At 41.2% G+C, this 72,089-nt stretch overlaps 2 protein-coding genes and 1 non-coding gene across 3 annotated transcripts; 2 read left to right on the forward strand and 1 right to left on the reverse strand.

Moving 5' to 3' along the window:
- Positions 1–21,814: 21,814 nt before the first annotated feature.
- Positions 21,815–25,267, forward strand: TMSB15B (thymosin beta 15B). The gene is made up of 3 exons (XM_006073333.3): positions 21,815–21,937; positions 23,393–23,505; positions 24,849–25,267. Exons 2-3 carry the CDS (start codon positions 23,406–23,408, stop codon positions 24,884–24,886), a joined length of 138 nt encoding a protein of 45 aa, XP_006073395.1. The 5' UTR covers positions 21,815–21,937; positions 23,393–23,405; the 3' UTR covers positions 24,887–25,267.
- A 15,009-nt stretch (positions 25,268–40,276) lies between these two features.
- Positions 40,277–40,383, reverse strand: LOC112582451. The gene has a single exon (XR_003106981.1). It is a non-coding gene; the product is annotated as a U6 spliceosomal RNA (small nuclear RNA).
- A 7,960-nt stretch (positions 40,384–48,343) lies between these two features.
- Positions 48,344–48,742, forward strand: LOC123331899 (histone H2B type F-M-like). The gene has a single exon (XM_044937066.2). The coding sequence runs from the start codon at positions 48,344–48,346 to the stop codon at positions 48,740–48,742; it is 399 nt and encodes a 132-aa protein (XP_044793001.2).
- The last annotated feature ends 23,347 nt before the right edge of the window (positions 48,743–72,089 follow it).

The following is a 72,089-nucleotide window of genomic DNA, read 5'->3' on the forward strand; positions in this document are numbered from 1 at the left end:
ACTGCCGCTCTATTATGTGAACATACCACAGCTTTTATCCATCCCACTGTTACATTGTTTCTACTTTGAGGCTATTATGAACAGTGTGGCTATAAACTTTGCTCATGTCTTTGGTGCACATATACACTCATTTCATAGTTAAGTATATTCTCAGGAGTAGAATTTCTGGACTACTGGCTACATACATTCTTAACTTTAGTAGATATTGCCAGTTTTCCAAAGTGATTGTTCCAATTTACACTCCCACCTACAGTGTATGAGAGTTCCATTTTTTTTCCATGACCTTGCCAACACATGGTATTGTCAGTCTTTTTGATTTTAAGCATTTTGTTGGGTGTGTAATGATATTTGATTGTGGATTTAACTTGTATTTCCATGATGACTAACAAAATAGCAGCTGCAGGATTTTGAGACCTGAAGAAACCAGCTAGGATGATGGTTTGATAAGCATGCCATTAATCAAACTTTGTTTTCTTGACAGTTCCTAGCAGAGAATATGCCATATGGTAGTGGTGGTGGTCGTTTAATCACGAAGTTGTGTCCGACTCTTGCGACCCCATGGACTGTAACCTGCCAGGCTCCTCTGTCCACAGGATTTCCCAGGCAAGAGTAGATTGCTATTTCCTTCTCTAGGGGTTCTTCCCGATTCAGGGATCAAAACTCACATCTCCTCCACTGCAGGCAGTCTCCTGCATTGCAGGTGGATTTTTTTTTTTTTTAAACGTTGAGCCACTAAGGAAGTCCATATGCCATATATAAGGTGTTAAATAAATGTTTTCTGATGAATGAACCACTGTTTGTAACTCTTCAGTTTTCTTCAGCAAGCCTTCAGAGATTTCTCTTAGGAAACAGTTGCAGAAAATTATTCTCAATATAAGGGATCACAGTTCTTTAACAATTGAGAATTATTTACATGGAGGATCCTGGTAGATGTCAAGGTCAATTACCAAATAATTAAAAGACCAGACTAGGTAGTGAAGGATCAACTGTGGATTGCAGTTGAGGATTAATATGTAGTAACAAAACACTAACATTTTTGTTTATACTTCTTTAGTCATTCTTTCAACAAATATTTCTTGAACATCTACTAGATGGCAGATAGTGTGCTAGGTCATGGTATAATAGAAAGAGTATGGGCTTTGTACATTAATATACCTGTCTTTGAATCCCTAATCTTCTGCAAATTATTTAGCCTCTCCAAGTCTCATTTTCTTCATTTGTAAAATGTAATTATAATGCCCAGCTTTTAAGTTTTATGAGGATAAAGTAAAGGAATGCCTTTAAACTTTCTGGCACATAGAAGGCAGGTGACAACTTAATTCACCACAGAATTAATCACAATGTGACTTATAATTGTATACATTCAGCCTCCCCTTTATATTGTGTGTTCCTTAAGAACTCACAGGGAGAATCTCATTCATCTTTGTAGATTTAAAGCCCTAAGAGAGTGCCTGACATGCATTGTGTATTAAATTAGTGTTTGTTAAATTAAAGATATACTCCCTTCCCTCCAGAAATTTATAAGCCAAATGAGAGACCTAAGAGATTCACATAAATAACTGTACGAGAAGGCAGACTATAATGAACAGCATAAGAAATGTCCAAAGTGCTTTGGGGATTCAAAGAAAGAAACTATCACTTCTGATTCTGTAGCTCAGAGAAGGTTTCATGGAAGTGGACCCATAGGGGCCAGACCTTGAGAGATAAGTAGGGTTTTTAATAGACAAATATAACAGAAAAGACATTTCATATGGTGGGGTCATTGTTAGCAAAGAGTGTGTTAGGATAGCATATAAGCTAACTTTAAAAAAATTCACCTTCTATTTTAAAGGTTTTAGATTTACACAAAAATTGCAAAGATAGTAGAGAGAGTTCCTATACATCTTATACCCAGTTTTCCCTATTATTAACATCTTACATCAGTATGATATATTTTTCAGAAGTAATGGACCAATACTGATACATTACTATTATTAATAAATAAAGTCCATACTTTATTCAGATTTCTATGGTTTTGCCTAATGTCCATTTTCTGTTACAGGATAGCATCCACGGTATATTTAGTTGTAAATATACTTAGGCTCCTCTCGGCTGTGACTTTTTTCCCTCAGATTTTCATTGTTATTGATGACCTTGACAGTTTTGAAGAGTTCTCGTTAGGTATTTTGCAGAGTCTCTCTCAACTTAGATTTGTCCAGTGTGTTTCTCATGATTAGATTGGGGTTATGTGTTTTGGGAAAGAAGACCACAGAAGTAAAGTGCCATTTTCCTCACAACATATTAAAAATATATAGCATCATGACTTACTTCTGTTGATGTTTACCTTGATCACCTGGCTGAATTAAAGTGTCAGATTTCTTCATTGTAAAGTTATATTTTTTATCCCCTTTCCATACTGTACAATTTGGAAAGAAGTCATTATGTACATCTCATACTTACATAATTAGGAGATACACTTCACTTCCTTGAGGGAACAGTATCTAAATAAAATATCTGAATTCCTCCACGTGGGAGATTTATTTCTTCTTCCCAATTATTTATTTTCATCATTTGTTTATAGCAGTATGGACTCCTGGATATCTATTTTATATTTTGAGTTATAATCCAATATTACTGATACTTTGTTTACTTTCTTTCTCAAATTACTCTAGCTCTGGTCATTGGGAGGTCTTTCAGTTGATTCTTGTATCCCTTTGACATACTCTCAATTTTGTGGGATTTTTTGAGCACTTCCCTTGTGGTTCAGCTGGTAAAGAATCTGCCTGCAATGCGGGAGACCTAGGTTTGGTCCCTGGGTTGGGAAGATCCCCTGCAGAAGGGAAAGGCTACCCACTCCAGTATTCTGGCCTGGAGAATTCCATGGACTATACAGTCCATGGAGTTGCAAAGAGTCGAACATGACGGAACGACTTTCACTTTCACTTTCTGAGTACGTTCTGGCACTACAAGATACTCTAGGATCATCTTGTATATTTTCTGTTTCAGTTCTACAATCAACTCTTTATTCAATATTCCCTTCATGGAAAATAGTTTTAGAAACCAAGACCTGGGCACTAAATGTGCTCATTATTATGGAGACGTTAAGTTAAGTTGTATATAATTTCCTAGAAGCAGAATACCTTTCTATTTTCTCTTCCTATTCCTGTTGATTGTTGTCATTTAGTCACTAAGTTGTGTCCAACTCTTTTGTGACCCCATGGACTGTAGCCCTCCAGGCTCCTCTGTCCATGGGATTTTCCAGGCAAGAATTCTGAGTGGGTTGCCATTTCCTTCTCCAGGGGATTTTCCTGAGTCTGGGATTGAAACCATGTCTCCTGCATTTCAGGCAGATTCTTCACTGCCGAGTCACTGTGGGAGCCCTCTTTTCCTGTTAGGTGAGAATTTCTTTTTTTAATGTCATATCTTCTTTTTTCCTAATCTGTGATGATTGATGTCACTCTTCCATTACCTAGGTAATAAGCTTCATGGCCTAGGCCTAGTGATGTCAGGATAGCAGGAGAAAGATTAATAACAATAAACTTTACTTATCCTCATGCATGCATTTATGCCATATGTGTCTCATCCTTGTTTGCCATTTTTCCAGCCATAACAGATGGATTTTTCTAAATACCAGCAACTATGTCATTAACTTTCCCTCTCAACAGATAAAGGCTTCCCAGGTGGCACTAGTGGTAAGGAACCCACCTGCCAATGAAGGAGACATAAGAGACATGGGTTCAATCCCTGGGTCAGGAAGATCCCCTGAAGGAGGGCATAGCACCCACTCCAGTATTCTTGCCTGAAGAATTCCATGGACAGAGGAGCCTGGTGGGCTACAGTCCATAGCATCGCAGAGTCAGACACAACTGAAGTGACTTAGCATGCATGCTCAACAGATAAGCACCAAAAAGCTATTTCATTCTTTGCAATTTTATAATCTATCTCATAATACAGATCTTTTAGAAGCCAATTTTTTAAAAATAACATACTAGAGGTCCTAAGATGGTGGAGGAATAGGACAGGGAGACCACTTTCTCTCCTACAAATTATTGAAAGAACATTTGAACACTGAGCAAATTCAACAAAACAACTTCTGAGTGCTGGCAAAGGTCATCAGGCACCCAGAAAAGCAGACCATTGTCTTTGAAAGGAGGTAGGACAAAATATAAAAGATAAAAAGAGAGACAAAAGAGGTAGGGATGGAGGTCGGTCCAGGGAAGGAAGTCTTAAAAAAGAGAGAAGTTTCCAAACACCAGGAAACACTCTCACTGGTGGGTCTGTGTCGAGCCTTGGAATCTCAGAAGGCAACATAACCGGGAGGAAATATAAATAAATAATTAATTAATTAAAACCCACAGATTACCTCCCTAACGGCAACTCCCAGTGGACAAGCAGCCCAGATGCTTGCATCTGCCACTAGAAAGAGGGGACTGGACAGGGAGGCGCAGGATGCTTTGCTTAGAGTAAGGATGGGGCCTGCATGCCCCGAGGGCAATCTGAGGCAACTAACTTGAGATAGCAACCCAGACTGTGGGATAGCTATCCTGCGAAAAGCCCTAACCTAAGACACTGCCAGACCTGCTCACAGAACAAAGGACTGAGCAGAGCTACCGGCTGTGGACCGGCCCATCCCCCACCAGAGACAAGCAGGTGAGGGGCAGCCAGAGCTGGAAGTGGGCAGTCGTGGAACCCAGAGAGGCCTCCTCTACCAAACTGCAAGCAGGCTTCGTTGCTAACCAAAACTTCTTGGGATGCTGGATGGTCAACATCTGCTGGGAGGGTCGCAGCCAGAGATCAGCCCCCAGAAGAGACACACAACACACCTGAGAAGGCATGCCCGTTGTATACCCAGAAAACCAAGTAGCTGGAACAGGGGAGGCAACAGGACACAGCCTCCAACTGGGGGCTACTGCGCTCACCAAGCACCTGGTCACCTGAACTGTTTGGATCTGGGAAGAGCACAAAATGTAGGCCCAACCAAGTCTGCGCCTTTGTGGAGTACCCAAGAACCTGAACCTGAGCAGCTTAGACCTGGGAAGTGCATGCAACCCAGGGCCCACCTCAGACAGTTCCTAGGAGAGCAACCTAGGGCCTGAGCAGTGTAGACTGGGAAAACACAGACACTGTGAGCAGGGGCAAGCCCAGTATGGCCGAGACACTGCAAGCACTCCCCACACACGCCAGTGATATGTTTGCAGTGTTCCTCCCTCCCCACAGCACGACTGAACAAGTGAGCCTAAAAAGTGTGACCACCACCGTCCCCTTGTGTCAGGGCAGAAATTAGACACCGAAGAGACCAGCAAACAGAAGAAGGTAAAATAAACAGAGGGAACTGCTTTGGAAGTGAAAGGTGTAATAGATTAAAACCCTGTAGTTAGTACCAACTACATAGGAAGGGGCCTATAGATCTTGAGAAGTATAAGCCAGATCGAGGAAATACCTGAAAATGAACTGACCCCACACTGTCCACAACACCAGAGAAAGTCCTAGATATATTTTTACTATCATCATTTTTTAAATTTTAAATTAAAAAAAAATTTTAAATCCTCTGCTGCTGCTGCTGCATTGCTTCAGTTGTGTCCGACTCTGTGCGACCCCATAGATGGTAGCCCACTAGGCTCTTCTGTCCCTGGGATTCTCCAGGCAAGAACACTGGAATGGGTTGCCATTTCCTTCTCCAATGCATGAAAGTGAAAAGTGAAAGTGAAGTCGCTCAGTCCTGTCCAACTCTTAGCAACCCCATGGACTGCAGCCTACCAGGCTCCTCCATCCATGGGATTTTCCAAGCAAGAGTACTGGAGTGGGGTGCCATTTAAATCTTCTATCACTCCTTTAATTTTAATTTTTACAACCTACTATTGCCTTAAGGAAACACCCTATTTTAAAAGCAAACTTCATATATATATATATATATATATTATAATTTTTGTGTCTTTGTTTTGTTTTTGTTAATATTGTATTTTTGAGAATCTAACCTCTACTCTAGATTTTTAATCTTTGCTTTTTGGTATTTGTTATCAATTTTGTACCTTTAAGAACCCAGTCTTCAGTACCCATTTTTACTTGGGAGTGAGATTACTGGCTTGATTGCTCTCTCCCCCTTTTGACCCTCCTTTTTCTTCACCAGGTCGCCTCAATCTCCTCCCTCCCCCATCTCCTCTCTACCCAACTCTGTGAATCTCTTTGTGTGTTCCAGGCTGTGGAGAACACTTAGGGAACCGATTACTGTCTCTCTCCTTTTGATTCTGCCTTTTATCTTCCTGGCCACCTCTGTCTCCTTCCTCCCTCTTCTTTTCTCTGTGTAACTCTGTGAACCTCTCTGGGTGTCCCTCACTCTGGAGAAACTTTTCATCTTCAACCTAGATGTTTTATCATCAGTGCTGTATAGATGGAGAAGTCTTGAGGCTACTGTAAGAATAAGACTGAAAACCAACTGGATGCTTGGGGCTGGTGCACTGGGACGACCCAGAGGGATGGAATGGGGAGGGAGGAGGGAGGAGGGTTCAGGATGGGGAACACATGTATACCTGTGGCGGATTCATTTTGATATTTGGCAAAACTAATACAGTTATGTAAAGTTTAAAAATAAAATAAAAATTAAAAAAAAAAAAGACTGAAAACCAGAAGCAGGAGGCTTAAGTCCAAATCCTGAGAACACCAGAGAACTCCTGACACAAGGGAACGTTAATCAATAGGAGCTTATACACTGAAACCAAGCACCACCCAAGGGCCAACAAGTTCCAGAGTAAGACATACCACACAAAGTCTCCAGCAACACAGGAACATAGCCCTGAGCTTCAATATACAGGCTTCCCAAAGTCACACCAAACCCATTGACATCTGAAAACTCACTACTGGACACTTCATTGCACTCCAGAGAGAAAAAATCCAGCTATACCCACCAGAACACTGACACAAGCTTCCCTAACCAGGAAACCTTGACAAGCCACTCGTCCAACCCCACCCACAGTGAAGAACCTCCACAATAAAGAGGAACCACAAACTGCCAGAATATGGAAAGGCCACCCCAAACACAGCAATATAAACAAGATGAAAAGGCAGAGAAATACCCAGCAGGTAAAGGAACAGGATAAATGCCCACCAAACCAAACAAAAGAGGAAGAGATAGGGAATCTACCTGATAAAGAATTCAGAATAATGATATTGAAAATGATCCAAAGTCTTGAAAACAAATTGGAGTTACAGATAAATAGCCTGGAGACAAGGATTGAGAAGATGCCAGAAATGTTTAACAAGGACCTAGAAGAAATAAAAAAGAATCAATATATAATAACGCAATAAGTGAGATCAAAAACGCTCTGGAGGGAACAAATAGTAGAATGACGGAGGCAGAAGATAGGATAAGTGAGGTAGAAGATAGAATGGTAGAGATAAGTGAAGCAGAGAGGGAAAAAAGAAAAAAGAATAAAAAGAAATGAGGACAACCTTAGAGACCTCTGGCACAATGTTAAACGCCCCAACATTCGAATCATAGGAGTCCCAGAAGAAGAAGACAAAAAGAAAGAAGGCAGAGAAGTGTCTTATGCACTATTAATTTTGAAGCAATGTTATATAAAGTGTACAAGGGACCATGAAAAACAGAGAGAGCTACAAAAAAATCCTGACACTTACCAGACACATCAGCAGAAGCAGTCACCTGGCCCTAAGAAATCATATATATAAGATACATAAGAAATCATAAATAATTACTGCCTTAGTCCACTAAGTTCTGCAGTAATTCACAATGCATCCTTTGATAAATGACATGTTATTATTAAAAATTCAATATTTTCCATATTGCACAGGGATTTGGATGCCTTAATTAGTCAAAGAAGTCTGTATAAGTAAGATTTTCCCTCAATATTCTACATTTATATGTGTTTGAAGAATTAAAAAATTGTAACTATATCACCTAGTAAACATTATACCAGCATTTATCTGTGAAAAAAAGAAACGGTTTCAATAAAATGGAAAAGTCAACAGCTATGCCTGCCTTTTACTCAAAACTCTTGTCTTCTCTAGATTGAATTTCTTTCCTTAATACATCTGTGCTGATGTACTAAACCCTAGTACCTGGCATGTAATACTAATACATGTATACGGAGACAAGATTTATGCTGGAGGAATCAAGTTCAACTGGGTTCATTATGATACAAAGAAAATAATCACACAAGAAACCCTCTGTCTTACCTCTATGTTGTTCAGTTGCTAAGTCTTGTCTGACTCCTTAAGACTCCATGAACTTCAGCACACCAGACTTTCCTGTCTTTCACTATCCCCCGGAACTTGTTCAAACTCATGTCCATTGAATCAGTGATGCCATCCAACCATCTCATTGTTTGTTGCTCCCTTCTCCTCCTGCCGTCAATCTTTCCCAGCATCAGGGTCTTTCCCAATGACTCAGCTCTTCGCATCAGGTGGCCAAAGTACTGGAGTTTCAGCTTCAGCATCCATCCTTCCAATGAGCACCCAGGACTGATCTCCTTTAGGATTGACTGGTTGGATCTCCTTGCTGTCCAAGGGACTGGGAGAGTCTTCTCCAACACCACATTTCGAAAGCATTGATTTTTCAGCACTCAGCTTTCTTTATAGTCCAACTCTCACATCCATACATGACTACTGGAAAAACCATAGCTTTGACTAGACAGACGTTTGTTGGCAAAGTGATATCTCTGCTTTTTACTACACTGTCTAGCTTTGTTATAGCTTTTCTTCCAAGGAGCATGTATCTTTTAATTTCATGGCTGCAGTCTGCATCCGCAGTGATTTTGGAGCCCAAGAAAATAAAGTCTGTCACTGTTTCCATTGTTTCCCCATCTATTTGCAATGAAGTGATGGGACCAGATGCCATGATCTTAAGTTTTCTGAACGTTGAGTTTTAAGCCAGCTTTTTCACTCTCTTCTTTCACCTTCATCAAGAGGCTCTTTAATTCCTCCTCACTTTCTTCCATTAGGTTGGTGTCATCTTTATATCTCAAGTTGTTGATATTTCTTCAGGCAATCTGATTCCAGCTTGTGCTTCATCCAGTCCAGCATTTTGCATGATGTTCTCTGCATAGAAATTGAATAAGCAGGGTGACAACACACAGCCTTGATGTACCCCTTTCCCAATTTGGAACCAGTCCATTATTCCATATCTGCTTCTAACTCTTGCTTCTTGACCTGCATAAGGCTCCTCAGGAGGCAGGTAAGGTGGTCTGGTATTCCCATTTCTTTAAGAATTTCCCACAGTTTGTTGTGATCCACACAGTCAGACTTTATCATAGTCAATGAGGCAGAAGCAGATGTATTTTTGGAATTCCCTTGCTTTTTCTGTGATCCCAAGCAAATCAAAATATAGGCAAGGATTGAAATTCCACAGAATGTTCTCTTTCTACAGACGTATGAAACTAGAAATCAGTTTAAAAAGAAAATAGAAAATCAGCTTCTTCAAAATTCATCAACACACTTACAGAAAAATGACACAAAATTCAAATAAAAATTTTCAAGCGACATGAAAAAAAAAAAAAAACAATTGAAAAGATTTGACCCTTAACATGAACTTTAAATGTCTTGAGGTAAAAGACAATATCTTAAATTTTATATCACTAGTAATCCTTCTCTAAATTGATGCAAAAGGCTGAAGACATGACCTGATCTGAGTTCATATTTTATCCATACGCTTAAACAGAAGTAAGGAACAATAAAAGAACAGGCAAACTATCACAGTTCCTTCTCGCTTAATGTTCAGGCTGAATTTCATAGAAAGGCTATTATCTGTTTAGCCCCGGTCACTCAATCACACTTTCAGTTCAATAGCTGTGGCTCACAGGCCGCCAGTTGACCATTGATTATACCAGTGGAGACAGGAGGTTGAGCTGCTCTCGCTGGACACTCACTAATGGATATAAAATTGCAAGTCCTGAAAGTTTGTGTTTTAAAGATCTAAAGATACTCTGCTAGAAAAAAATTGATTAGAAACATACGTATGGATTTTGAAAAGAATTTCAGAAACCAGGGAACTAGAAAACTTAAATCTTTGTGAAAAATTCATTTTGCCATTTCTGTTCAGTTTAGGTCAGTTCAGTTGCTCAGTCCTGTCTGACTTTTTGCAACCCCATGGGCTGCAGTACACCAAGCTTCCCTGTCCATCACCAACTCCCGAAGCTTACTCAAACTCATGTCCATTGAGCTGGTGATGCCATCCAACTATCTCACCCTCTGTCGTGCCCTTATCCTCCCACTTTCAATCTTTCCCAGCATCAGGGTCTTTTCAAATGAGTCAGCTCTTCACATCATGTGGCCAAAGTATTGGAGCTTCAGCATCAGTCCTTCCAACGAATATTCTGGACTGATTTCCTTTAGGATTGACTGGTTGGATCTCCTTGCAGTCCAAGGGACTCTCAAGAGTCTTCTCCAACACCACAGTTCAAAAGCATCAATTCTTTGGTGCTCAGCTATCTTTATAGTCCAACTCTCACATCTATACATGACTACTGGAAAAACCATAGCTTTGACCTTTGTTGGCAAAGTAATTAATTTGACCTTTGTTAGCTTTGACCTTTGTTGACTTTTGTTTGAACTTTCTTGGTTGTCGCCCTGCTTTTTAATATGCTGTCTAAGTTGATCATAGCTTTCCTTCCAAGGAGCAAGGGTCTTTTAATTTCATGGCTGCAGTCACCATCTGCAGTGATTTTGGAGCACCAGAAAATAAAGTCTCTCACTGTTTCCATTGTTTCTCCATCTATTTACCATGAAGTGATGGGAACAGATGCCATGATCTTAGGTTTCTGAATGTCGAGTTTTAAGCCAACTTTTTCTCTCTCCTCTTTAACTTTCATCAAGAGGCTCTTTAGTTCTTCTTTGCTTTCTGCCATAAGGGTAGTGTCATCTGCATATCTGAGGTTATTGATATTTCTCCCTGCAATCTTGATTCCAGCTTGTGCTTCATCCAGCCTGGCATTTCACATGATGTACTCTGCATATAAGTTAAATAAGCAGGGTGACAATATACAGCCTGGATGTACTCCTTTTCCCATTTGGAATCAGTCTGTTGTTCCATGTCCAGTTCTAACTGTTACTTCTTGGCCTGCATGCAGATTTCTCAGGAGGCAGGTCAGGTGGTCTGGTATTCCCATCTCTTGAAGAATTTTCCAATTTGTTGTGATCCACACAAAGGCTTTGGTGTAGTGAATAAAGCAGAAGTGTATGTTTTTCTGGAACCCTCTTGCTTTTTTGATGATCCAAGGGATGTTGGCTATTTCTGTACTATATATCAATCCCCATTTATAAAATTACTTGTAGGCTTAATCTGGCATATATGTGATAATATAGGGAGTGGATGGGTATGTTTGTTTCTTCACTTTGTCTATTGCATATCACACATAAAATACGTCTGAAGAATTCCACATTATACTTATGGGAGAATGAGAATAAAATAGGAAATTAAATTACTAGGAAAATAATTTATACATTATAGAACTCTATCATGTCTGAACTCTATCATGGGCTTCTCTTGTGGCTCAGCTGGTAAAGAATCTGCCTGCAATGTGGGAGACTGGGGTTCAATCCCTGGGTTGAGAAGATCCCCTGGAGAAGGGAAAGGCTACCCACTCCAGTATTCTGGCCTGGAGAATTCCACGGACTGTATAGTCCATGGGGTTGCAAAGAATCGGACACGACTCTGTGACTTTCACTTCAATATCATGTCTGACTGACCTAGTGAAGCACTAAATCAGGCCTCAAGGAAGGCTGGGATTCTGCAGTTTTTCTAGTTTTCTCTCATTGTTTGGCTGATAGTGACATCCTTCACAGGTTTCTACATCCAAATCCAGGGGTAACGAGATTTTTTTTAATTTTGAAAAATTTTATTGAAGTTTAGCTGAGTTACAATATTAACATTATTTCAGGTGTACAATGCAGTGTTGATAGTTTCATATATTATACTGTTTAAAGTTACTACAAAAATAATCACTATGTTTCCCTTTGCTCCTTAGTATATTCTTATTGTTTAAGAGTTCAAGAAAGTATAATTTAATATGGTTGAAGTCTAATGAAAATCATAGAAAATTACAAAGGATTGAAATCATGTAGTGCATTTTCTTTGCAATGTTGTAGTAAGCTAGAAACTAATGGAAAAATAAAAGAATTGGAAAATCACCAACTACATTGAAAGTCAGCTACATATCTACAGAAAAACAAAAGAACAAGTCAATGCACCAAGAAAAAACACAATGGATATTAAATTTAATAAATATTGTCATAACATTAACACTCAAATAACTTGAGTTACAGGAAGCAGTCATCTGAGTTTTCTGACTGCTGAACATCCTTCTCTTATTTTGATATAAGGAGCTAGAGACCTGTCCCACTACCAGATCTGGATGCCTGTACTTAAATCACCATGGTTTAAAACGAGTACTTGAACATAAAATCGACAGGAAAACCATCACACCTCCTTCCTAATCAATCTCCAGTGTAAAAATCACAGGAAAGCTGTTATTGGCTCACCCCTGGTCACCCCACCACACTTAGGGCTGATCATTTGGCTCACTGAGCTGCCAGTCCCATTGGCTGTTACTATGGGGACTGTGGCTACAGCTTTTGTCATTTGATGATCTCATCATCCAGGAAAAATTGGACTTAAGCCAAAATTTTTGCATAAATCCCCAAAAGTTACAGCCTGCAAAAAGACAAAAAATAAACGACATAAATCTGAATTAGGTAGAATACTAATTTCAGAAGGTATATTGCTTGATTCTAGAAAATTAGATTTTCAAATTTTTCACTGCAGTGGGGTCCTATTTTATGTATTTAAATACATAATGCTTTAACCTATTTTATGTATGAGGTATGTTGAAAGAGTATGAATGGGTAAGTATGATTTTTATATCTGCTGTGTCAGTGTATTCTAAGTCATGGCTGACTCTTTGTGACCCTATGGACCATAGTCCACCAGGCTCCTCTGTCCACGAGATTCTACATTTTGTGTGTGCTCAGTCACTTCAGTCGTGTCCAACTCTTTTCAATTTCATGGACTATAGCCTGCCAAGCTCCTCAGTCCATGGGATTCTCCAGGCAAGAATACTGGAGTGGGTTGCCACGCCCTCCTCCAGGGGATCTTCCCCACCCAGGGATGGAACCTATGTCTCTTACATCTACCTGCATTGGCAGGCAGGTTCCTTACCATTGGTGCCACCTGGCAAGCCATTTATATCTCCTGCTGCACTGTATCAATTTCTATATCTCACATAAAAATCTCTGAATGATACTCCTATATACAAGTGAGAGAATGACAATACGAAAGGTTAATGAAATTTTCATGGAAAGAATTTTGACCATAAAAATTCCTAAAATGGCTGACAAAGAAACCATGGATAGAAATGACCACTTAGGAAAGTGAGGAGATGCAATATGGTTAAGAAAAGTTCATGATTTTCCCTGGAACAATTGACACAACAGAAACATATTGATGAGGTTTGTAATGCTTTCCTCAGGGTAGAAATGTTTTAACCATGGACAGTAGGGCACAGGTTGAGAACCCAGAGTGCACGTAACTGTTCAGTGCTACAGGTCTTTTCCTGCCAAGTGAGTGGCTCTGAAGAGAGCCTTTGGTTTCTGATGTTCTGGTGGTCCGGGGTCAGCCTATCTGCTGGTGGCGTATTTGATGACTGCCCTGGTGGCCTCCATAGTGAAGAGTACATCATGAGAAACGCTGAGCTGGAAGAAGCACAAGCTGGAACCAAGATTGCAGGGGAAAATATCAATAACTTCAGATATGCAGATGACACCACCCTTATGGCAGAAAGTGAAGAGGAACTCAAAAGCCTCTTGATGAAAGTGAAAGAGGAGAGTGGAAAAGTTGGCTTAAAGCTCAACATTCAGAAAACGAAGATCATGGCATCTGGTCCCATCACTTCATGGGAAATAGATAGGGAAACAATGGAAACAGAGTCAGACTTTATTTTTTGGGCTCCAAAATCACTGCAGATGGTGACTACAGCCATGAAATTAAAAGACACTTGCTCATTAGAAGGAAAGTTATGACCAACCTAGATAGCATATTGAAAAGCAGAGACATTACTTTGCCAACAAAGGTCTGTCTAGTCAAGGCTACAGTTTTTCCAGTGGTCATGTATGGATTTGAGAGTTGGACTGTGAAGAAAGCTGAGCGCTGAAGAATTGATGCTTTTGAACTGTGGTGTTGGAGAAGACTCTTGAGAGTCCCTTGGACTGCAAGGAGATCCAACCAGTCCATTCTGAAGGAGATCAGCCCTGGGATTTCTTTGGAAGGAATGATGCTAAAGCTGAAACTCCAGTACTTTGGCCACCTCATGCGAAGAGTTGACTCATTGGAAAAGACTGTGATGCTGGGAGGGATTGGGGGCAGGAGAAAAAGGGGACAACAGAGAATGAGATGGCTGGATGGCATCACTGACTCGATGGACGTGAGTCTGAGTGAACTCCGGGAGTTGGTGATGGACAGGGAGGCCTGGCGTGCTGCGATTCATGGGGTCGCAAAGAGTTGGACACGACTGAGCGACTGAACTGAACTGGTGGCCTCCGACATGGTGTGCTTGCTGATCTCCCCAGGGAGCAGCAAGAGCACAGAGGTCTGTATCTCTCCAGAGGTTATCGTGCAGTGCTTGTTGCTGTGGGCCAGGCATCCAGCCTCTTCAGCAATGCTCTTGAAAATATCCATCACGAAGGAATTTATGATGTTCACGGCCTCCTGTGAGAGACTCAAGCCCATGTGGACTTGCTTCAGAACCATGGTGAAATAGCTGACGAAGCTTTCAATGTTGTTGGAGCAGCAGCAGTAGTGATGGCTGCAGTGGCTGCAGCCATGGTGGCCATTCAATGTCTTCTACTTTGCCTTCCTTGGTTCTGTTTAAGAGGGCTCAACTTTGAAGGGCTTGGCTTTTTCCGTGCGCAGGTCTTCCTCAGACAGCTTAGACGATGGCTCATCCATTTTGGACTCACCTTCCCCACAGCTCAGTGGGAAGTACAGGGTGGCTTCTGAGGGCTGGTGCTGGCTTTATAATCCCTGCCTGCCCTGCCATCATGGGCAAGGCCCATATCTGACTGGATAAAATTCAAGGTGGAGAGGCCTGTCACTCAGTTACCCCATGTCACATGTCAGTGAATGCCTCTCCCCTGTTGACCCCCTGTGGATCAATCACAGTGGGAATCTTTAAACTTTCTGTGACCTCTGCCAGAAAATCTTTGAACTATGCCACATGTAAGAAAGGGTTTTCTGGGTGGCACTAGTGTTAAAGAACTTGCTTGCCGGAGCACGATATGTGAGAGACGTGAGTTCAATCCCTGGGTCTGGAAGATCCCCTGGAAGAGGACACGGCAACCCATTCCAGTATTCTTGCCTGGAGAATCCCCGGGAAAGAGGAGCCTGGCATGCCACAGTCCACTGGGTCACAAAGAGTCGGACACAGTTGAAGTGAGTTTGCATGCATGCCATGTAGGAAAAAGATCATCCATTCACTCTAGCTGATTTATGGTTACTGTTGCTTGTGAACTTAGAAAAGATGTCAGGAAAGTCACCTAAATTGGAAAAAAAGTCAGATTGAGCTTCCTGAGAGGGTCTGATTGATCTCCTCAGTTCAAGTGCTCACAGCTGTCAGAGTGGCTCTGGCCACTTGGCATCCATTTTACTCTACCACAGAATTTTATTTTTCCATTTCTGAGACACTGTAACTTGAGAAGGGCTTCCGAGGTAGTGCTAGTGGTAAAGAACCCACCTGTCAATGCAGGAGACATAGAGAGGCAGGTTTGATCCCTGGGTTGGGCAGCTCCCTGGGACGAGGTCATGTAAACCCACTCCAGTATTCTTGCCTGGAGAATCCCATAGACAGAGGAGCCTGGAGGGCTATAGTCCTTAGGGTTGCAAAGAGTTGGACTCGACTGAAGGGATTTAGCATGCACAAGCATGCAGCTTGAGCAGGAACTCTCTGATGTGCTCCTCAGAATCATAGGACATATGCATGTGTGTCCATGTTCAGTCGCTTCAGTTGTGTCAGACTCTTTGCAATCCCCTGGGCTGTAGCCCACCAGGCTCTTCGATCCATGGGATTCTCCAGAACTGACCTGCTATTACCTACAGTACTCATCAAAGTCCATGAGTAGAAGTAAATATACAAAACCACATTCTCCTAAGATGGAACAGAAATAGAAATGGAATACTTACAAATTATTAAAAAATACTTATATATTTACATAATTAAAATTTAAATATTTAAAATTAAATTTTTAATATTTTGCCTGCATGCTCAGTTGCTTCAGTGGTGTCCAACTTTTTGGGATCTCATGGACTGTAGCCCCCCTGGCTCCTCCATCCATGGAAATTTTCCAGGCAAGAATATTGGAGTGGGTTGTCATTTTCTTCTCCAGGGAATCTTCCTGACCCAGGGATCAAATTCAGGGATCAAATCCATGTCCCTTGTATCTCCTGCATTGGCAGGCAGATTCTTTACCACTAGTGCCACAGTACAAGCCAAAGATGTATATATCCAGCTGCTTACTTGACATTTCCACTGAGATTTCTTGTAGACATCCCTAAGTTAGTATGTCAAAGACTGAACTTCCCCCTACCAACTTGAACCTAATCTTCCCACTTCTAGTGGTAGCATCATTTTTTGATACTTTCAACAGAAAGAGTCTTGAGATATAGGAATCTTGACTCTCTCACCACTGGATTTTCACTTCCGAAAAGAATGTCTTGCATATAGTAGGTACTCAGTAAATATTTCTAGACTAAATAAATGGTCCCTGCCCTGAAGAAATGTTTGATTAAAAATTATTCAACAATTTACACAGTGTAGTACACTAAAAAAGCTGAAGGAATTCCCTAGAAGTCCAGTGGTTAGAACTCTGTGATCTCAATGCCAAGGGCCCAGGTTCCATCTCACGTTGGAGAAATAAAATCCCACAGGTCAAGGGGCACAGCCAAAAAAAAAAGTTGAAAGACTTCTGTCCTTTCTTTTCCATTATTAGATCCACAGCTCTTGTTCGGACCCTCTTTATTTTACACCTGAACCACTGCTGCAACACTTTTTTTTCTTATACAAATGAAATTATTTATAAAACAGAAACAGATTCATAGACTTAGAAAACAAACTTATGGTTACCAGAGGGAAGTGATAAATTGGGAGTTTGGGATTAACATATATACACTACTCTGTTAAAAATAAATAGCCAACAAGGACTTAATGTATAGCACAGGGAACTCTGCTTAATATTTTGTAATAACCTAACTGGGAAAAGAATTTGAAAAAGAATAGACATATGTATATGTATAACTGAATACCTTTGTTATACAAATATTGTAAATCAATTATAGTCCAATATAAAACAGAAATTTTAAAAGAATCAGTCAATCTTTTAAAAGGCTATTCTTCCAGTATCCTTTGTTGTCTGGAGTCACATTATGATATTCAGTTGTCATTGCTGGGTCTCAAAATAACATAAGCAAATAAAAGCCACATAGGGTCAACCAGTTTATACTGGCTGCAGAACTCTGCCAGAGGTCAGGGGGACAGAATCACATCCTTGGGCCAACAGGATGGGTTAACTTAAGGTCATTCCAAGGGCAAGGGGAAGGTGAAGAACAGTCAGGGTGATGGAGGCTCGCTGACACTCAGCATCACCTGAGGCTGCTGACATCCCCAGTCCTCCATGGATGGTGCCTTTTCCATATGCCAGGCACTCAACTAAGCACTTTGCATCTGTCATCTCTTGCCATCCTCTTGATAAACCAATGAGACAGGTACTTTTTTATGGGTAGGGAAGCAGAGACATAATCATAGGAGATGAAGCCAAGATCTGGACCCAGGCAATGTGCCTTCAGCATTAGTGCTTCTAACCACATTGTTGACTTCCTAGAAATACACAGGAAAAAGAAGCAACTGCCCAAGCCTAGGAGTGACTTGTGGAGAAGGCAATGGCACACCACTCCACTACTCTTGCCTGGAAAATCCCATAGACAGAGGAGCCTGGTAGACTGCAGTCCATGGGGATGCTAAGAGTCGGATGTGACTGAGCGGCTTCACTTTCACTTTTCACTTTCATGCATTGGAGAAGGAAATGGCAACCCACTCCAGTATTCTTGCCTGGAGAATCCCAGGGACGGGGGAGCCTGGTGGGCTGCCATCTATGGGGTCTCACAGAGTCAGACATGACTGAAGCGACTTAGCAGCAGCAGTAGCAGCAGCAGGAGTGACTTGACTCTCCTCTCAACAACCTGATAATAGGCTCCAACAAATCCCAAATAGAGGAGTTCAGAGGGAATCATATTGTTGGGAAAGTGTGTAATTTCCTCAATTCTGTCTCACTGCAGCAAAGATTTGAAATGGTGGGTCAGTGTTACTGCTCGGTTACAGCTCAGAGTTTTATTTGGCAAGCAAAGGAACGTACAACCTTAAGTCGTGAGGGTGGGACAACCCCAAAGGAGAGGCCTCAATCGGTCTTGGCTTCCTCTTTTTATACATTTTGTGTCCTCCCCCAGAGCCTGCCCTATTCAAATTGGGCTAGCCAAGAAGGGGGCACGTTTGGTTCACCTGAAGTTCTCACTCCAGTCCACAGATTTTATTTGTTCCATTTTCACAGGCTTCCCCCACCCCCCTTTTTTTTTCTTTTAGCCACTGCCATTTTGAACTCATTTTTTCCTATTCTAACTACCTATCATTCGACCCTCAAGAAATGGGAGGCCCAATTGTTTGGGAATAGGGACATTGAGGTCTGTGGCAACTTTCTGCTGAACTGGGATGGCGAGGGGTATTGGGCCTCCCCCTCTTGTTAGTCTCAAGACTCAGAGTCCTTATAGCAGAGTCCACCAAAGGGTGAGTGATATTTTATGTGGTCAGGTGTAGTTTTATACATCCTTGTTGAACTAGCACTGCATTTTGTAGCTTGTTGGCCTTAACAAGAGGTCTTCTGCAATCTGAGACTGAGCTGCGTGAGCTTTCTGCCAAGTTTGTTTTTGCTGTCCTGGATTCCAGCACTTTGGGCTTCTCATAACTTAGACTGCGCTGGGTTTTCATTGCGTTCAGCTTCCACAGCATGAGCTTTGGCTGAGTTGGGCTTCTACTGTGCTTGGCCTCTGCCTTGCAGGGGCCGAGCCAAGGTTGCTTCAGCCAGATTACATTGGAGTCATGGCACCAGATATGTCGGGAGAGTGCGTAATTTCCTTGGTTCTGTCTCACCACAGCAAAGATTTCAAACACAAGACCAATGTTACAGCTTGGTTACAGCTCAGAGTTTTATTTGGCAAGTAAAGGAAAGTACACCCTCAAGGCATGAGGGTGGGTCGACCCCAAAGGAGCAGCCACTGCAATTTTTTTTTAAACAGATCTCTTTACCATCTTCCAATAAAATTCAAGCGGTTTAACATGACATGCAAGGTTCTCCATGATCTGACACCAGTTGACTCTTTACACCATATTGAAAATCATAATATAAAGATTTATAAACATTTTGAAACCCCAATGCCCATCTGATTGCAAAAAGCCAACTCCTTGGAAAAGACTTTAATGGTGGGAAATATTGAGGGTAGGAGGAGAAGGGGGTGACAGAGGATGAAATGGTTGGATGGCATCATCAACTCAATGGAAATGAGTTTGAGCAAACTCCAGGAGATACTGAAGGACTGGGAAGACTAGAGTGCTGCCATTCATGGGTTTGCAGAGTCAGATGGACCTGAGCGACTGAACAACAATAATGAATCCCAGTGATCCAACCATACAAAACTGCTGGGTATTCCCTGAGTGTGCCCTACACTTCCCTTTATTCTTATTTTTTTCTCTTAATGAAATTTCATTTCTCCCATTTCTTCCCTCACCAAATGATTGTTGTTGTGTTTTTGTGGTTGTTTACTCATTGGAAGGACTGGTGCTGAAGCTCCAATATTTGGCCATCTGATATGAACAGCTGACTCATTGGAAAAGACTCTGATACTGGGAAAGATTGAAGGCAGAATGAGAAGAGGGTGAGAGAGGATGAGATGGTTGGATGGCATCACCAATTCAATGGACATCAAACTTGGGCAAACTCTGGGAGATGGTGAGGGCCAGGGAGGCCTGGTGTGCTGCAGTCCATGGGGTCACAAAGAGGTGGACACGACTTGACAACTGAACAACAGACAGATGATACTGATGAAACTATTTGCAGGGCAGCAGGAGAGACACAGACATAGAGAACAGACTTGTGGGCACAGTAGGGGAAGAAGAGGGTGGGATGAATTGAGAGAGTAGCATGAAAACCTATACAGTACTGTATGTAAAGTAGTCACTGGGAATTTGCTGTATGACGCAGGGAGTTTAAACCAGTGCTCTGTGACAACATAGAGGGTGGGATGGGGTGGGAGGTGGGAGGGAAGTTCAGGAGGGAGGGGACATATGTATACCTATGGCTGATTCATGTTGATGTATGCCAGAAACCAACACAATATTGTAAAGCAATTTTCCTGCAGTTAAAAATAAATTAAAAAAAGGATAATACATTAAATACTCATAACCTACCCAACATCATTGCTTTTAGACAAACCTGCCCTAAAGGTGCTCAGAACACTTATATTTATTAGCCTGGAGGTGTGAAAATCACTCAGTTGTGTCTGCCTATTTGCGACCCCATGGACTATGCAGTCCATGGAATTCTCCAGGCCAGAATACTAGAGTGAGTAGCTGTTCCCTTCTTCAGGGGATCTTCCAAACCCAGGGATTGAACTCAAGTCTCCAATATTGCAGGCAGATTCTTTACAAGCTGAGCCACCAAAGAAGCCCAAGAATACAGAAGTGGATAGCCTATCCCTTCTCCAGTGGTCCTTCCCAACCCCAGAATTGGACCCAGGTCTCCTGCATTGCAGATGGATTCCTCACCAGCTGAGCTACCAGGGAAGCTCATTTATTACCCTACATCTGGGCAAAATCATCTAACACAAAACCTCTTATAATAAAATGTTCAATATCTTATGTAATTTACTGAGAACTGTACAGAAAGTGAAAAACAGAATGGCTGAACGGGTATAGAATGATTGGAAGTGTATCAGTGTCAGGTGTTTGCTTTGTGATCACTCAGTTGACTGGGAGCGGAAGCTCTCTGCTGCTGCCCAGCATCATGAAAGAGTATCCTACCACATATCGCTGGCCAGGGGAAACATCAAAATTCAAAAGCTTGTAGTTGTGTATTTTTCCTCCAGCAGGGTTTATCTGTGTGAGTACAGGCTCACTGAGGTGTGTCTGGACTTTTCTAGAATTATGATTTTGCCAGGGAAACAGTACAAAGTGAGAGAGGGGCAGGAGAGTGGAGGGTATATGTCAGTGAGTGATTATAAGGACTGAGCATGACACTTGATCTAGGGAAGGAGTGGACAGAAAACAGTAATGGAGAGAGAGATGGTGAAATCTGGTAAGACCAATGAACTACAGATTCTGGTGAGGTTAAAGGATAGTGGGGTCTGCGTACCAAAGGGAATGAACTGGAAAAAGTGGAGGTGTATCAGAATGATCATTCTTGAGTTCACCAGGAATTAAGACAGGATAATTACTGTTGGGAGTGACATAGTGCAGTAGCTAAAACCTTTGAGAAATAAAGGAGAGGAGAACTGAAGTTTGCTTGATGATGACAATGCAGGCTAGTTGGTGACATAAGCTGTGGGATGTGTGAGAGGAATGCTTTAAAGGCAGCAATGAGAAACATTAACGTTTCTCATAATAACTAAAGTTTTTAACACCCAGTTACTGGGGTGAGGCCTTAAGTAGAAAAGAGATAATGGACTCAGGCCAGCAAGGCTAAAGCGGTGGGAGGGGCGAGGAGGTGGGTCTAGGATTCCTTGGCCAATCGAAGAGAACTGGGGCGGAGCCTGACACGCACCATATAACTGAGGGGTTCCACGCAGGAAGGCTAACCTCGTCCAGAGTGCTAAGCGGTGTCGGTGCGGCCCTCTACCTTTCTCTGGTCGTCAAGCCTTCTGGTGAGGATGTGCGGCCCCTCTGGAGCCTGAGGACTATGGGGACAGGAGGGCGTGGCGGCCGTGGGGCTGGCGAATCGGGCCTGCAGGAATTGGAGGGGCGGACATTAGAACAGGCGATTGTAGCGGCGCCTCCTGGGGAGTCCACGCCTTTGTCTTCGCAGCGCCGCCTTCTGAGCGGGATTCGGATCCTTCCAGGGATTGTCCCTGGCAGGTCCGAGGCGGGAGCCCCAGGAGCGGCTGTCCACTGCGGCTGTAGGTCCGAGGCTGAGGGGGCGAGGAGTTTGGGACTCGGAATGGGCTCTCTGGGACTGGCCCTTTGCTCCCTCCCTTCCTGTGACTGCTAGGTTGGACTGGGCTCCCAACAATGATAATAGTTATTTAAAAATGTAAGCAAATTGCTGCTAACAACGTGGCTTGTGCACCCAGCCCTGTTATTTTTTATTTAAAGTCCCCTTCTCCCCACCTCTGGAGATTGGCAGCTGATCGCTTGTCCAGGAGGGTCCTAGGGTGAAACCGACGGAGGGGAGGCATATTCGGGACGTCTGGCTGCTTGGGGGCCTCTCCATTCTCGCCTGAGCACTAGAAGTGTCTTATTCCACCGGGGTGAGACCATACACGCACGGGAGAGCTCTGCTTTCTGGGTTCAGAGGTCTCCTATTGTTTTCTCTGGACAAACCCAGAATGATCACTGGGTACCTCACCTTCTAGCTTCGTCTCCTTCTCTCTCCTCTTGAGGAGAAAACATGGTGAAAAAAAAAAATCAGCTCTGTTTGGTTTACCCCATTCTGCGGCATTTCCTGGTTTGATCATAATTAGCCGTTCCATCTTACAGCACTTACAAACCCGTCCCACAAGGGGCTATTGTGAGACATGTAATTAGTTTTGACTGGATTTAATCCCTCCTCTTATTGTAGCCCCTTAGTCTCTTGTCTTTAGGCAGATGAAATAGAAAGAAACTAGTCCAATTGATGCTACTTTTGTGTGCTAGTCCCTAACCCCCCAAGAAAAATGCCCCCCTTTCAAAGTAATTGAATACAAAGTGAAGGTACTCAAATAGTGCTATCTCCTGTTACAAATTCATTAGTTGGTTAAACCCAGTCCTTATTTTTTCTTCTGTCCCTATCTGTACATGTCTTTCTATCACCTCCATTTTACCTTCGCTGTGATTTTAAGAGTCAGACATATTGGCTCCTGGCTTCTAAAACATCTTGGTTACTAGTGCGCTTGATCCAATGGCAATTACTGTCTTCAGAAATGGGATAATAATGCGGAATAAAATTCTAATAAAAACATGACTCTTCTAAGATCTGTTGCTGTTTGCCTTTTGAAAATCAGCAGGTACAATACATATTGACATTAAATGTGAGAATTTTGGCTCTTACTCCTTAGTATGACAATCGTTCTACCAGGTAAGTTTTTTTAGGTTTTTTTTTTTGTTTTTTTTTTTTTTTTCAGTCTTTTTGTCAAGATGAGTGATAAGCCAGACTTGTCTGAAGTGGAGAAGTTTGACAGATCCAAACTGAAGAAAACTAATACTAAAGAAAAAAACACTCTTCCCTCAAAGGAAAGTAAGTCATGGGGACTTTCTATTTGAGACAAACAATGGTGAAAATTAATAGGTTTGATAAATGCATGATTCTAGTAAATTTTGCTACAAAGTAAACAATAGGGTACCAATTATTTAATGTAATATTGCTTTAGTCGTTCAGTCGTGATTGACTCTTTGTAACCCCATGCACTGTAGCTCAATAGGCTTCCCTATCTGTGGACTTCTCCAGGCAACAATACTGGAGTGGGTATCTTCCCAACCCAGGGACCAAACCCATGCTTACTGCACTGCAGATGGATTCTTTACCTTCTAAGCCACCAGGGAAGCCCAATGTAAAATTAGAAAATAGCAAATTGTTGCCTTTTTACGTTGCTTATATAAGTAGTCCTTGCATAATTGGCCTTAGTAGTATTGAGGGAATACAAAAATTGATTTTTATTGGGACATTATTAAAAACCACATTAAGACCAATCTTAGAATATTGGACATAACATTAGAAATATAAGAGTTTTGTCCAATTTTGGCTATTTGTCATTTTTCTGTGTCTGGTGTTTTAGGACTTTTATCTCATTCCTAATGAGCCATGCAAACTATGGCTTTGGCCTTCTCTACCTGATGACAGGATGAGGTGAGATGATCAGTTTAGATATTGGGAATACTCACGTTTCCCAGGGATCAAGGGATCAATTTGGCCCTCCCCACTTGCATGCTGCTGGAGAAACTCCAAGCCAACGGAAACATTTTGTCATGTATCATTATGTAAAAGTTCCAAAGGTAGTCAAGATTGTCTGAGAAGGCATACCTTCCTAATCATATAGTGATAGACAAATCTGAAGAAAATGCTTCGCTTGCCACTCAGTCTCAGAGTAATCTATGGAAAAAATGGCAACAACATATATCTACCTCTCAAATGGGGAAAAAGAAACCTAAAGTTGAGTCTAACAAATGTTTGGTTCATTACTTTGCACACACACACACACACACACCTGACTGGGGATTTGTGGTTAGTGCCTTGCATTCTAAATTTAAAGAAGGTATGGCAGCCTCCTTGGTGGCTCAGATAGTAAAGAATCTGTCTGCAATGAGGGAGACTCAGGTTCAGTCCCTTACTTGGGAAGATCCCCTGGAGAAGGAAATGGCAATCCACTCCAGTATTCTTGCCTGGGAAATCCCATGGACGGAGGAGCCTGGAGAGCTACAGGTCATGGAATTGCAGAGTTGAACACCACTGAGCGACTAACACTTTCTTTCTTATGGCAGCCTCTGACGATTTGGCAAAGAGCTCTTTTGGAAGAAATTGAGCTTAATCTTAGGAAAATAGCCTCATAATAATTTTTGTGTGTGTGTTTTTTTTTTACCCAGCTATCCAGCAGGAGAAAGAGTGTGCTCAAACATCATAAAATGGAGACCTCCTTGCAAGAGCAAATTTCAGCATCGCTTGGGTGTCTTGCTTTTGGCAAAACTTTGTAGAGATTTTAGGTGTCTTCTGTTGTCTTCTCACCCATAACCCCTGGCTAAGAGGTCAGGGATAGCCTATGTCCCCTCCCCTCATCTTAAAACTTCCATTGGTGCATAAATTCCACCAGGCAGATGCTGTCAATAATCTCACAATTGATGATCTGTGTGTGTAGTCTTTGCTTCCCCATAGGATAAACTGCTTTTAACTTTCTACAATGATTCTATTGCTTTATTATCCTTAAGTTGCATGGTTTTGCATCTTCTCACAATTTATTTTCATTTCTAATGAAGCAGTAAAATAATAAATATAACCAATATGTTTATCATGGGCTCCTGTGGTTCATTTCTGGTGGTCTTCTAAGGAATGAAAGTATACAAGGGTACTTTTAAGCCAAATAAAATGAGTGTAGGAAAGCTATTTTAGCAGATTTGGCACATGGGAAAGGCCCTCCTCTCTCCAGATCAAGTGGGTCCTGACTTGGGGATTGTGTGGCTGATACACACTGACTTCATTTTGTCAGTTCCATCTTTGTCCACACAGTCCAAACCTCCCCCTCTTTTCACATGATTGAGCTTTAGCCTAATTTACAAGAAGTGAGTCCAAGCCAGATGAGTACCCTATCAACTTTTGCCTTTGCTTTCATCTGATATGAAACCTGCAAGAGTGGTTTTTGCTGACATAGATAGTTAATGGTCATGAGACCCCTGGAGGGAGGAACCCCGATTCCAGTTGGTACACATGTGCTTACCTCTTGGTAGTCAGATTCTACTTTTAGCTTTGGCCCCTTTAAATTCTCTTGTACCCTTTTTGGCAGTCAGTGTGCAGTGCAGCTGCAAATGCCTCTGGATTATCTGTCGACTCTGTCTTTGTGCCTTATGTTAGTTACCCACAGTGAACTTCATAATTGCACTTTATGGCATTGCTCACTTCGTTCTTTTGATCTCAAAGTTCCTTCTCAGTTTGCAGGATATTATTCAATATGTGTGCCTCCCAACAGGAATGCTAAGTGCTTTTCCTAAAAGTTGGAATCATAGAGATAGAGAACCTTGGGAGGTCACGGGGAGTAGCCCCCTTGTCGCACAAATGAGGAAGTGAAAACACAGGGCCTGATTTGACCTTCTAAGGTGTATAAAGGCTGGAATTTTAGATGGGACTCGTCTTGCTTTTTGGAAAGTGCTTTTCAACTAAAGTCAGGGGATATGAAAGGGTAGAGTTGGATGGGAAGGGAGAAGAGACACTTGCTAACACCCGCTTTATTAAGCACATCACACCTTTCATTGGGCCTCAGCTAAGACATCTAATACCTGCTAATGAGCTGCAACACAGAACTTCTGGTCTGGTTTTTGTCCTGAACACAATTCACTGTTTTATGAACCAAGTATTTTTGGTGTTTCTGCTGAGCACAGTTGCTATGAACTGAATTCTGAATTATCTCCCCTCCAAAAAAGTAATATATTGAAGCCCTAACCCCATATCAATAGCCTCAGATGTGCAGATAACACCACCCTTATGGCAGAAAGTGAAGAGGAAGCCTCTCGATGAAAGTGAAAGTGAAAGAGGAGAGTGAAAAAGTTGATTTAAAGCTCAACATTCAGAAAACGAAGATCATGGCATCTGGTCCCATCACTTCATGGGAAATAGATAGGGAAACAGTGGAAACAGTGTCAGACTTTATTTTTTGGGCTCTGAAATCACTGCAGATGGTGACTGCAGCCATGAAATTAAAAGACACTTACTCCTTAGAAGGAAAGTTATGACCAACCTAGATAGCATATTCAAAAGCAGAGACATTACTTTGCCAACAAAGGTCCATCTAGTCAAGGCTATGGTTTTTCCAGTGGTCATGTATGGATGTGAGAGTTGGACTGTGAAGAAAGCTGAGCGCCGAAGAATTGATGCTTTTGAACTGTGGTGTTGGAGAAGACTCTTGAGAGTCCCTTGGACTGCAAGGAGATCCAACCAGTCCATTCTGAAGGAGATCAGCCCTGGGATTTCTTTGGAAGGAATGATGCTAAAGCTGAAACTCCAGTATTTTGGCCACCTCATGAGAAGAGTTGACTCATTGGAAAAGATTCTGATGCTGGGAGGGATTGGGGGCAGGAGGAGAAGGGGACGACAGAGGATGAGACGGCTGGATGGCATCACTGACTCGATGGATATGAGTTTGAGTGAACTCTGGGCGATGGTGATGGACTGGGAGGCCTGGCGTGCTGTGATTCATGGGGTCGCAAAGAGTCGGACATGACTGAGCAACTGAACTGAACTGAACTGAACCCCATGTGTGATTGGATCTGGAGATAGGTTATTTAGGTAATTAATTGAGATGGGAGGCATCATTTGATAGGACTGTGGACATACAGGAAGAGAAAGAGATACCAGATTTTCCCCCTACATGTGAGGACCCAACAAGAAGATGACCACTAGCAAGACAGAAAGAGAGCTTCCATCAGAAACTGACACTGCTAGGTCTTGATTTTGGCACTTACATCTTCAGAACTGTGAGAAAATGAACTTCTGTGGTTTATGATACCTAGTGTACATTATTTTGTTACAGCAAGCCTAGCTGACTAACATAATCAGGAAAGTGAAGTTGCTCAATCGTATCTGACTCTTTGCTACCCCATGGACTGCAGCCTACCAGGCTCCTCCATCCATAGAATTTTCCAAGTAACAGTACTGGAGTGGGTTTCCATTTCCTTCTCCAGAGGATCTTCCCGACCCAGTGATTGAACCCAGGTCCCCCACGTTGCAGGCAGTCGCTTTACCATCTGAGCCACCAGGGAAGCTATCAGGAATACATATAAATAGATGAGTCCAGATGGCTGCCCTAAAGTGATGCATTTATCACCTGAAATTTATAAGAACCAATCACCTATAATCCTACCAATTAGACATGTTAGCATTTAAGTGTCTAAGCATCCAGCCTGTGGCCTATTAACATTCATGTATTTTCTGACTAAAGGTGATTATGCTGTTGCTATTTGCAACCTTGAGTATTATCTTACCACTCCCTTCTAAGAGGTGACATTCTTGAATAATCACTGGGTTTACAGAAATGAAACCTATGGTCTGTCAATAGCATAAATGTTCCTAAGCAAAATGGGTGGTTGGGGGATCACTTCTGCTCAATTATCAATGAGTTGACATAATCACAGGGCTTAGAGTTGTTGTTCAGTTGCTAAATCGAGTCTGATTCCTTGTGACCCCATGGACTATAGCATGGCAGGCTCCTCTGTCCTCTACTGTCTCCTAGGTTTTGCTCAAATTCATGTCCATTGAGTTGGTGATGTTATCTAACCATCTCCATCCTTTGCGACTTCCTTCTCCTTTTGCCTTCAATCTTTCCCAGCTCAGGGTCTTTACCAATGAGTTGGCTCTTTGGGTCAGGTGGCCAAAGTATTGGATCTTCAGCTTCAGCATCAGCTCTTCCAATGACCATTAAGTGTTCATTTCCTTCAGGATTGACTGGTTTGATCTTACAGTCAAAAGGACTCTCAAGAGTTTTCTTCAGCATCACAGTTCGAAATCATCAATTCTTTGGAGCTGAGCCTTCTTTATGGTCCAAATCTAACATCTGTACATGACTACTGGAAAAACTATAGCTTTGACTAGACTGATCTTTGTTGATAAAGTGAGGTTTCTGCTTTTTAATGCACTGTATAGGTTTGTCAAATCTTTTCTTCCAAGGAGCATGCATCTTTTAATTTCATGGCTGTAGTCACTGTCCACAGTGATTTTGGAGCCCAAGAAAATAAAGTCTGTCACTGTTTCCATTGTTTTCCCATCTATTTGCCATAAAGTGATGGGATCAGATGCCATGATCTTAGTTTTTGAATGTTGAGTTTTAAGCCAGCTTTTTCAGTCTCCTCTTTCACCTTCATCAAGAGGATATTTAGTTCCTCCTCATTTTCAGCCATTAGAGTAGTGTCACCTGCATATCTGAGGTTATTGATACTCCTCCCAGCAGTCTTGATCCCAGTTTGTGATTCATCCAGCCTGGCATTTTGCATGATGTAATCTGCATAGAAGTTAAAAAAGCAAGGTGACAATATACAGACTTGACCTCTTGTTTTCCCAATTTTGAACCAGTCCATTGTTCCATGTCCAGTTCTAACTGTTGCTTCTTCAACCTGCATACAGGTTTCTCAGGAGGCAGTTAAGATGGTCTGATATTCCCAATACTTTAAGGATTTTCCACAGTTGGTTATGATCCACACAGTCAAAGGCTTTAGCATAGTCAATGAAGCATAAGTAGAAGCTTTTTTTTTTTTTTTAATCCCCTTGGTTTTTCTATCTTCCAGGTGGCTCAGACAGTAAAAAATCTGCCTGCAATGTGGGAAATTTGGGTTCAATCCCAGTATCAGAAAGATCCCCTGGAGGAGGAAATGGAGACCCACTCCAATATTCTTGCCTGGAAACTCCTGTGCATAGAGGAGCCTGGCAGACTACAGTCCTTGGGGTCACAAAGAGTCAGACACAACTGAGCAAACTAACTGAGCGACTTTCACTTTTGCTTTTTCTATGATCCGATGGATGTTGGCTATTTGATCTCTGATTCCTCTGCCTTTTCTAAATCCAGCTTGTACACCTGGAAGTTCTCAGTTCATGTAATTTTGAAGCCTAGCTTGAAGAATTTTGAGCATTACCTTGGTGGCATGTGAAATGAGCACAATTGTGTGGTAGTTTGAACATTCTTTGGCATTGCTCTTCTTTGGGATTGGAATGAAAACTGACCTTTTCCAGTCCTTTGGCCACTGCTGAGTTGGCCCAATTTTCTGGCATATTGAGTGCAACACTTTCACTTCACCATCTTTTAGGATTTGAAATAGCTCAGTTGGAATTCCATCACCTCTGCTAGCTTTGTTTGTAGTAATGCTTCCTAAGGCCCTCTTGATTTCACACTCCAGGTTTTCTGGCTCTAGGTAAGTGATCACACCATCGTGGTTATCTGGGTCATGAAAACCTTTTTTTTTCTGTACAGTTCCTCTGTGTATTCTTGCCTCCTCTTGTGAATATCTTCTGCTTCTGTTAGGTCCATACCATATACCATTTCTGTCCTTTATTGTACCCATCTTTGCATGAAATATTCCGTTGATATCTCTAATTTTCTTGAAGAGATCTCTAGTCTTTCCCATTCTATTGTTTTCCTCAATTTCTTTGCGTTGATCACTGAGGAAGTCTTTCTTATCTCTCCTTGTTATTCTTTGGAACTCTGCATTCAAATGCGTATATCTTTATTTTTCTCCTTTGCCTTTCACTTCTATTCTTTTCCTTCTTGCGTTTTGCCCTCTTGTACTTTTTTTTTGCCCTCTTTCATTTCTTTTCTGTGGGGACGGTTTTGGTCCACACTTCCTATATGATGTTATGAATCTCCATCCATAATAATTCAGGCACTCTGTCTACCAGATCTACTCCCTTAATTCTATTTGTCACTTTTGCTGTATTAATTGTAAGGGATTTGATTTAGGTCGTACCTGAATGGTCTAGTGGTTTTCCCTACTTTCTTCAATTTAGGTCTGATTTTTGGAATAAGGAGCTCATGATCTGAGCCACAGTCAGATCCTGGTGTTTTGGATGACTGTAGAGAGTTTCTCAATCTTCAGCAGTAAAAATATAATAAAACTGATTTTGGTATTGACCATCTGGTGATATCCATGCTTAGAGTTGTCTCTTGTGTTGTTGGAAGAGAGTGTTTTCTATGATCAGTGCATTCTCTTGGCAAAAGTCTGTTAGCCTTTGCCCTGCTCATTTTGTACTCCAAGGCCAAACTTGCCTTTTACTCCCAATATCTCTTGACTTCCTACTTTTGCACTGCAGTTCCCTATGATGAAAAGGACATCTTTTTTTTGGTGTTAGTTGTAAAAGGTCTTGTATGTCATTACAGAACCATTCAACGTCATCTTCTTTGGAGTTAGTGGTTGGGGCATAGACTGGGATGACTGTGGTGTTGAATGGTTTCCTTTGAAAATGATTCAAGATCACTCTGTTGCTTTTGAAATTGCACACAAATATTGCATTTCAGCTTGAACATCTGGAAGTTTACAGTTCATGTACTGTTGAAGCCTGGCTTGGAGAATTTTGAGCATTATTTTGCTAGTGTGTGAGATGTGTGCAATTGTGCGATAGTGTGAACATTACTTGGCATTGCCCTTCTTTGGGATTGGAATGAAAACTGACCTTTTCCAGTCCTGTGGCCACTGCTGAGTTTTCAAGATTTTCTGGCATATTGAGTGAAGCACTTTAACAGCATCATCTTTTAGAATTTGAAATAGTTCAACTGGAATTCCATCATCTCCACTAGCTTTGTTCATAGTGATGATTCCTAAGGCCCACTTTACTTCACATTCCAGGATGTCTGGCTCTAGGTGAGTGATCACACCATCTTGGTTATCTGGGTCATGAAGATCTTTTTTGTGTACTTTTTTCTGTGTACTTTTGCCATCTCTTCTTAATATCTTCTGCTTCTATTAGATCCATACCATTTCTGTCCTTTATTGTGCCATCTTTGCATGAAATATTCCCTTGATATCTCCAATTTTCTTGAAGAGATCTCTAGTCTTTCCCATTCTGTTGTTTTCCTCTATTTCTTGCATTGTTCACTTAGGAAGGCTTTCATATCTTATATATCTTATCATACATATTATGTATGAATTCCTGTAAAGTAACTAGGATGTTTTATTGTACTAGGTGTGTTTTCCATTTAGTGAATCCAATAATCAAATACATGCATTAATAAACCAGTGTTACAATTGCACCATATGGGCCATGAAGACAGAAGTGCAAGGGTGAGTGACACACATGACCTCTAGGAAGGAGGGAGGGAGGGAAAATGGGGTTTGATGGTAATGACCTGGAGGGGAAATGAGAATATGTAATTATTCACTTTAGAGGGTTACTGAGGAAAACAGTAATCATGATCTAACAGTGTTAAACAGTGATTTTTTAAACATGATTACTAAACAGTAATCATGATCTAACAGTGTTAGCTACTGAAAATACAAATTAGAGCAAGGGCTTTATTCCCACCCTTGGAAAATAGTTTTAATTCGACAAGCATACCCCATTCAAACATTTTTCAACATTGTAAAATGTGAGCATAAACCAAAACACATTGCAGAAATAGCTGAATTTGAAAGTTCAAGAAGCAATTCCTGTTTCATCCTTTCTGGTGATCTCTAGGGTCATTATCATTTTTGTAAATGTTTTATTTACCTCTTTTATTATCTAACTATCTAAGAGATAGGGTACAGTAATCCAGAAGTTTTATGTGGGAAATGAAAAAAAAGTAAAATGAAGAAACTGATAAGAAAAGTCAAAGTTACCACAATCAAACTTCTTTCAACATACCCCATATTCAAAATTATCTAATATACATAAATGAGAAACCAACAATAGTACAAAAATATCAGTTTACTTCTCCAGATCCCTGAATTATGAAGTTATTATTCCTATTTGTTCAGACTTACCCAATTCTAATTTTTCACCTTCGATTTCTTATGACATTTAAAAGAAAAAATTTTGTGACCTACAATTATGTATCATAGGATAACAGGAGTGCCCAATGAGAGTAGCTTAAGCACCAGTGTCTAGTGGAACAGCCAATGAGGGTCCTGCAGCCTGTGAGCCACAGGCATTGTCTCAAATGTGTGGGGAGCTGACCTGAGATAAACCTGGATGTGCTTCCTTGAAGCTTCTTTCAAAAATGGTTATTTGATGATATGAATCCATAGCTGGAAGAGGGACATCTCTCTTGACCTTTGCATTAAGCTAAGAGAAAGATGGTGAGCAGCCAAAAAAAAAAAAAAAAAAAAAAAACAAACGTAAGATGACCTTGTCTTTGCATTGTTTCAATATTAATATTAACGGTATTGTTAATATAATCTAATTTCCATTGTGTTTTCCTCTTAGCCTGTTGGCTTTTTGTGTTTCTGTAAGTTATTATTTAACTCAAAGGCAGGTGGTGATTTTCCCATTACTTTTAATTGATTTGTAACCTCCCATTTCTATGGGAGCTCATCCTAAAAAGTATAAAACCCCTTTGTAGACACCAAAGACATACAGGATTTTACCTTCAGTGGAGACCTGTATGAGCCAGAGTAGGATACTACAGGGAGCTTTTCAGAATAGAGCAGGCATAAAGGGGGCAATGCCTGAGCAAAGATTGTGCATAAAGTTCTGGTATTTCCAGAGCAGTTTGGAATCAGTCTGGTAGCTCATCATATTCACGAGCTCTGACTGAGGACCAATGAGCCCATTAATAGTATCATTACACATTACTGTAACCGAGCAGGACACTATGTGGCCTTCCTGGGACAGACCCCATCCCCATATGTCTTCCACTTGCCTCTTGTTTGCAGAAAAAGTTTAGCATGCTATATCTTCCCTGAATTCCAAAGAGTAAAGCTTAATCAGAGAAGTCAGAGAGTACAGAGGCAAAGGAAAACACTCAAGCAAGACAAAATAATAATAGTTTGGCCATTACCTGAAATCAAGGACCTTCAGTTTCTCCTGAAGGGCTATAGATAATATTCTAAGCCATATACTTTGAGCTGTTTTGCAAATACTAAAACCCTCATCAGGTGAAAGAAGTTAACTCTATGCTGACCACAAGCATGTAGACCCCAAACCGGTTGGAACTAGAAAGTTGATTACACTTCATCACCAACGAATCAGAAGAATGTCCATGAGCTGGTCACGCACCCCGCAACCCTTTCCCTCACTCTGTCTTTAAAAACCCTTCCCTGAAAGCCACTATAGAGTTCAGATCTTTTGAGTATTAGCTGTCCATGCTCCTTGCTTGATGCTTGCCATAAACGGTGGACTTCCCTTTGCCACAACCTGGTGTCAGTAGATTGGCTTTACTATGTGCAGTATTGCAGACCCAAGTTTGGTTGGTAACAATTTTGGTAACCCAGATTGGACAGCAACCCTGAGTGTGCATCTCATCCATGGCACATCAACATCTGTTCAATGACAAGCCCTTGGGGCTGCCTCACAGACAAAGGTACTCAAGCAGCTGCTGGACAGGATCCAAAAGCAGCCTAGATCTAGATTCCACCTTCTGTTGGATGGAGCCCTTTCCCGATAGAGCTGGCTGCAAGCTCTAGTGTAACCAAAACCTAATGCTGGTTCACTGGTGAGTGGGGCTGGGTCCTGGCACAGCTGGCTGAGGAGTCCAAGGTATCTCAGAGCTGGTGCTGACCTGCTGGTGGGTGGGACTGAGGCCCAGGCTGTCCTAGGGCTACTAGCAGCTCCATGGTGGGCAGAGCTGGGTCCTGGGGCTCTGGCTGCAGGACCCTGGGTGTCCCAGGTCTAGTGCCTGTGCTCTCATGTGTGGGACAGATCCTAGGCACTGTGGTGGACAGGCTTGTGTCCAGTGGCACCTGTGGGCTCAGGGCATCAAAAGTCATACTGACTGCTGGTGGATGGGCCTGTGTCTCTGCCTGGCTAGTTACCTGATGTGAGACATTCAATCCTGGTGCCTATAGGCTGGTGGTCAGGAGCAAAGCTCAGCCCTGAGGCTTATATGCTAGGGGGAAGATGTCAGAATGACACTTGCCAGCACCAGTGACCATGTGGTAGAAAAAGTTTTCCAAAATGGCTATCACAATATCTATGTTCCCAGAATTAGTTACAGTTTTCTCCTACCTCTCCAGGATACACTCCAAGGTCAGTCAGTTCAGTCACTCAGTCATGTCTGACTCTTTGTGACCCCATGGATTGCAGCATGCCAGGTTTTTCTGTCCATCACCAACTCCCCTGTCTTGCTCAAACTCATGTCCATTGAGTCGGTGATGCCATCCAACCATCTCATCCTCTATCATCCCCTTCTCCTTCTGCCTTCAATTTTCCCCAGAATCAGGGTCTTTCCCAGTGAGTCAGTTCTTCACATAAGGTGGCCAAAATATTGAAGCTTCAGCTTTAGCATCAGTCCTTCCAATGAATATTCAGGACTGATTTCCTTTAGGATTGATTGGTTTAATCTCCTTGCAGTCCAAGGGACTCTCAAGGGTCTTCTCCATCATCACAGTTCAAAAGCACCAATTCTTCGGTGCTCAGCTTTCTTTATAGTCCAACTCTCAGATCCATACATGACTACTGGAAAGACCATAGTTTGACTAGATGGATATTTGTTGGCAAAGCAATGTCTCTGCTTTTTAATATGTTGTCCAGGTTGGTCATAGCTTTCCTTCCAAGGAGCAAGTGTTTTTTAATTTCATGGCTGCACAATCTTCAGTGATTTTGGAGCCCAGGAAAACAAGTCTCTCACTGTTTCCATTGTTTCCTCATCTATTTACCATCAAGTGATGGGACCAGATGCCATGATCTTAGTTTTCTGGATGTTAAGTTTCAAGCCAACCTTTTCACTCTCCTCTTTCACTTTCACAAGAAGCTTTTAAGTTCCTCTTTGCTTTCTGCCATGAGGGTGTTATCATCTGCGTATCTGAGGTTATTGATATTTCTCCTAGCAATCTTGATTCCAGCTTGTGCTTCATCCACACCAGCATTTCTCATGATGTACTCTGCATATATGTTAAATAAGCAGGGTGGTAATATACAGCCTTGGTGTACTCCTTTCCCAATTTGGAACCAGACTGTTTTTCCATGTCCAGTTTTAACTGTTGCTCCTTGACCTGCATACAGATTTCTCAGGAGGCAGGTGAGGGGGTCTGGTATTCCCATCTCTTTCAGAATTTTCCAGTTTGTTGTGATCTACACAGTCAAAGGCTTTGGCATAGTCAAAAAAGCAGAAGTAGATGTTTTTCTGGAGCTCTCTTGCTTTTTCCACGATCCAGTGGATGTTGGCAATTTGATCTCTGGTTCCTCTGCCTTTTCTAAAATCAGCTTGAACATCTGGAAGTTCACAGTTCATGGACTGCTGAAACCCGCCTTCGAGAATTTTGGGCATATCTTTGCTAGCATGTGAGATGAGTTCTATTGTGTGGTAGTTTGAGCATTCTTTGGCATTGCCTTTCTTTGGGATTGCAATGAAAACTGACCTTTTCCAGTCCTGTGGCCACTGCTAAGTTTTCAAGATTTGCTGGCATATTGAGTGCAGCACTTTCAAAGCATTATCTTTTGGGATTTGAAATAGTTCAACTGGAATTCCATCACCTCCCCTAGCTTTGTTTGTAGTGATGCTTCCTAAGGCCCACTTGATTTCACATTCCAGGATGTCTGGCTCTAGTGAGTGATCACACCATCGTGATTATCTGGGTCGTGAACATCTTTTTTATATAGTTCTTCTGTGTATTCTTGCCACCTCTTCTTAATATCTTCTGCTTCCGGTAGATCCATATGCTTTCTGTCCTTTATTGTGCCCATCTTTGCATGAAATATTCCTTTTGTATCTGTAGTTTTCTTGAAGAGATCTCTAGTCTATCCGATTCTATTGTTTTCCTCAATTTCTTTGCATTGATCACTGAGGAAGGCTTTCTTATCTCTCCTTGCTATTATTTGGAACTCTGCATTCTTTCCTTTTCTCCTTTACCTTTAGCTTCTCTTCTTTTCTCAGCTATTTGTAAGGCCTCATCAGACAACCATTTTGCCATTTTGCATTTCTTTTTCTTGGGGATGGTCTTGACCACTGCCTCTTACTGGGTGTGACCCAGGCTCCTTTCAAATTACTATTTCTGTCTTGTCTCTATTTTATTGATTTCCTCTCTGATCTTTATTATTTCCTTCCTTGTGCTGACCTTGGGCTTGGTTTGTTATTTTTCTAATTCCTTTAGATGGTTGGTTAGGTTGTTTATTTGAGATGTTCCTTGGTTCTTGAGTTAGGCTTGTATGGCTATAAGCTTTCCTCTTAGAACTGCTTTTGCTGAATCCCATAGATTTTGGAATGATGTGTTTTTATTTTCACTTGTCTCCAGGTATTCTCTAACTTCTTTTTTGATTTCTTCACAGATCCATTGGTTTTTTACTCTCATATTATTTAGTCTGAATGTGTTTGTGGTTTTTGCATTTTCTTTATGTAATTATTTTCTAATTTCATACAGTGTGGTTAGAGAAAATACTTGGTACATTTTCTGTTCTATTAAGTTTGTTGAGACTTGGGTTTTTTGTGGCATAGCATGTGGTCTATCCTGGACAATATTCCAAGTGCACTTGAAAAGAATGTATATTCTGCTGATTTTGGATGGAATGTTCTGTAAATATTTATTACATCCAATTGGACTAACATGTCATTGAGGCCACTGCTGTCTCCTTATTGATTTTCTATCTAAATTATCTGTCTATTGCTGTAAGTGGGATGTTCAAGTTTCCTAAGATTATTGTATACTTATAAATTTCTTGCAAGAAATTTTAAACAGTAGATAACATACAGTTGGATGGAAAGTTGTTGAATTAGAAAACAGATGAAAGAAATTATATAGAATACCTCATAGAATGATAAATGAAGTGAAAGATTAAAGAGATGCCAAAAGACATAAGAAATGGAGTAAGGAGATATTAAATGCAACTTGTACACATGCCAGAAGTGGTAACCTGGCTAAACTTTAGAATAATAATATTCACAGAGAAACAATTGATACTTTCCAGAATTTAGGAAGGCTGTGTTTCCATAGATTCAGAAAGCTCACCTGGACACATCATAGTAAAGCTACAGACAAAGTTAGCATATAGATCATACTAGCAAACAAAAAGACACATTGTCTACAGAGCCATGCCAAAGACTATGACAGTAAATCTCCTAACATAAATAAATGGAAGCTGAAAGCAAATAGTGAGAGTAAGAAACCACCCATGTAGTGCTGCATTCCTAGCCTAAGTATCATGATAAGGCTTTGGTAGACTCGAAGATGGACCACTCAGAACACCACAACAAGGACAGACTTACTGCCAGTCCTTTGTCATGAGCCACTTCAGGTTGCCTCACAGAGCTGCCTTGTCCAATGCCTTGTACTTCCTGAGTTGGCCCACCTCCAAGGACTGATAAAGGAGGTGGCATAAAGATCTGACTATGTTGGGCCAGTGTGAAGTGAGTTTAATGACTCATTTTACCTTCAGAATTCAGCATGGGATCACAAAATAATTTTGAAGAGTCTGCATTAGATGTGTACTTCTTCCTCTCCCCACACCTGTCTTCTTCCCATCCCTTTCTCGGGCATTGAGAGTGCATAAATGTCCTGCACACTAAACACCTTATCATCCTTAGAACTTAATTCAGAAGAAAGGACATTCAAGACATGAAAAATCATATTTACTATTCTTAGGCAAATTAAATAAATAGTCTTGTTTAGGTGTCAGAGACAGAACAGGCCACTGAACTTGCTTCTGAACTACGGGGACACTGCCCTGACTACTGCTTTGGGTGTCAGCCACACCTGATGTGAATGTGGAAGAAATACACAATAGATAGATAGGAAGAGGACTTTGGAATTTGTTAAGTCCCTGGAGGAGGTCTGGGCAACCATTCCTGGATTTAGCAACACTCCAAGTTTTAAAGAACAAAGCATACAGCATTTGGAAAAAATTAACATAATACCAGACCTGCAGCTTTGCTCACAGATTGATGATGATAATCAATTTGGGGCCTGGGATTATAAGTAGGGAACCCTGAACTGAAGTCTTTGAAGTCTCACCAATGGAGTGGACGTGCTACCTGGGACCTTCTCCCAACTGGAGCTCCAGATGTGTTGTGTCACTTCCCAGTGCTGTTTAAGTCTGGATGTTAGTCAAAATCCAATTTGATGATGTATCCTCTCCTCTATTTCTCTCTTTTTTTAAATGTTGGTATATTGCAAGTAAGTTAGATAATCTTCTAATAAATATTTGTATTATTTATTTGTATATAACGAGTGGCTTATTTTGTTAACAAATCCTTTGAACCTGAGATGTAAGTGAAAACTTTCAACAAAACAACTATGGTAAAGGAACTTCCAAGGAATATTTGTCACTTCTGGTATGCCAAGGAGATATATTTTCTTAGTTCATTTCTTAGGTTTCTTGACCTCCATTTAATTCTTTTATTCTGTTTATGAAGTATTCTGTAGTATTTCTTTCATCTATCTTCTGGATCATATATTCTCTCTCCATTTGTGTCCCAGCTGTTTAAAATTTCTTTACTCTTCTATTCCAGTGATTATGGTGTTCAGTACTAGAAAGTTTATTTGTCTTTTGATAATTAGCTATTTATGGCTCATATTGTATGTATCTTATCATCTAAATATGCTAAGTACATTTCTTGTACTTTGTATCTGATTATAAGTCTTTACAAGTTTCCATCTTGGTTTATTGTTTATGCTGGTGCTATCATTTTGGAGGGGGAATTTGTGTTTGATCAGGAGGGCTTTAACTGTAGGAATGTTTGTAGAAGCCTTGATTAGGTTTATGTTCCTAGACATTTAATTCTTTTTGTTGCAATGGTGAATGGGATTGATTCCTCAATTTCTCATTCTGATTTTTCGTTGTTAGTTTATAGAAATGCAAGTGATTTCTGTGTATTGATTTTGTATCCTGCAACTTTGCTAAATTCACTGATTGGCCCTAGTAAGTTTTTGATACTATTGTTAGGGTTTCTATGTACAGTATCATGTCATCTGCAAAACAGTGAGAGCTTTACATCTTCTTTTCCAATCTGGGTTCCTTTTATTATTTTTTCTTCTCTGATTCCTGTAGCTAGGACTTCCAGGACTATGTTGAATAATAGTGGTGAAAGTGGACACCCTTGTCTTGTTCCTGATCTTAGGGGGAATGCTTTCAGTTTTTCACCATTGAGGATAATGTTTGCTGTAGGGTTATCATATATGGCCTTTACTATGTTGTGGTAGGTTCCTTCTATGCCCATTTTTTGAAGAGTTTTAATCATAAATGGGTACTGAATTTTGTCAAAGGCTTTTTATGCATCTATTGAGATAATCATATGGTTTTTATCTTTCAATTTGTTAATATGGAGTTTCACAACGATTGATTTGCATATATTGAAGAATCCTTGCATCCCTGGAATAAACCCAACTTGATCATGGTGTATGAGCTTGTTGATGTGTTGCTGAATTCTGTTTGCTAAAATTTTGTTGAAGATTTTTGCATCTATGTTCATCAGTGATATTGGCCTGTAGCTTTCTTTTCTTGTGTTGTCTTTGTCTGGTTTTGGTATCATGGTGATGGGGTCTCGTAAAATCAGTTTGGAAGTGTTCTTTCTTCTGCAATGTTTTGAAAGAGCTTTAGAAGGATAGGCACTATCTCTTCTCTAAATGTTTGATAGAATTCTCCTGTGAAGCCATCTGGTCCTGGGCTTTTGTTTTTTGGGAGGTTTCTGATCACAGCTTCAATTTCAGTGCTTGTATTGGGGTTGTTCATAATTTCAATTTCTTCCTGGTTCAGTCTTACAAATGTGGAATGCTTCACAAATTTGTGTGTCATCCTTGCACAGGGGCCATGCTAATTTTCTCTGTATTGTTCCAATTTTAGTATATGTGCTGCCAAAGTGAGCAAAGGGTTAAGTTCCTCTAGACACAATTAGATTTGCATTTTCCATATATATGAGTTTGCAAACAGAAATTACTTGGGCCATGCTAATAGTATTAATTAAAATACCAAAGCTACACCAGGGCATTCTTTTGGTTACAAATTCTTTAGGCAACATTTTATTCCTCACCCATAGCTAAAGACAAAAATTAGAATTTTCCTTGGTCCTTGCTTTCTTATGAGAAAAAAAGTCCAGTTTTTCACTACGGATATAGTCAATCATTTAGAATTATGTGTGTGTGTCAGCTGTCTATTGATTTGAGCCACGTTTCAAGCACATCTGAGTATTTAAAATAGTGTTTAAAATAACTTTGTATATTACAATTTATAATGGGAGGATTTTAAATTTTTTTACACAAGCAATTTCCAAATGTGAAATGTAAATATCCCTTAAAAATCTAAACCATCCTAAGATCACTCAGTGGTAATCACCATATGTCTAAGCTACACTGCAAAGTTCCAGGCAACCTTCACACACATACCTGGTGCTGAAAGGGGCCTCTTTTCTTGTGGGGAGGTCCAGCAAGATAAAACGACCTTTTTCCATTTTAGCCCTATGGCCTCAAACAGCAAGGCAGAAGGACATTCCTTCTGAAAAAATAGTCCTGTAATTGGCATAATTTCCACTATATTTTATTCTTTGTGCAAAATAATCACTGGCTTCATCAGCTCAAGAAGAGGGGGAAACAGATAGGACCTCTCATTGAAAGGAATACTCAGGGATGAGCAATATTCCTGAATCCAATAGCCACTGAAATAAAAGATAAGCTTCTTGAGATGTTTTTGGGTGCCATACACAGGGTATGGCCATAGAAATAAGTGTTTTGTTCACTATATTATGATGATTGTCTTTCGATTGGTTTGCTCTTTACTTACCACTAGGAGAGGACACCTACTATTTAGTGGAATCCTATGTTGCATGCCACAGCTTTCACACTGAAGTGGAGTGAAATTTCTAACAATTATAGACATCCTCTCCCACTTGTAGGGCCATGTATACAGACAAAGAAACACACAGGTTGACAGCAAGGAGAATGTACGTACAGATTTCTTGGTGAAAGGAACTCAGACAGACCTGGTCTGAATGTCTAATTTTTCTGACTTAGGGACACAGAGTTTTCTCATATTCCTCAAGGTTCTCTTCTTTTTGGGTCCTCCAACACCTGGCATTTTAGTTGTAATCCATCTTTCTTAATTGTGAAAAGTGAATTTCCACAGAGTCATAAATTGGGTAGTTTTGAGAAAAACATTAAGGGAAAAGGAAAAGCATAAGAAGCTGTCCTTGCATGATATTGGAGAATGGTTAAGGGAAACACTTCATTATATGCTCCCCACTTGAATTAATTTCCAAACGGAGATTTGAGATCATTGAAGGTTATTCTTTTAAACTGAGATATTTCCTATCAAGCAGGTTCATCAAAAGAAGCATGGTTTCTGTTATCCTCTGATATAATCACTCAAAGGCAAAACCATGCCTAATGGATCAGACACTGAAGTGAGATTCAGGGAATCACCTGGATCCTGGTGTCAGTTCTAATTCAGTAGCCATGTGGCTCTGGGTGATGCCCTTCACCTACCAGAATATGGTAAAAGACTCTGATTTTTCAGACGGATATATTACACAAGCCAGGCTATTTACTTCCACAAGCACAGTAACCTTATATATTACTCCTACTTAAAACAAACTTCCCTCAGGTGCCTGACAAAATACCTGCTCAAGCATCAGGCCCACCACGCTATATGATTTCTGCTTATCTTCACTTCTCAAAGATTGATGAATTTCACAATGCCTCTGTATACTGCAGTTATTTCTGCAGTAGCTTGACCTGAACGAGTTTCAGCTCTCGTTTATGTTTTACAATAAATTCTATCATACAGATTATGTTGAAAAAAATTTTAACTGTCTCCCTAGGGTTTAAACTTATAGTTTGTTACTTAAGCAGAAAACTCTTGTCCTAACTTGTATTTGCAATAGCCAACACCATTAGATCATGATTATTCATTAGGTGGCTGAGTTCTTCAATCACCCTCTGAAGTGAACAACTATATATGCTCATTTCCCCTCTTGGTCTTCAACATTGAACCCCATTGTCCCTCCCTCCTTCCTAGGTATCAAGTGTCAGTCGCCCATGCACTTCTGTCTTCATGGCCTGCATGGTGCAGTTGTAAAACTGGTTTCCTAATGCCTGTATTTGATTATTGGATTCACCTAATGTAAAACACACCTAGCCCAATAAAAATATGAGTGGGTTAGATTTCTTACAGGAATTCACACATAATAGCAATGGACAGGAATTGCTTGGAAAAACATTCGTATGTCATATGGGTAAACACGGGGATATTGAAAGCAACAACAATGAGCACAATAGCAATGAAATAATTCTGTGAAATACTGTCTCTTTCCTATGGGTCTAGAGTTCCCTTTTCAAAAATGCAATGGCTCTGAAATGAGCTTTTCATTTCCAAAATTATATTCAGGTTGTCTACGATCATCTCAAGGTCCCACCTAGAGATATTTTCTTAACATTGCTTTGGTGGAAGATTTGCCTGGCCTCCTTGAGAATCATATTCTTTTTAAAAAATTCTCTCATAAGATTTCTCTAATTTTACACAAAATAGTAAATAATATTCTTGACAATGAGGCTCATTTATCCTAAATATTTACTGCCTTGACCAAAGAGATCCCTGGAGGTATAACCCATCAGAATTCTTCCATATTGGACCGAAAAATACAGACCTTCATTGCCCGTTTTGGAATAGGTACTGTCCACTTCATACCTGTACTACTAAGGGAGGCGATCTCTAGTATCTTGCCCCAGGACCTCAATTCTTCTTTTTTTTTTCAGTTTTACTTATTTATTTATTTTACTTTACAATATTGTATTGGTTTTGCCATACATTGACTTGAATATGCCATGGGTGTACATGTGTTCCCCATCCTGAACCCCCCTCCCACCTCCCTCCCCATCCCATGCCTCTGGGTCATCCCAGTGCACCAGCCCCGAGCACCCTGTATCATGCATCAAACCTGGACTGGCGATCTGTTTCACATATGATAATTTACATGTTTCAATGCCATTCTCCCATACCATCCCACCCCTTGCCCTCTCCCACAGAGTCCAAAAGACTGTTCTATACATCTGTGTTTCTTTTACTGTCTCGCATACGGGGTTATCATTACCATCTTTCTAAATTCCATATATATGCGTTAGTATACTGTATTGGTGTTTTTCTTTCTGCCTTACTTCACTCTGTATAATCAGCTCCAGTTTCATCCACCTCATTAGAACTGATTCAAATGCATTCTTTTTAATGTCTGAGTAATATTTCATTGTGTATATGTACTACAGCTTTCTTATCTATTCCTCTGCTGATGGACATCTAGGTTGCTTCCATGTCCTGGCTATTATAAACAGTGCTGTGATGAACATTGGGGTACACATGTCTCTTTCAATTCTGTTTTCCTCGGTGTGTATGCCCAGCAGTGGGATTGCTGGGTCATATGGCAGTTCTATTTCCAGTTTTTTAAGGAATATCCACACTGTTCTCCATAGTGGCTGTACTAGTTTGCATCCCACCAACAGTGTAAGAGGGTTCCCTTTTCTCCATACCCTCTCGTCATTTATTGCTTGTAGACTTTTGGGTAGCAGCCATTCTGACTGGCGTGAAATGAGGACCTCAATTCTTTTTCTTTATCTCATGAGGTTCTGCCAGTTTAAAGAAAGTCTTCTGTTTTTTTCTGTCCTGTAGAGCCCTGTCCCTTTCCTGAAGTGCTCAGGAAAAGTTTGATTTCATGGATTATCAGGATTTTATCTCAATGTTTGGCTGAGAGTGGTGTACTTTACGGGCTCTTATATCCTATACAATAGGAAGCAATTACAACTGTAGGTGTAAAGAATACTTAGTAATAATTGAGAATGACAGACTATCTTCTCCCTCACAGAGGGAAGAAGACATAAAATACTAAAATAAAATTACTGAACATTCACAGAATTGTGAAAAGGACTGTGGTGGGGCTACCTTGTTTCTCATAAGTGGTCACCAGTGTTCTCTTAATAAGATGGAAGAAGCAAGAGATATGCCCACAATTAGTTCAAAATGCATATCTCCTATGGGTTGATTTTATGCCTCTAAAATTAATGTATCTATGCCATAAACACTCATATGTGATCATATTTGGAGATAGAGTATTTACCAAGTAATCAAGTTAAAATTTGTTCACTAGAATAGGTCTTAATCCAAATGAGTTATATCCATATGAAAAGGGAAGAGCCTCTTGATGAAAGTGAAAGAGGAGAGTGAAAAAGTTGGCTTAAAGCTCAACATTCAGGAAACTAAGATCATGGCATCTGGTCCCATCACTTCATGGCATATAGATGGGGAAACAGTGGAAACAGTGGCTGACTTTATTTTTCTGGGCTCCAAAATCACTGCAGATGGTGATTGCAGCAATGAAATTAAAAGACGCTTGCTCCTTGGAAGAAAAGTTATGATCAACCTAGATAGCATATCAAAAAGCAGAGACATTACTTTGCTAACAAACGTCCGTCTAGTCAAGGCTATGGTTTTTCCAGTAGTCATGTATGGATGTGAGAGATGGACTATAAAGAAAGCTGAGCGCCGAAGAATTGATGCTTTTGAACTGTGGTGTTGGAGAAGACTCTTGAGAGTCCCTGGGACTGCAAGGAGATCCAACCAGTCCATCCTAAAGGAGATCAGTCCTGGGTGTTCATTGGAGGGATTGATGTTGAAGCTGAAAGTCCAATACTTGGGCCACCTGATGCGGAGAGCTGACTCACTGGAAAAGACCCTGATGCTGGGAAAGATTGAGGGCAGGAGGAGAAGGGGATGACAGAGGATGAGATGGTTGGATGGCATCACCGACACAATGGATATGGGTTTGGGTGGACTCCGGGAGTTGGTGACGGACAGGGAGGCCTGGCATGCTGTGGTTCATGGGGTCGCAAAGAGTCGGACATGACTGAGCAACTGAAATGAACTGAACTGAACTAAACAAGGGAAAATCAGACATAGATACATACATATAGGGAAGAAAATGTGGGGAGGTATAGGGAGATTTCAGCTATTTACAAGCCAAGGAAAATGGCCAGGAATGGAGGCCCCTTATGCATTCACACCTTGCATAAGATCCAACTCAGATGAAACCTTGATTTGGACTTAGAGCCTCCACAAGTATGAGACAATAAATGAATGTGTTTAATTGACCCAATCACTAGCATTTTGTACAGGAGATCTAGAATACTTGAAAGTGTTCAAAGTATTAGTCGCTCAGTCGTGTCTGACTCTTTGTGACTCCATGGACTGTAACCTGCCTCGCTCTTCTGTCCATGGAATTTTCCAGGCAAGAACACTGGAGTGGGATTCCATTTCCTCCTCCAGGGGATCTTCCGGACCCAGGGATTGGACCTGAGTCTCCTGCATTGCAAGTGGATTCTTTACTATTTGGCCATTTTCTAATACTTATATAATATTTAAATGATCTTAATTAGTTTTATAAAATGAACAATAGGTAAATAATCATACTTCTTACACTACTGTCACCAGACCCGAACACCCCAGGAAGACCATTATTGGTTTAGTTAGGATAACCTCGCTGTAGGGTGGCTCGGTGACTGTGGCTACCAGTTTGAGTCCCTCCTTGGCTGACATGGAGTCAACATGAACTTTTTAGCTTCTCTGATGAATGCCCTCACCATCCCTAGGATGTTAAGCTGAAAACCATGAAGGTTTTCCACTTCAAAAACAAGAGAATAAGGGCTGGAAAAAAATGACATTAGATCATCTGAATGAGTTAGGGTAGAAACTTCTGATTCTAGGGAGTGTGAAGTGGGTTTTTTTTTCCTGAATTTTTGTTGCACTTAACTTCTATGCTGTGTTGGGGTCCTCTTTATAAGTGAATCCAGAAACAATGGTAATGTTGAAAAGGTTTCTGAATGGGGTATGCCTATCCTATCAACACCATCATCCGTGAGTTGAGACTTGCAAATTGTTAACTCAGCCGTGAAGCCATTTCCCTTATTTTGCCTTTACAGTGAACCACAATATTGCAAGGTGACAGCCCACTAGGCTCTTTTATTTCCTCAATCATCAACTGAAGTGAATAATTACTAGTGTTACTCCCCCTTCCAGTCTTCAACATCAAACTGCTTTTCCCTTCTCTGTCCTACATTTCTTGTGTATCAGAGACCTTTGAGGTCCCAGTTATCTCTTTAAAACCCAATTGTTTTGTATTTTTAATGTTTTTTTTTTAATGACTGATATGTTCATTTAATTTCTGAATTTACAAATATGAAAGCAACACAGCTCATTAAAATATCTAATGGATTGTTTCTTAAAATTACTTCCTACATAATATATGTATTTTATTTAGGTCTTTAGTTCATTTTGAGTTTATTTTTGTATATGCTGTTAGAGAATGTTCTAATTTTACTTTATTGCATGTAGCTATCCAGTTATGCCAGCACCACTTAGGGAAGAGATTGTCTTCTCTCCACTGTATATTCTTGTCTTTTTTATTATAGATTAATTGACCATAAGCACATAGGTTTATTTCTGGGCTCTCTCTTCGGTTCCACATATCTGTTTTTGTGCCAATACTATACTGATTGGATTAATGTAGTTTTCTGATATAGTTCAAAGTCAGGGAACCTGATTCCTCCAGTTCTGATCTTCTTCCTTAAGATGGTTTTGGCGATTCAGGATCTTTCATTTTCTATACAAAATTTAAAATTGTCTGTTCTAGTTTTGTGGGAAATGCCCTGGTATGTTCATAGCAATTGCATTGAGTATGTGGATTGCCTTGGATAGCATGTTTATTTTAACAATATCAATTTTTCCAATCCATAAACAAGGTAAACCTTTCCCTCTGTTTGTATTATCTTCACTTTCTTTGATCAGGGTCTTATTTTTTCTAAGTACAGGTCTTTCACTACCTTAGGTACGTTTATTTCTAGGTGTTTTATTTCTCTCTTTTTTAATTTGTTTTCTCTCACCCTAGTGGCTTTTCAGCAATAAGAGTGATCATTTTTTGAGAAATAACCACTATAAATAATTAATCAATTCTAGTACGTGTGGTATTTGGGGGACCTAAATAATATTTAAGAAAAGAATTTATAATTTGCAAAATGTTAAATATTTTTAGTGTGTATGTATAAGTATTCCTATTTCTGTTTGTGTTCTGTATTTGGAGAATGGGATTTTGTCATTCTCTTCATACTGATCATTGGTTTTGATAAATTTTGGAGATAATAGCTGTACATTTAATTCCTATGATTTTCAGGAGCACTCTGCTGAGGAAACCAGGACCTTTTGCTCATGCCACTGTAGATCAGTCTGGAGAAGAGTCTGTGTTAGAGTAAAATGTACATCAAGTGACATGAGTCACTCTGATGCCTGAAAGAGCTTGAGTTATGGAGGTATGTCATACTCTCTCATGAAGCTCTAACTGATTATTTCATTTTTCAACTTAGGTGAATTTCACTGGGTTTGGCTGAAAGTGAAAGTGAAGTCGCTCAGTTGTGTCCGCCTCTTTGTGACCACATGGACACCAAGCTCCTCCATCCACGGGATTTTCTAGGCAAGAGTACTGGAGTGGGTTGTCATTTCCTTCGCCATGAAATCTTCCCTACCCAGGGATCAAACCCAGGTCTCCCGCATTGTAGACAGACATTTTACCGTCAGAGCCACCAGGGAAGTTTCCCTGACTAGGGGTTAAACGTGGGCGAGGGGCGCATCAGGAGTTGGGAAGTGGGACGTCCAGTGTCACGTGACATGGGCTGCCATAGTAACACGCCTCCCTGCCTTGCATCCAATCAGATAAGGACAGTGTCTGTGACGTCAGGGAAAGCAGGGCCTATAAATTCGGCCAATGCCCTTCAACCCCCTCACTGTTCTTCTGGGCTGAGCTATGGGGAATGGTGGCTCTGTCGTGTCCCAACCATCCTCTGACAGCTATGAGGAAGACGTGATAACCAAAGAAACTGGCACCTCCGTAACTGAGCCCTCTGAAACGGAGAAGGCGAAAGCGGAGACCTCCAAACCAGAGCCGTATGATGCGGAACCAAAACAGGCAAAGCAGAAGACAGCTAATGGCCGCCGTCGCCGTCGCCGGCACTGCCGTAAGGACAATTTCTCAAGTTTTGCTACCTATTTCCCCGGGGTGCTGAGGCAAATGCATAAAGGCCTGAGTCTTTCCCACGACTCCGTGAACATCCTGGATTCGTTCGTGAAAGATATGTTTGAGCGGATTGCCGAGGAGGCCGGGCGCCTGGCCCGCTACAACAAGCGCCGCACCATCACGCACTAAGACATCGAGACAGCTGTGCGTCTTCTGTTGCCTGGGGAGCTCCGCAAGCATGCCATAACCGAGGCCACCAAGTCGCTCATCAGATACCACACCTGCAGATGAACTGCCTCAGGACTGTCTGACCATCGCAAACCAGACTTAAGGGTTCTCCCCTTAGGCCCTACATTCAATCTTTAAAACATTTCTACCTCAACGAAAACATTAAAAACCTCCTGAACTTTGCTTCAATATGTGTCGGTTGTGTCATATGTTCGATGGAAAACCCTGTACTTTTCGCAACTCGTCACTTTCCTAAATGGTTATTTCTATTCGTGGTTTCTCCGTAAGTTTAGGGATCTTTATGGTCAAAATTCTCTCCCTACAAGTTTCATTGGCCTTTTCCATTTTCATTCTCCCATCTATATTTAGGTATCATCCAGAGATTTTTATATGGGGTATGCTATGCTATGCTATGCTAAGTCACTTCAGGCGTGTCCGACTCTGTGTGATCCCCATAGACGGCAGCCCACCAGGCTCCCCCGTCCCTGGGATTCTCCAGGCAAGAACGCTGGAGTGGGTTGCCATTTTCTTCTCCACTACATGAAAGTGAAAAGGGAAAGTGAAGTCGCTCAGTCGTGTCTGACTCTAAGCGATAGGAGATATAGCATCCGAGAAAAAAACAGTGTGGTCTTCCCGGGTGGCTCAGCAGTAAAGAATCCGCCTGCAATGCAAGAGTCACAGGAGAGGCAGGTTCCATCCCTGGGTCATAAAGATCCCCGAGAGGAGGGCATGGCAACCCTCTCCAGCATTTTCCTAGCGAATCCCCATGGAGAGAGGAGCCTGGTGGGCTACAGTCCATAGCGTCTGCAAAGAGTCGAGCCCCACTGAAGCAAGGTAGCACACAGGCACACAAAGAGCAGTGTGTGTGTGTGTATGTGTGCTCAGTCACTCAGTCATGTCCGACTCTTTCTGACCCCATGGACAGGAGCCCACCAGGCTCCTATCTCCTTGAAAATTTCCAAGCAAGAATACTGAACTGGGTTGTCATTTCCTACTCCAGGGGATCTTTCTGACCGAGGGATAGAAGCTGTGTCTCTTTTGTCTCCTGCATTGGCAGTCAGATTCTTTACCACTGCACCAGCAGTAGCAGATATAAAAATCACATTTACCCATTCTTCCTTCAATCCCAATTCACTTCCATGTGTAAAATAGGACTCAAACACAGTGTTAAATAAGAAAATTCTAAATTTCTGGAATCAAGCACCATATCTTCTGAAATTACCTTATCCAGATTTCTCTGACCCTATTTTTTGTTTGCAACCTAGAACATTTTGCTTAAAAAAAAAAAATCCTGACTGAATTGCAAACTTGCAGGGATGATGGGATAGTCCAGTGACAGTGAACGTAGCCACAGTCTCCACAGTAGCAGCCAATGAGGGACTGGTAGCCCATGAGATAAAGCAATTGGCCAAACGTATGGTAGAGTGAGGAGGGCTGAACAAATAACAACCTTCCTCTGACACTCAGCCTAGAAGATGGAGCAGGAACGTGGGGTGATAGTTTCCCTGATGTTTTTACATTCAAGCACCTGCTTTTAACCAGGGCGATTTAAGCACAGGCATCCATTTCTTGGGGCTTCCCAGGTGGTGCTAGTGGTAAAGAACCTGCCTTCTTATGTGGGAGACGTAAGAGCCATGGATTCAACCCCTGGATTGGGAAGATGCCCTGGAGAAAGGCATGGCACCCCACTCCAGTATTCTTACTGGAAAGTTCCATGGACAGAGAAGCCTAGCGGGTTACAATCCATAGGGTCTCAAAGAGTCAGACACGACTGAAGTGGCTTAGCATGTGCACATCCATTTCTTGGGTCTTCCCAGGTGGTGCCGGTAGTAAAGAACCTGCCTGCAATGCAGGCGACACAGGAGACCCAGGTTCTGTCCCTAGATGGAGAAGGTTCCCTGGAGGAGGGCATGAAAACCCACTCCAGTATTCTTTCCTGGGTAATTCCAAGGGACAGAGTAGCCTGGTAGGCCAGAGTTCATAGGGTCACAAAGAGTGGGACACAACTGAAGAGACTTAGTGCACATGCATGCATCCATTTCTTGTTGTGGGACATGTCTCTAGCTCCTTGCATCAAAATAAGGAGGAGGAGGATGTTCAGCAATTAAGAGAAATAAGATGACTCCTTCTACCTCACATATTTGACTGCTATTGCTTATGATAGTATTTACTGAATTTAATGTCCATTATGTTTTCTTCTTGGTGCATTGCCATTTTTATTTCTATAAGTATATTGCTGAATTTCAAAGTAGTTGGTGATTTTCCTATTCCTTTTATTTTTGTTTATTTTGAGATACTTTTTATTTTTTAATTAATTAATTTTTATTGAAGGATTATTGCTTTACAGAATTTTGCTGTTTCTGTCAAACCTCAACATGAAACAGCCTAGGGTATACATATATCCCCTCCCTTTTGGAACTCCCTGCCATCTCCCTCCACATCCAACCGCTCTAGTTTGATACAGAGCCCCTGATTGAGTTTCCTGAGCCATACAGCCAATTCCCGTTGGCTATCTATTTTACATATGGTAATGTAAATTTCCATGTTACTCTTTCCATGCATCTCACCCTCTCCTCCCCTTCTCACTATCCATAATTCTATTCTCCTATTTCTTTTTTAAAAGATTGATTTCAAGCTTACTACATCCTTGGAGAGAGAGAAAGCACTCTGTGATTTCGGTCCTTTTTAATTTACAATGGTTTTCATTAGAACTTAATATTTCATTATATTTTAAGTTATTAATTTTGAACTTTAAGCAACAAGGATATGCTGTACAGCACAGAGTAATATACCAATTACCTATTAATAAATGTAAACGCAGTATAATATATAAAACAACTGAAGCACTATGTTGTAAACCTGAACAAATATAATATTGCAACTCATGAATATATCCATAAAAAAATTTAAAGTTAAAAAGAATTTATCAGTACCACTGTTATTGGATGTAGAAATCTGTAAAGGATGTGACTCTCAGCAAAACAATGAGAGAAAAGCTAAGAGGATCTACAAAATTCCAACCTCTTGACCCCAGCTGTAGTGTTTTCTCTAGGTCAGTCATCACAGAGTTTGGCAAGCTCTGAATGATTTTCCTAGCAATTTCATTTCCCAGTTTATTCTCATTCTCCCAAAGTGTACTATGGAGTTCTTCAGAAGCAGTTTATGTGTGATATGCAATAGATAAAGTGAAGAAACTGATATACCCATCCACTACCTCTATTATACTTTCCCCACATATCCCAGTTTATTCACATATGTTCCACATATCCTAGTTAATCAAACGTTTAAATATATAAATGGGGACTGATATATAGTACAGAACTGGCAAAACAAAAATTTCACACACATTTCAATTTTCTTATTTCCTGGTTTTTGAAATTGTTTTAAAGATTCATACAGGAGAATAAGATGGCAGAGGAATAGGTGGACGTGGAGTACATCTCTCTCCATGGATACATCAGGAATACACCTTCAGACACAGAAGTGCATGCAGAACACCAGCTGAGAATGGACAGGAGTTATTGACCAGCGGAAAATAATATATAGCCCCACCCAAACCTTGGTAGGATGAAGGAACCAGGGGGAAAAACAGGAGTGTTAGTAGGACTGGACCTGTCCTCGGCAGGTGGGGGAACTGAAGCAAGGGTCGGATCCCCACATCAGGGCAATTGTCTGAGTCAGAGGAGAAACATTTAAGGCTGAGAGTGAAACAGCTGATCTGTGGCAGCCTAAATGGAATGAGAATCAGACAGTCCTTGCAACCATACATACCCAAGACAGGGATGCAGATCCCCTGGAAGGTGCAGCGGCTGGTAGCTGGAGTTTAGGGATTGTGGAGCAATCCCAAAGCGAGGGCGGCTGTTGACTGTGGAGAGACTTATCAAGGGGATGTGAGGGAGGAGGCTGTGGTGGGAAATGCCTGTGGAGGAAAGCCAGGCAGCCATGGAAGCTAGGCGATTCTGCTGAGTCACGTTTGGGGGTGGAGCCATCACCATAGCCTCTCTCTCCCCACAGTGCCAGCATTGGCAGCTGAACAATAATAGAGAGGCTGGCCCAGCAAGCACCTGACGCACTGAACTACAGAGTAGGACCCCACCCAGGGTACCCCTTTAAGTGCCTGATGTGCCAATCTACAGAGTAGAACCCCAGCCAGGGGGGCCCCTATATGTGCCTGATGTGCCAAACAACAGAGAAGGTCCCCAGGCAAGGAAGCCCTCTAAGTGCCTGAACGGGTGGAGCTATGGACAAAGACTGGCCAAAGAGGCCTTCTGATCGCCAGCTACAAGAGGCTCGAAAAAAGACTCTGATAGGGCCATAACTCCTGTGCAGGAGTTATGTGCACCAGTCCGTGTCCCTGCACACCTGGTGCTGCCAGGGTCCCCGCAAGACAAGCAGCTGTGCCACCTTCACCCTCAACTCTCACTGGGGCAGAGCTGCCACAGGCAAAAAAAGTCTTGCGCCTCTGCATGTGGGGTCGCTTCGGTAGTGTCCTACTCTTTGTGACCCTGGAGACTGGCCTGCCAGGCTTCTCTGTCAGGGAGCAGGGTTCTCCAGCAAGAATACGGAAGTGTGTTGGGCAATACTGGTTTCCATGGCTGTGTGGCCCTGGAGCAGCCCTGAGGAGATACCCCACGTCCAAGGTCAGAGAAGCCCCAGCAAGACGGTAGGAGGGGCGAATTCACCTTTAGAATCACACCCCATCTCTGCCAGAGACACTCAGAGGGCTCGAACAAACCTTGTGTGCACCAGGACCCAGAGACCCCACGTAGACTGAGAAAGAACTGGGTTCGAGTGTCTTCTGTGTAGGTATGAGTCAGCAATGGACTGCCACAGGGGCAGGGGCCCTGGGTGCAGCAGACTTGGGTATGGCATAAGCACTCTTGGAGGAGGCCGCCATTAACCCCACCATAAAGCGGCCAGAACTTACACAGGACTGGGAAATAGACTCTTGAAGCGCACAAACAGAACCTTGTGTGCACCAGGACCCAGGAGAAAGGAGCAGTGACCCCACAAGAGACTGACCCAGACTTGCCTGGGAGTGTCCAGGAGTCTCCAGTGGAGATGTAGGTTGGTGGTGGCCTGCTGCAGGGTTGGGGGCACTGAGTGTAGCAGTGCATGCATGGGGCCTTTTGAAGGAGGTCGCCACTATCTTCATTACGTCCACCATAGTTTGGCCCCAGGTAAATAAGAGGGAGGGAACACAGCTCCACTCATCAACAGAAAATTGGATTAAAGATTTATTGAGCATGGTCCCACCCATCAGAACAAGACCCAGTTTCCCCCTCAGTCAGTCTCTCCCATCAGGAAGCTTTCATAAGCCTCTTATCCTTCTGCATCAGAGGGCAGACAGACTGAAACCACAATCACAGAAAACTAACCGACCTGATCCCATGGACCACAGCCTTGTCCAACTCAGTAAAACTATGAGCCATGCCGTGTAGGGCCACCCAAGACGGACAGGTCACGATGGAGCGTTCAGACAAAATGTGGTCCACTGGAGAAGGGAATGGCAAACCACTTCAGTATTCTTGCCTTGAGGACCCCATGAACAGTATGAAAAGGCAAAAACATAGGACACTGAAAGATGAACTCCCCAGGTGGGTAGGCGCCCAATATGCTACTGGAGATCAGGGGAGAAATAACTCCAGAAAGAATGAAGAGATGGAGCCAAAGCAGAAACAACACCCAGTTGTGGATGTGACTGGTGATGGAAGGAAAGTCCGATGCTGTAAAGAGCAATATTGCATAGGAACCTGGAATATTAGGTCCATGAATCAAGGCAAATTGGAAGTGGTCAAACAGGAGATGGCAAATGTGAACGTCAACATTTTAGGAATCAGCGAGCTAAAGTGGACTGGAATGGTTGAATTTAACTAGGATGATCATTATATCTACTACTGTGGGCAAGAATCCCTTAGAAGAAATGGAGTAGCCATCACAGCCAACAAAAGAGTCTGAAATGCAGTACTTGGATGCTGAATGATCTGTTTGTTTCCAAGGCAATAATTCAATATCAGAGTAATCCAAGTCTATGCCCTGACCAGTAATGCTGAAGAAGCTGAAGTTGAACGGTTCTATGAAGACCTACAAGACCTTCTAGAACTAACACCCCAAAAAGATGTCCTTTTCATTATAGTGGACTGAAATGCAATAGTAGGAAGTCAAGAGATACCTGGAGTAACAGGCAAATTTGGCCTTGAAGTGCAGCATGAAGCAGGGCAAAGGCTAACAGAGTTTTGCACAGAGACTGAACTGGTCATAGCAAACACCCTCTTCCAACAACACAAGAAAATACTCTACACATGGACATCACCAGATGGTCAACACCAAAATCAGACTGATTGTATTCTTTGCAGCCAAAGATGGAGAAGCTCTATACAGTTTGCAAAAACAAGACCAGGAGCTGATTGTGGCTCAGATCATGAACTTTTTATTGCCAAATTCATGCTTACATGGAAGAGAGAAGGGAAAACCACTAGAGCATTCAGGTATGACCTAAATCAAATCCCTTACAATTATACGGTGGAAGTGACAAATAGATTCAAGGGATTCGATCTGCTAGACAAAGTGCCTGAAGAACTATAGACGGGGGTTCGTGACATTATACGGGAGACAGGGATCTAGACCACCTCCAAGAAAAGGAAATGCAAAAAAGCAAAATGGCTTTTGAGGAGGCTGAGGCTGTTTGAGGAGGCCTTACAAATAGCTGTGTAAAGAAGAGAAGTGAAAAGCAAACAAGACAAGGAAAGATATACCCCTTCAAATGCAGAGTTCCAAGGAATAGAAAGAGAGTTAAGAAAGTCTTCTTTTGTGATCAGTGCAAATAAACAGAGGAAAACAATAGAATGGGAAAGACTAGAGATCTCTTCAAGAAAATTAGAGATACCAGGGGAACATTTCATGCAAAGATGGGCACAATAAAGGACAAAAATGGTATAGACCTAACAGAAGCAGAAGATATTAAGAAGAGGTGGCAAGAATACACAGAAGACCTATACAAAAAGGATCTTCATGACCTAGGTAATTATGATGGCATGATCACTCACCTAGAGCCAGACAACCTGGAATGTGAAGTCAAGTGGGCCTTGGGAAGCATCACTACGAACAAAGCTAGTGGAGGTGATGGAATTCCAATTATGCTATTTCAAATCCTTAAAGATGATGCTGTGAAAGTGCTGCACTCAATATGCCAGCAAATTTGGAAAACTCAGCAGTGGCCACAGGACTGGAAAAGGTCAATTTTCATTCTAATCCCAAAGAAAGGCAATATCAAAGAGTGCTCAAACTAGCGCACAATTGCACTCATCTCACATGCTAGCAAAGTAATGCTCAAAATTCTCCAATCCAGGCTTCAACAGTACATGGACCTTGAACTTCCAGATGTTCAAGTTGGATTTAGAAAAGGCAGAGGAACCAGAGATCAAATTGCCAACATCTATTGGATCATCGAAAAAGCAAGACAGTTCCAGAAAAAACATCTATTTCTGCTTTATCAACTATGCCAAAGCCTTTGACTGTGTGGATCACAAGAAACTGTGGAAAATTCTGAAAGAGATGGGAATACCAGACCACCTGATCTGCCTCTTGAGAAATCTGTATGCAGGTCAGGAAGCAACAGTTAGAACTGAACATGGAACAACAGACTGTTTAGAAATTGGGAAAGGAGTACATCAAGGCTGTATATTGTCACCCTGCTTATTTAACTTATATGCAGAGTACATCATGAGAAACGCTGGTGTGGATGAAGCACAAGCTGGAAACAAGATTGCTAGGAGAAATATCAATAACCTCAGATACACAGATGATAACACCCTCATGGCAGAAAGCAAAGAGGAACTAAAGAGCCTCTAGATGAAAGTGACAGAGAAGAGTGAAAAAGTTGGTTTAAAACTCAAAATCCAGAAAAAGAGGATCATGGCATCTATCCCATCATTTCACAGCAAGTAGATGGGGAAACAGTGGGGACAGTGAGGGAGTTTTCTTGGTGGTGGTGGTGGTGGGGCTCCAAAATCACTGCAAATGGTGACTACAACCATAAAATCAAAGACAATTGTTCCTTGGAAGAAAAGCTATGACCAAGCTGGACAGCATATTAAAAAGCAGAGACATTACTTTGCCAACAAAGGTCTGTCTAGTCAAAGCTATGGTCTTTCCAGTAGTCATGTATGGATGTGAGAGTTGGACCATCAAGAAGGCTGAGCAACCCCAGTGACTGCAGCACTCCAGCCCCTCCTGTCCATCACCTACTCCAGGAGCTTACTCAAACTCATGGCCATTGAGTCAGTGAAGCCATCCAACCATCTCATCCTCTGTTGTTCCCTTCGCTTCCCACCTTCAATCTTCCCCAGCATCAGGGTCTTTTCAAATAACTCAGTTCTTCACATCAGGTGGCCAAAGTATTGGAATTTCAGCTTCAGCATCTGTCCTTCCAATGAATGTTCAGGTCTGATTTCCATTAGGATGGACTGGTTGGATCTCCTCGCTGTAGAAGGGACTCTCAAGAGTCTTCTCTAACACCACAGTTCAAAAGCATCAGTTTTTTCGGCGCTCAGCTTTCTTTTAAAGTGTGACTCTCACATCCATACGTGACTACTGGAAGAACCATAGCCTTGACTAGACGGACGTTTGTTGGCAAAGTAATGTCTCTGCTTTTTAATATGCTGTCTAGATTGGTCATAACTTTCCTTCCAAGGAGTAAGCATCTTTTAAATTCATGGGTGCAGTCACCATCTGCAGTGATTTTGGAGCCCCCCAAAATAAAGTCTGCCACTGTTTCCACTTTTTCTCCATCTATTTGCCATGAAGTGATGGGACCGGATGCCATGATCTTCATTTTCTGAATGTTGAGTTTCAAGCCAACCTTTTCACTCTCCTCTTTCACTTTCATCAAGAGGTTCTTTAGTTTCTCTTCCTTTTCTGCCATAAGGGTGGTGTCATCTACATATCTGAGGTTATTGGTATTTATCCCAGCAGTCTTGATTCCAACCTGTGCTTCTTCCAGTCCAGCATTTCTCATGATGTACTCTGCATATACGTTAAATAAACAGGGTGACAATACACAGCCTTGAGGTACTCCTTTCCTTATTTGGAACCAGTCTGTTGTTCATGTCCATTTCTATCTGTTGCTTCTTGACCTGCATACAGGTTTCTCAGGAGGCGGGCAAGGGGTTCTGGTATTTCCATCTCTTGAAGAATTCTCCACAGTCTGCTGTGATCCACATAGTCAAAGACTTTGGCATAGTCAATAAAGCAGAAGTAGATTTTTTTCTGGACCTCTCTTACTTTTTTGATGATCCGACAGATGTTGGCAATATGATCTGTTGTTCCTCTGCCTTTTCTAAATCTACCTTGGTAATGCATTCCTGACTCATAGGAAGAAAAACTGATGTTTTGAAGCAGCAACTATTAGCAACATAGACATTAAGGTGTTTTCTGAAGTCACTCTTTTCAAATGGTTCACATTTGTTTCTCAGAGAAGGCACCTGGATCTGCACAGAGTTTCCACTTCTGAATTTTTTTCCCAGTGGATATTCCAATTTCTAATTGCTGCAACAGTAAGGTATGCACTGGATTTCATGGTTGATTTTAATGTAGCTTGCATAATAAGCTCCTTTTCCTCTTCAAAATCCTTAATTTTCAACATTACAGAATAATAATAAGAAATGAACTTCTTGAGGGGGCTTATTGCCTAAATTCTTTTTCTATTGATCTCAAAGAGAGGTCTGGAGGTGATATTGGCCCCATTCATATTTGCAATAGTCCATTAACTCTCTCTGGAATCAAATCTTGCCCCCATTTTACTCTTCAGGAGGTGGTGCTCTGTCTGAGGTATAATAATGTGTTTTTGATCTCTGTGAAGATCAAAAACTCTGCTGCTGCTGCTAAGTCGCTTCAGTCGTGTCCAACTCTGTGTGACCCCATACACGGCAGCCCACCAGGCTCCCGTGTCCCTGGAGTTCTCCAGGCAAGAACACTGGCTACGAAGAATGAGCACTTAAATTTTTGAATTTTGTAGTTTATATCACTTTTATCTCATTGTTTGCATAACAGAGATATCCTCCACACGTGTCACCATCCTAGTCAAAAGGGTTACTTACAGCTTATTTTAAATATTCAAATGAAATATTTCACAATAGGATGTAATAAGCTTCAAAGAAAATCATAATAAATTGTAAAGGACTGAAATTCCACAGATTGTTCTCTCTCAACAGATGTCATAAGCTAGAAACTTGTTTATCAAGGAAACTAATAGAAAATTAGCAACACCATTAAAATTCATCACTCCATATATAGGAAATTTACACAAATGAAATTAAAAGAAAAATCCTCCTGGACCACAAAGAAAAGGGAATGGACAAGAAAAGCCGTGAACTTCAACATGAAGCTGGCCATTCAAACATTTTGAGGTAAAAGGAGATACTGTAGGTTTTATTGCTGATCATTCTCTTCTACATTGCTGTAAGGGCCTGAAGACATGACCCGCTCTGGATTCATGTCCTTAAGTCTCCATAGCTAAATATAAATAAAGAACCAAAAAGAACTGGCCAAGTACCACGTTCCTTCCCCCTTAATCTCCAGCCTGATTTTCATAGAAAGGCTATTATCCCTTGAGCTCTGGTCACTCAACCACACTTTGAGTCAACAGCTGTGACTCACAGGCTGCCAGTCTCCGACTGGCTGTACCAGTGGAGATAGATGTTTGAAATGCCTTCCCTGGACACTCCCTAATGGACACAAAATTGCAGGTCATGAAAGTTATTGTTTTAAAGATCAAAAGATTCTCTGTTAGAAGATAACTAATTAGATACATCTGTATGAATTTTTTTCTTTTTAATTTATTATTTTATTGAAGGATAATTGCTTTCCAGAATTTTGTTGCTTTCTGTCAAACCCCAACATGAATCAGCCATAGGTATACACATATCCTCTCCATTTTGAACCCCGGTCCCACCTCCTTCCCCATCCCACCCCTCTAGGTTGATTGTTTGAGTTTCCTGAGCCATACAGTAAATTCCCATTGCCTATGATAGTGGAAACAGTGGCTGACTTTATTTTTCTGCACTCCAAAATCACTGCAGATGGTGACTGCAGCCATGAAATTAAAAGACACTTGCTCCTTGGGAGGAAATTTATGACCAACCTAGAGAAGCATATTAAAAAGCAGAGACATTAGTTTGCCAACAAACGTCCGTCTAGTCAAGGCTATGGTTTTTCTAGTGGTCATGAATGAATGTGAGAGTTGGACTATGAAGAAAGCTGAGTGCCGAAGAACTGATGCTTTTGAACTGCACTGTTGGAGAAGACTCTTGAGACTCCCTTGGACTGCAAGGAGATCCAACCAGTCCATTCTAAAGGACATCAGTCCTGGGTGTTCTTTGGAAGGAATGATGCTAAAGCTGAAACTCCAGTACTTTGGCCACCACATGCAAAGAGTTGACTCATTGGAAAAGACTCTGATGCAGGGAGGGATTGGGGGCAGGAGGAGAAGGGGATGACAGAGGATGAGATGGCTGGATGGCATCACCGACTCGATGGACGTGAGTTTGAGTGAACTTCGGGAGTTGGTGACGGACAGGGAGGCCTGGCGTGCTGTGACTTATGGGGTTGCAAAGAGTCAGACACGACTGAGCGACTGAACTGAGCTGATTCTGACCGGTATGAGGTGATATCTCACTTTGGTTTGCATTTCTCCGATAATGAGTGATGTTGAGTATCTTTTCATGTGTTTGTTAGCCATCTGTATGTCTTCTTTGGAAAAATGTCTGTTTAGGTCTTTCCCCCACTTTTTGATTGCGTTATTTGTTTTCTGGCAATTAGTTGTATGAGCTGCTTGTATATTTTGGAAATTAATCCTTTGTCAGTTGTTTCATTTGCTGTTATTTTCTCCCATTCCAAGGGTTGTCTTTTCACCTTGCTTAGAGTTTCCTTTGATTTGCAAAAGCTTTTAAGTTTGACCAGGTCCCATTTGTTTACTTTTGTTCTTATTTCCATTACTCTAGGAGGTGGGTCATAGAGGATCTTGCTTTGCTTTATGCCATTGAGTCTCCTGCCTATGTTTTCCTCTAAGAGTTTTATAGTTTCCGGTCTTATATTTAGGTCTTTACATCCATTTTGAGTTTATCTTTGTGTATGTGTGGATGTGTCTATTTCCCTTTTGATTTCTTCAGTAACCTGTTGGTTATTTAGAAACACATTTTTTAATCTCCATGTGTTGGTGTTTCTTACAGTTTTTTTCTTGTAATTGATATCTAGTCTTATAGCGTTGTGGTCAGAGAAGATGCTTGATAAGATTTCAATCTTCTTAAATTTACTGAGGTTTGATTTGCGATCCAAGATGTGGTCTATCCTGGAGAATGGTCCATGTGCACTTGAAAAGAATGGTGTATTCTTCTGCATTTGGATGGAATATCCTGAAGATATCAATGTGATCCATCTCCTCTAATGTATCATTTAAGACTTGTGTTTCCTTACTAATTTTCTCCTTTGATGATCTGTCCATTGGTGTGAGTGGGGTGTTAAAGTCTCCTACCACTATTGTGTTACTGTCAATTTCTCCTTTTTTGTTTTTTAGTGTTTGTCTTATGTATTGAGGTACTCCTATGTAGGGTGCATAGATATTTACAACTGTTATGTCTCCCTCTTGAATTGATCCCATGATCATTATGCAGTGCCCTTCCTTATCTCTTGTAATCTTCTTCTTCTTTAAGATCTATTTTGTCTGATATGAGGATTGCTACTCCAGCTTTCTTTTGTTTCCCATTTGCATAGAATATATTTTTCTATCCTCTCAATTTCAGTCCATATATGTCTTGAGGCCTGAAGTGGGTTTCTCGTAGACAGCATATATATGGGTCTTGTTTTTGTATCCATTCATCCAGTCTGTGTCTTTTGGTTGGAGCATTTAATCCATTTATATTTAAATTAATTATTGATATATATGTTCCTATTGCCATTTTCTTAATTCTTTGGGGTTGATTTTGTAGATCTTTTTTCTTCTCTTGTATTTCTTGACTCTATCGGTTCCTTAAACATTTGTTGTAAAGCTGGTTTGGTGGTACTGAATTCTCTTAACTCTTGCTTGTCTGAAAAGCTTTTTATTTCTCCATCAATTTTGAATGAGATCCTTGCTGGGTACAGTAATCTTGGTTGTAGATTTGTACCATTCAACACTTTAAATATATCCTGCCATTCCCTTCTGGCCTGTGGAGTTCTGCTACAAGATCAGCTATTAAGCTTATGGAGCTGACACCTATCCTACTCAAACTCTTCCAGAAAATTGCAGAGGAAGGTAAACTTCTAAACTCATTCTATGAGGCCACAATCACCCTAATACCAAAACCATACAAAGATGCCACACACACACACAAAAAAACTACAGGCCAATATCACTGATGAACATAGATGCAAAAATCCTTAACAAAATTCTGGCAAACAGAATCCAACAACATATTAAAAAGACCAAGTGGGCTTTATCCCAGGGATGTAAGGATTTTTTAATATCCACAAATCAATGAATGTGATTCACCACATTAACAAATTGAAAGATAAAAACCATATGATTATCTCAATAGATGCAGAGAAAGCCTTTGACAAAATTCAACATCCATTTATGATAAAAAACCCTCCAGAAAGCAGGCACAGAAGGAACATATCTCAACATAATAAAAGCCAGCTATGATAAACCCACAGCAAACATTATCCTCAATGGTGAAAAGTAGAAAGCATTTCCCCTAAAGTCAGGAACAAGACAATGGTGCCCACTCTCACCACTACTATTCAGCATAGTTTTGGAAGTTTTAGCCACAGCAATCAGAGAAGAGAAAGAAATAAAAGGAATCCAGATTGGAAAAGAAGAAGTAAAACTCTCACTGTTTGCTACATAGAAAACCCTAAAGACACCACCAGAAAATTACTAGAGCTAATCAATGAATAGAGTAACATTGCAGGATATAAAATCAACACACAGAAATCCCTTGAATTCCTATACACTAACAATTAGAAAACAGAAGGAGAAATTAAGGAAACAATTCCATTCACCATTGCAATGAAAAGAATAAAATACTTAGGAATAAATCTACCTAAGAAACAAAAGACCTATATATAGAAAACTATAAAACACTGATGAAAGAAATCAAAGATGAAATAAATAGATGAAGAAACATACCATGTTAATGGATCAGAAGAATCAATACAGTGAAAATGAGTATACTTCTCCAAGCAATCTATAGATTCACTGCTGCTACTGCTAAGTTGCTTCAGTCGTGTACGACTCTGTGCAACCCCATAGACGGCAGCCCACGAGGCACCCCTGTCCCTGGGATTCTCCAGGCAAGAACACTGGAGTGGGGTGCCATTGCCTTCTCCAGTGCATGAAAGCGAAAAGTGAAAGTGAAGTGGCTCAGTCGTGTCTGACTCTTCACGACCCCTTGGACTGCAGCCTTCCAGGCTCCTCCACCCATGGGATTTTCCAGGCAAGAGTACTGGAGTCAGGTGCCATTGCCTTCTCTGCAATCCCTCTCAAGTGACCAACGGTGTTTTTCAGACTATTAGAACAAATAATTTCCCAATTTGTATGGAAATACAAAAAACCTCGAATAACCAAAGCAGTCTTGAGAAAGAAGAATGGAACTGGAGGAATCAACCTGCCTCACTTCAGGATACACTACAAAGCTACAGTCATCAAGACAGTATGGCACTTGCACAAAGACAGAAATATAGATCAGTGGAACAAACTAGAAAGCCCAGAGATAAATCCACACACTTACCTCTTTGACAGAGGAGGCAAGAAAATACAATGGAAAAAAGACAATCTCTTTAACAAGTGATACTGGGAATACTAGTCAACCACTAGTGAAAGAATGAAACCACAACACTTTCTATCACCATACACAAAAATAAACTCAAAATGGATTAAAGATCTAAATGTAAGACCAGAAACTAAAACTCCTAGAGGAAAACATAGGCAAAACACTCTGACATAAATCACAGCAGGATCGTCTATGACCCACCTCCCAGAGTAATGGAAATAAAAGGAGAAATAAACAAATGGGACCTAATTAAACTTAAAACCTTTTGCACAACGAAGGAAACTAGAAGCAAGGTGAAAAGACAGCCTTCAGAATGGGAGAAAAAAATAGCAAATGAAGCAACTGACAAAGAATTAATCTGAAAAGTGTAGAAGCAGCTCCTGCAGCTCAATTCCAGAAAAATAAATGATCCAGTAAAAAACTGGGCCAAAGAACTAAACAGAAATATCTCCAAAGAAGACATACAGATGGCTAACAAACACATGAAAAGATGCTCAACATCACTCATTGTCAGAGAAATGCAAATCAAAACCAAAATGAGGTACCATTTCACACCGGTCACAATGGCTGCTATCAAAATACCTACAAAGAATAAATGCTAGAGAGGGTGTGGAGAAAAGGGAACCCTCTTACACGGTTGGTGGGAATGCAAACGAGTACAACCACTATGGAGAACAGCGTGGAGATTCTTTCAAAAACTGGAAATAGGACTGCCATATGACTCAGCAATCCCACTGCTGGGCATAAACACCGAGGAAACCAGAAAGAGACACGTGTACCCAAATGTTCATCGCAGCACTGTTTACAATACCCAGGACATGGAAACAACCTAGATGTCCATCAGCAGACGAATGGATAAGAAAGCTGTGGTACATATACCCAATGGAATATTAATCAACCGTTAAAAAGAATGCATTTGAATCAGTTCTAATGAGGTGGATGAGACTGGAGCCTATTATACAGAGTGAAGTAAGTCAGGATGAAAAACACCAATACAGTATACTAACGCATATGTATGGAATTTAGAAAGATGGTAACGATAACCCATATGCGAGACAGCAAAAGAGACACAGATGTATAGAACAGTCTTTTGGACTCTGTGGGAGAAGGCAAGGGTGGGATGATCTGAGAGACTAGCATTGGAACATGTATATTATCATATGTGAAACAGATCGCCAGTCCAGGTTTGATGCATGAGACAGGGTGCTCAGGGCTGGTGCACTGGGAGGACCCAGAGGGATGGGATAGGGAGGGAGGTGGGAGGGGGGTTCAGGATGGGGAACACATGTACACCCATGGCTGATTCATGTCAATGTATGGCAAAAACCACTACAATATTGTAAAGTAATTAGCCTCCAGTTAAAATAAATAAATTTTTAAAAAGTAAAATAAATATATAAATTAAAAAAATAAACCAGAATGAATTTATAAGGACTGAAATGAAATAGTAACTTCTCTCTTCAGATAGAGAGGAAAATCAGAAACTTTTATAAACTGAATAAAATTATTCACTATTGAAATAGTTGAGAAAATTACATGAGAGGAGTGACTTTATTTTTTCCCTTAAGTGCTCACCAATGTTCTCTTTATTTTTATTATTATTGTTATATGAGTATGTACACACCATTACTGATTATCAAGCAGCCATTTTAGAATGCAGAGAAGTGTCTTATACAGTATTAATTTTGAAGCAATGTTATATAAAGTGCACAAGGGACTATGAAAAACAGGGAGTTGCCAAAAAATCCTGACACTTACTAGACACATCAACAGAAGCATTCACCTTGCACATTAGATACATAAGGAATCATAAATAATCGCTCCCTTAATGCACTAAGTTCTGACGTAATTTATAATGCATCCATCCATAAATGACATGTGATTATCAAAAATTCAATATTTGCCAAATTGCACAGGGATTTGGATACCCTCATTCATCAAGAAATTCGTATAAGTAAGACTTTCCCTCAATATTCTACACTTGTATGTTTGAAGAATTAAAACATTGTAGCTATACCACCTAGTAAATATCATACCAGCATTTATCTGTGAAAAAAAAATGGTTTCAATACAATGGAAAATTCAACAGCTATGCCCACCTAAACTCAAAATTCTTGTCTTCTCTGGGTTGAATTCCTTTCCCTAATACATCTGTGCTGATGTACTAAACCCTAGTAACTGACATGTAATACGTGTTTACGGAGACAGGATTTATACTGGAGGAATCAAGTTCAACTGGGTTCATTATGATGCCCTCTAATCCAAAATGCCCTGTATCCACATAAAAATGGGAAATATGGACACAGAAACCTTCATATAGGGAGGAAACTGTGAGCAGATATGGAAGGGTCACTGCCATCTCCACAAGCCAAGGAGAGAGGACTGGAACAGAGGCTTCCTTCACATCACTCTGAAGGAACCAAACCGGCTGACATCTTCAGTGGGATTTCTGGCCTCCAAAAGTGTGAGACATGAAGTACGTACTGTTCAATATACTGATTTCTGGCATTTCATACATCAGTCTCAGATATGATATTTCAAAATCGCCATGATTAGAAACACACAACGAAGCAAGCAAAGAAGGAAAGGGCCAGAAGATAATCTCTCTTGATACCCTCTATGTTACCAAGAAAATAATCACACCTGATACCCTCTGTCTTACCTCTATGTTGTTGTTGTTGTCATTCAGTCTCTCAGTCATGTCCGACTCTTTGTGACTCCATGAACTGCAGCATACCACGCTTCGCTGTCCCTCACTATCTCCCGGAGTTTGCTCAAAATCATGTCTGTTGGATCGGTGATGCCATCCAACCATCTCATCCTTTTTTGCTCCCTTCTCCTCCTGCACTCAATCTTTCCCAGCATCAGGGTCTTTTCCAATGACTCAGCTCTTCTCATCGGGTAGCCAAAGTATTGGAGCTTCAGCTTCAGCATCCATCCTTCCAAGGAATATTCAGGGTTGATTTCCTTAAACATTGACTGGTTTGATCTCTTTGCTGTCCAAGTGAGTTGCAAGAATCTTTTCCAAGACCACAGTTCAAAAGCATCAATTCTTCGGCACTCAGCCTTCTTTATGGTCCGACTGTCACATCCATACAGGACTACTGGAAAAAACAATAGCTTTGACTGGACGGACCTTTGTTGCCAAAGTGATGCCTCTGCTTTTTACTACACCGTCTAGCTTTGTCATAGTTTTTCTTCCAAGGAGCATGCAACTTTAAATTTCATGCCTGCAGTCACCATCCACAGTGATTTTTGGAGCCCAAGAAAATAAAGTCTGTCACTGTTTCCACTTTTTCCCCATCTATTTGCCATGAAGTGTTGGGACCAGATGCCATGATCTTCATTTTTAATGTTAGGTTTTAAGGTTGCTTTTTCAGTCTCCTCTTTCAACTTCATCAAGAGGCTCTCTAGTTCCTCCTCATTTTCTGCCATTAGGGTGGTGTCATCTGCATATGTCAGGTTGTTTATATTTCCTCAGAAATCTTGATTCCAGCTTGTGCTTCATCCATTCCAGCATTTCACATGATGTTCTCTGCATAGAATTTAAATAAGCAGGGTGACAATACACTGACTTGACGTACTCATTTCCCAATTTGGAATCACTCCATTGTTCCATATCTGGTTCTAACTCTTGCCTCTTGACCTGCATAAGGCTCCTTAGGTGACAGGTAATGTGGGATGATGTTTCCATCGTTTTAAGTATTTTCCACAGTTTGTTATGCTCCACACAAAGACTTTATTGTATTCAGTGAGGCAGAAGTCAGTGATCTAAAGCAAATCAAAATATTACAAAGGATTGAAATCCCACAGAATGTTCTCTCTCTGCAGATGTACTAAATTAGAAATCAGTTTAAAACAAAAAGTAATAGGAAATCCATTTCTTTAACATCCATCAATACACTATAGAAAAATGACTTAAGTAAAATTCAAATACAATTTTTCAAGGGCCAAGAAAAAACCACAATAGAAAATATATGACCCTTAACATGAACTTCGCATTCAAACGTCTTGAGGTAAAAGGAGATATCTTAGAGTTTATATTAGTAATAATCCTTTTCTAAATTGATGCAAGAGGCTGAAGATATGACCTGATCTGAGTTCATATTTTATCCCCATGATTAAAAAGAAATATGGAACCAAAAAAGAACTGGCAAACTATCACAGTTCCTTCTCCCTTAATCTTCAGGCTGAATTTCATAGAAAAACTGTATCTGTTTAGCCCTGGTCATTCAAACACACTTTCAGTCAACGGCTGTGGCTCACAGCTTGCCAGTTGACCATTGCAAGTTGTACCAGTGGAGACAGGAGATTGAGCTGCTCTCGCTGGACACTCTCTAATGGATGTAAAATTGCAGGCCATGGAAGCTTCTGTTTTAAAGAGCAACTGATTCTCTGCTGGAAAAACATTGATTCGAAACATCTGTATGAATGTTTAATAGAATTTCAGAAACCAGGGAACTAGAAAAGTTAAATCTTTGTGAAAAGTTCGTTTTGCCATTCCTGTACTATATATCAGTCCCCGTTTACAAAGTTACTTGCATGCTTAATCTGGCATATGTGTGATAAGTACAATATAGGTAGTGGATGGGTATAGCTGTTTCTTCACTTTATCTATTGCATATCGCACATAAAATACTTCTGAAGAATTCCATAATACACTTATGGGAAAATGAGAATAAAATGGGAAATGAAATTACTAGAACAATAATTTAGACATTATAGAACTCTATCATGTCTGACTGACCTAATGAAGCACTGAATCTGGGCTCAAGAAAAGGCTAGAATTCCCCATTTTCTCTAGTTTTCTCTCATCGTTTGGCTGATACTGACATCGTTCACAGGTTTCTACATCCAAATCCAGGAGTACTGAGAATGCTTTTTAATTTTGAAAATTTTCATTTAAGTTTAGCTGAGTTACAATATTATATTAGTTCAGGTTTACAACACAGTGTCCAATAATTTTATATATTAAACTGTTCAAAGTTGCTGAAAAAAATAATTGCTATAGTTCCTTTTGCTCTACAGTATACTCTTACTAAGAATTGAAGAAAGTATAGTTTAAAATGTGATGAAATAGGATTGGGAACACGTGTATACCCGTGGAGGATTCATGCTGATGTATGGCAAAACCAATACAATATTGTAAAGTAATTAGCCTCTAATTAAAATAAATAAATTTAAATTTAAAAAAATATGATGAAATACTGAATTCTAATGAAAATCATAGAAAATTACAAAAGACTGAAATCATGTAGTGCATTCTCTCGTCAATGTTGTAGTAAGCTAGAAATTAATGGGAAAAAAAGGAATTGTAAAATCACCAACTACACTGAAAGTCACCTACATACCTACAGAAAAACAAAAGAACAGGTCAATGCACCAAGAAACACAATGGATATTAAATTTAATAAATATTATTATAAGCATTAACACTCAAATTGCTAGAGTTAGAAGAAGGAGTCCTCTAAATTCTGAGTTGCTGAACATCCTTCTCTTATTTTGATGCAAGGAACTAGAGACATGTCCCACTACCAGATCTGGATGCCTGTACTTAAATCACCATGGTTAAAAGCAACCACTTGAACAGAAAATCAACAAGAAAACCATCACAACTCCTTCCTAATCAATCTCCAAGGTGAAAATCACAGGAAAGCTGTTATTGGCTCATCGCTGGTCCCCCACCACACTTTGGTCCTATCATTTGGCTTACTGAGTCGCCAGTCCCATTGGCTGTTACTATGGAGACTGTGGCTACAGCGTCTGTCCTTCAATGATCTCATCATTTGGGCAAAACTGCACTTAAGCCAAGACTTTTGCATAAACCCCAAAAAGTTACAGGCTGTTAAAAAAAAAAAAAAAGGAGATAAATCTGAATTAGGTAGAACATTAATTTCAGAAAGTATATTGCTTGATTCCAGAAAATTAGATTTTCAAATTTTACACTGCAGTGGGGTCCTATTTTATGTTTTTAAGTGAATCCAGATTTCAGATATGTTGAAAGAGTAGGAATGGGTAATTATGATTTTTATATCTGCTGTGTAAATGGATGGTAAGTCATGTCTGACTCTTTGTGACCCTATGAACCACAGCCCACCAGGCTCCTCTGTCCATGTGATTCTCCAGGCAATACTGGAGAGGGTTGCCATGCCCTTCTCCAGGAGATCTTCCAGACCCAGGGATCAAACCTACCTCTCCTACATCTACCTGCACTGGCAGCGAGGTTCTTTACCACTAGCGCCACCTGGGAAGGCATTTATGTCTGCTACTGCATTTTATGGATTCCTATATCGAACATAAAAATATCTGAAAGGTCAATGAAACTTTCATGGAAAGAATTTTGACCATAAACATCCCTAAAGTGGCTGACAGAGAAACCACAGATAGAAATGACCTTTTAGGAAAGTGAGGAGATGCAATATGATTAAGAAATGTTCATGATTTTCCACAGAACGATTGACATTACAGACACATATTGATGAGGTTTATAATGCTTTCCTCAGGGTAGAAATGTTTTAACCATGGACAGTAGGGCACAGGGCGAGAACCCAGAGTGCATGTGACTGTTCAGTGCTACAGGTCTTTTCCTGCCGAGTGGCTCTGAAAAGAGCCTTTGGTTTGCAAAGTTCCGGTGGTCAGGGTCAGCCTATCTGCTGGAGGTATATTTGATGACCACGTTGGTGGCCTCTGACACGACATGCAGCAAGTGCACAGAGGTCTGGGTCTCTCTGGAGTGATGGTGCGGGGCTTGTTGTTGCGGGCCAGGTGCCCAGCCTCTTCGGCTATGTGCTGGAACATATCCATCACGGAGGAATTCATGACGTTCACGGCCTCCTGTGAGAAACTCAAGCCCATGTGGACTTGCTTCAGCACCCTGGGGGAAATAGGTGGCGAAGCTCTCAATGTTCTCGGAGGGGCGGTGACTGTGATGGCCGCTGCGGCTGCCGCCACGGCGGCCCTTTGGTGTCTTCTTTGCCTTCCTTGGCTCCGTTTCGAAGGGCTCAGCTTCGCAGAGCTCAGTTCCTTCATTGCCCAGGTCTTCCTCAGACAGCTTAGACGATGGCTCATCCATTTCAGACTCACTTTCCCCACAGCTCAGAGGGAAGTACAGGGTGGCTTCTGAGGGCTGGTGCCTGGCTTTATAAGCCCAGCCTGCCCTGATGTCACGGCAAGGTCCATATATGATTGGATAAAATGCAAGTCAGGGAGGTCAGTCACTCTGACACCCCATGTCATGTGTCACTGAATGCCCCTCCCCTGTTGGCCCCCTGTGGATCAATCACAGCAGGAATCTTTAAACTTTCTGTGACCTCCGCCAGAAACTCTTTGAACTATGTGGCATGTAGGAAAGGGCTTCCCAGGTGGCGCTAGTGTTAAAGATCTTGCCTGCCACTGCAGGATATGTAAGAGACGTGAGTTCGATCCCTGGGTCGGGAAGATCACCTGGAGGACGGCACGGCAACCCACTCCAGTATTCTTGCCTGGAGAACCCATGGACAGAGGAACCCGGCATGCTACCGCCCATAGGGTTGCAAAGAGTCAGACAGGGCTGAAGCGACTTAGCAAGCAGGCCATGTAGGAAAGAGATTAGAGAGTCGAGTTAGTCGCTCAGTTGTGTCCGACTCTTTGCTGTCCCATGGACTGTAGCCTGCCAGGCTCCTCTGTTCATGGGATTTTCCAAGCAAGAATACTGGAGTGGGTTGCCATTTCCTCCTCCAGGGGATCTTCCCAGCCCAGGGCTTGAACCCATGTCTCTTACATCTCCTGCATTGGAAGGCAGGTTCTTTACCACTGGTGCCACCTGGGAAGCCACACTCAATACTGCCTGAGCATAATTTATTTAAGGAGTGAAAAGGATGAGTACATGCCATCCTTTTGTGTTGTATAGGCAGGACTCAGAAAATGTTATACACTAACAAATACATAACTAATACTGAAAATAAATGTATCCAAAAATACCCATTTTCCCTTTTTAAACAAACACTGAAATTCTGAGCGTCCTTTTTAATACTCCATTAATTCAACCGTCCTCTAAACACTGAACTGCATCCCTGCAGTGTTTTTTAGTCACTACTCTAGGGAGTAGCGGAGAAGGCAATGGCAACCCAATCCAGTACTCTTGCCTGGAAAATCTCATGGATGGAGGAGCCTTGTAGGCTGCAGTCCATGGGGTCGCGAAGAGTTGGACACAACTGAGTGACTTCACTGTCACTTTTCACTTTCATGCATTGGAAAAGGAAATGGCAACCCACTCCAGTGTTCTTGCCTGGAGAATCCCAGGAACAGCGGAGCTTGGTGGGCTGCCATCTATGGGGTCGCAGAGTCGGACGCGACTGAAGCGACTTAGCAGCAGCAGATAGGGAGTAGCCTATTTTCTGAGATACAAATGCAGACATCATTCTGTTCTCATGGAAGCAGTCGTGCACAGGAGTGTTGAGATGAGGTTTTGAAGGTGGAACCCCATGATGGGATTAGTGACCTTAGAAAAAGAAAAAAGACAC

The sequence above is a fragment of the Bubalus bubalis genome, chromosome X (genome assembly GCF_019923935.1).
Source record: "Bubalus bubalis isolate 160015118507 breed Murrah chromosome X, NDDB_SH_1, whole genome shotgun sequence".
NCBI lineage: Eukaryota > Metazoa > Chordata > Mammalia > Artiodactyla > Bovidae > Bubalus > Bubalus bubalis.

What these genes read in the sequence shown, in the direction of transcription:
- LOC123331899 (XM_044937066.2), top strand. Translation starts at nt 48,344, where the DNA reads ATGGGGAATGGTGGCTCTGTCGTGTCCCAACCATCCTCTGACAGCTAT.
- TMSB15B (XM_006073333.3), top strand. Translation starts at nt 23,406, where the DNA reads ATGAGTGATAAGCCAGACTTGTCTGAAGTGGAGAAGTTTGACAGATCC. An exon ending in CACTCTTCCCTCAAAGGAAA is followed by an intron (nt 23,506 to 24,848) that starts GTAAGTCATGGG and finishes TTTTTTACCCAG; the next exon opens with CTATCCAGCAGGAGAAAGAG.